The sequence below is a fragment of the Apium graveolens genome, chromosome 8, assembly GCF_009905375.1.
Source record: "Apium graveolens cultivar Ventura chromosome 8, ASM990537v1, whole genome shotgun sequence".
Lineage (NCBI taxonomy): Eukaryota > Viridiplantae > Streptophyta > Magnoliopsida > Apiales > Apiaceae > Apium > Apium graveolens.
This window is the reverse complement of record NC_133654.1, coordinates 247767482-247838275: the sequence shown is the minus strand read 5'-3', so window position 1 is coordinate 247838275 and position 70794 is coordinate 247767482. Positions and strand designations below refer to the sequence as shown.

The 70794-nt window shown below is 34.1% G+C and overlaps 8 protein-coding genes across 10 annotated transcripts; all 8 read right to left on the bottom strand.

Annotated features, from left to right (window-relative positions):
• Nucleotides 1-11233: 11233 nt before the first annotated feature.
• On the bottom strand, nt 11234-18728 carry LOC141678020 (phosphoglucomutase, cytoplasmic). Its single transcript, XM_074484205.1, has 19 exons — nt 18664-18728; nt 18343-18431; nt 16622-16703; nt 16310-16365; nt 16085-16198; nt 15874-15936; nt 14359-14478; nt 14139-14239; nt 13844-13903; nt 13613-13712; nt 13349-13506; nt 13171-13266; nt 12877-12940; nt 12695-12776; nt 12405-12580; nt 12242-12318; nt 11879-12011; nt 11650-11766; nt 11234-11567 (listed from the first exon to the last, which is right to left on the bottom strand). The coding sequence occupies exons 2-19, from the start codon at nt 18418-18420 to the stop codon at nt 11496-11498; spliced, it is 1749 nt and encodes a 582-aa protein (XP_074340306.1). The 5' UTR covers nt 18421-18431; nt 18664-18728; the 3' UTR covers nt 11234-11495.
• A 456-nt stretch (nt 18729-19184) lies between these two features.
• On the bottom strand, nt 19185-23019 carry LOC141676636 (cysteine-rich receptor-like protein kinase 43). 2 transcript variants are annotated; one of them, XM_074482329.1, is made up of 6 exons: nt 22673-23019; nt 22371-22507; nt 21849-22059; nt 20623-20857; nt 20377-20527; nt 19185-19900 (listed from the first exon to the last, which is right to left on the bottom strand). In XM_074482329.1, exons 2-6 carry the CDS (start codon nt 22488-22490, stop codon nt 19400-19402), a joined length of 1218 nt encoding a protein of 405 aa, XP_074338430.1. In that variant the 5' UTR covers nt 22491-22507; nt 22673-23019; the 3' UTR covers nt 19185-19399. The 2 variants fall into 2 exon arrangements, with proteins under 2 accessions (XP_074338430.1, XP_074338428.1); XM_074482327.1 differs by having other exon boundaries at nt 19187-19900; nt 22684-23019.
• An 842-nt stretch (nt 23020-23861) lies between these two features.
• On the bottom strand, nt 23862-27222 carry LOC141676823 (myosin-binding protein 2-like). The gene is made up of 4 exons (XM_074482546.1): nt 25681-27222; nt 25474-25584; nt 25227-25382; nt 23862-25139 (listed from the first exon to the last, which is right to left on the bottom strand). The coding sequence occupies exons 1-4, from the start codon at nt 26837-26839 to the stop codon at nt 24142-24144; spliced, it is 2424 nt and encodes an 807-aa protein (XP_074338647.1). The 5' UTR covers nt 26840-27222; the 3' UTR covers nt 23862-24141.
• Nucleotides 27223-28584: 1362 nt separating this feature from the next.
• Nucleotides 28585-34179, bottom strand: LOC141677497 (putative clathrin assembly protein At2g01600). Its single transcript, XM_074483464.1, has 15 exons — nt 33824-34179; nt 33573-33642; nt 33375-33472; nt 32303-32441; nt 32017-32144; nt 31496-31588; nt 31305-31355; nt 30993-31058; nt 30827-30892; nt 30647-30727; nt 30407-30487; nt 30090-30281; nt 29892-29973; nt 29412-29521; nt 28585-29153 (listed from the first exon to the last, which is right to left on the bottom strand). The coding sequence occupies exons 1-15, from the start codon at nt 33911-33913 to the stop codon at nt 28800-28802; spliced, it is 1701 nt and encodes a 566-aa protein (XP_074339565.1). The 5' UTR covers nt 33914-34179; the 3' UTR covers nt 28585-28799.
• Nucleotides 34180-39215: 5036 nt separating this feature from the next.
• Nucleotides 39216-39758, bottom strand: LOC141680579 (uncharacterized). Its single transcript, XM_074486766.1, has one exon. It carries the CDS (start codon nt 39756-39758, stop codon nt 39216-39218), a length of 543 nt encoding a protein of 180 aa, XP_074342867.1.
• A 1805-nt stretch (nt 39759-41563) lies between these two features.
• On the bottom strand, nt 41564-43975 carry LOC141677121 (putative NAD(P)H dehydrogenase subunit CRR3, chloroplastic). Of its 2 annotated transcripts, XR_012557337.1 has the most exons (4): nt 43572-43975; nt 43347-43489; nt 43018-43140; nt 41967-42101 (listed from the first exon to the last, which is right to left on the bottom strand). XR_012557337.1 is itself a non-coding variant. In XM_074482882.1 (3 exons), exons 1-3 carry the CDS (start codon nt 43823-43825, stop codon nt 41977-41979), a joined length of 522 nt encoding a protein of 173 aa, XP_074338983.1. In that variant the 5' UTR covers nt 43826-43965; the 3' UTR covers nt 41564-41976. The 2 variants fall into 2 exon arrangements, 1 of the variants encoding a protein (XP_074338983.1); XM_074482882.1 differs by lacking the exon at nt 43018-43140 and having other exon boundaries at nt 41564-42101; nt 43572-43965.
• A 243-nt stretch (nt 43976-44218) lies between these two features.
• LOC141677120 (uncharacterized) lies at nt 44219-51169 on the bottom strand. The gene is made up of 9 exons (XM_074482880.1): nt 50784-51169; nt 49396-49746; nt 49094-49309; nt 46944-47593; nt 46242-46338; nt 46087-46140; nt 45887-45990; nt 45501-45709; nt 44219-45149 (listed from the first exon to the last, which is right to left on the bottom strand). Exons 1-9 carry the CDS (start codon nt 51000-51002, stop codon nt 44509-44511), a joined length of 2541 nt encoding a protein of 846 aa, XP_074338981.1. The 5' UTR covers nt 51003-51169; the 3' UTR covers nt 44219-44508.
• Nucleotides 51170-52112: 943 nt separating this feature from the next.
• LOC141677280 (uncharacterized) lies at nt 52113-56563 on the bottom strand. Its single transcript, XM_074483136.1, has 10 exons — nt 55942-56563; nt 55700-55837; nt 54803-54991; nt 53946-54083; nt 53707-53828; nt 53428-53560; nt 53202-53331; nt 53053-53132; nt 52818-52952; nt 52113-52673 (listed from the first exon to the last, which is right to left on the bottom strand). Exons 1-10 carry the CDS (start codon nt 56383-56385, stop codon nt 52434-52436), a joined length of 1749 nt encoding a protein of 582 aa, XP_074339237.1. The 5' UTR covers nt 56386-56563; the 3' UTR covers nt 52113-52433.
• Nucleotides 56564-70794: the final 14231 nt, after the last annotated feature.

The window sequence follows — 70794 nt, the reverse complement described above, 5'->3', positions numbered from 1 at the left end:
CTAAACTTAAATAGTTCCTGGTCATAGGATTACTAACTGGTAATTAATAATCCGCAAAGATCGGTACATACTATGCTTGCTTCATTATGAAGGATGTCTGTTCTCATAGACATTTGTGTGGTGACACTATAGCTAGTATGTAGGTGCTTATTATAGAATAAGTTCACTGAACATGACTCGCCTAGCTGAACAACTGATGGAGTTCACTCACGTGTCAGCAGTTGTTCGCTTAGTGATAGTTGTACAAGTATCCTTAGACTTGAGGTCATCATAGTCATCTTGTGTACACTGAACTATGCTTTGGTTTAGTTCTTAGTCTCCAGGGACAATTATTAGGGCTCTTCTGGGTATAGGAATTTGTACACGAAGATAGTGTATGATCAATAAAGGATCTACCCCTTCCAGTGAAGGAAGCGAATGTTCAAGGCTGATCCACTTATGCTAGTTCAGGAATCTCTGGCCAGAGTGAATGAAATTAGAAAGGAGTTTCTAATTTGCATAGAACTACGCATAATAAATGGTAAACAAGTGATTAAATTAGACAGGCTTGACACGAGATCCATGCCTTGTATTTAATCGGAACATTGTAGGGTAGAAGAAGTTTATTGTACGGTAACTATTCACTGACAGGTTCTTGGTATTCTAAGCAGTGAATTCATATTATCCGGATAGTCGCGATATGTTGAGAAGCATCACTCACGATGTAGAATAAATGTGATTAATTAATTAATCATATTTAATAAATTGGAGAATTTATATAAATAATGATAAAATAGTTTTATTATTATTTATTTCTACTACCGGCTTAATATTGAACCTACAGGGTCACACCATAAAAAGAGAATGATTTTATGGTGGAGGAATTAATTAATAATGGCTAATAATTATTTATTTGTGAAATAAATAATTAATTGGCAAATTTAATAATTGATTAAATGAGATTTAATTGATTATAAATTAATTAAGAAAAGTTCTTAATATTATTAATTAAGGATTTAATTTTTGGAAATTAAATCAAGAGAGAGAATTATTTCTAAAGTGTTTAGAAAAAGGATTAATAATTAAAAGGTGTTTTAATTATTAATGAGAATAATAAATGAGATAATAATAATAATATTTATGGGAAAATTTCAGCTAAAAATTTTGCCTATAAATACACTATTATAGACCCTATTTTATTCTAACCCCAGAAACCCAAAAGTTTCAGAAAACCAAAATTCTCTCCACCTCCTCCTCCTCCTAAAAGTCGTTTTCTTGGTGGATACCGGTGGAGTGCTTCACACTTGAGGAGCAACTGCTAAGGATCTCTGATCATTATCTCCGAATTATTATTAAAAGGTTAGATTCGATCCCTCGAATTTTTATTCACGATTTATATGCTTTTATTTGGATTTTGTATGTGTAAAAGTGTTTTACCATGCCCCGCTGCGTTTAAAAATCCAACACATACATATAACAAAAACGATAATCTATACGATACGATATACGAAACAAGCACTTTCGATACATATTCTTATTCCTACTTATTCGATACATACGATACACATAACACATAAAAAATAATAATTCAAAACCTATAATCCATGCCACGACCACCACAACCCGGTAATAACGGTCCTAAATTTTCAGAAAACTGTCACTACAATCCGGTGACTACGGTCCTAAGTTCTTATTCGATATTTTCACAAACCATGTCATAAATAAGAGATCTCAAAATTATTGTCTCGACAGCACACATATACAACAATACATATACTATAACACATAATAGTTTCAAATATATCATCACTTAGCCCATATTTTGATAATCAAATATAAACGCACAACACACAATTTTGAAAACACTAGCAAGATCGATCGAAAACTTACCTCAAAAATTGACCATATCTGAATTTACTATTTTTGAACCTTTAAACGACGCTATCTTGAAAAACACAAAACACAGAAGTTATAGGGAACGTAAAGAACTTTCCGAAAAGTCTAAGATCACTGAATTCTGACTTACGATGAATTTTATACGAATTTTACAAGATTGCTGTTTTATGTCCAACATAGCTCTACGATTTTAATGAATAAAAACGAGGAAGACGAATATGATCTACTTATAACGACACAAAACCCTATATCTTAACCTATAAGTTATCCGTATTAAAATCTGATCCAATTTTTAGGACCATTAATCTAATTAAATTTTAAATCCTACTCCTTATCCAATTTTAATCCTTTTTACTCTATTATTAATCTAATTCTAAAAATTACGGGATATTACATACTACCCTCCTTAAAAAGAATTAGGTCCCCAAATTCAAAACAATCCTAAAATTCGTGACATGTCTACCCCTTGATCTACCAAAGGTCAAACTTTGGTCCACAAGATCGAATCCTAGGGAATGTACTAGTCCCACACCTAACACACTCCGAAGGACAGCGTACTCTTGATACCAACTGCAACAGCCGGCCCTTCCGGACTATTAATTCTAAATCAAAACTAATAGAAAATACAATTACGAATCCAAAATTCTATTACAGAGGTACTATTACGAAAGCGCAGCTAAAAGCGGAAGTTCAAAAGTCAATCTACTCCAAAACTAAGGTCCTTGAAACTCCAATGTTATCCAACTCGAATTCTTAGATGAAACCTGAAATTGTAAGTTATGAGCGGCGAAGCACAACAAGAAACCAATCGATCCAACTAGCAGGCCAAGTAACACACACATATAACAAAAACGATAATCTATACGATACGATATACGAAACAAACACTTTCGATACATATTCTTATTCTTACTTATTCGATACATACGATACACATAACACATAAAAACAATAATTCAAAACCTATAATCCATGCCACGACCACTACAATCCGGTGATAACGGTTCTAAATTTTCAGAATATTGTCACTAAAATCTGGTGACCACGGTCCTAAGTTCTTATTCGATATTTTCACAAACCATGGCATAAATCAGAGATCTCAAAATTATTATCTCGACACCACACATATACAACAATACATATAATAAAACACATAATAGTTCTAAATATATCATCACTTAGCCCATATTTTGATAATCAAATATAAATGCACAACACGCAATTTTGAAAACACTAGTAAGGGCGATCGAAAACTTACCTCAAAAATTGACCAAATATGAATTTACTATCTTTGAACCTCTAAACGACGCTATCTTGGAAAACACAAAACACGGAAGTTATAGAGAACGTAAAGAACTTTTCGAAAAGTCCAGGATCGCTGAATACTGACTTACGATAAATTTTATACGAATTTTACAAGATTGCTGATTTATGTCGAGAAGAGCACTACGAATTTTATGAATAAAAACGAGGAAGACGATAGGATATACTTATAACGATACAAAACCCTATATCTTAACCTATAAGTTATCCATATTAGAATCTAATCCAAATTTTAGGACCATTAATCTAATTAAATTTTAAATCCTAATCCTTATCCAATTTTAATCCTTTTTACTCTGTTATTAATCTAATTCTAAAAATTACGGGATATTACATACTACCCTCCTTAAAAAGAATTTGGTCCCCAAATTCACAACAATCCTAAAATTCGTGATACGTCTACCCCTTGATCTACCAAAGGTCAAACTATGGTCCACAAGATCGAATACTAGGGAATGTACTAGTCCCACACCTAACATACTCCGAAGGACAGCGTGCTCTTGATACTAACTGCAACAGCCAGCCCTTCCGGACTATTAATTCTAAATCAAAACTAATACAAAATACAATTACTAATCCAAAATTCTATTACAGAGGTACTATTACGAAAGCTTAGCTAAAAGCGGAAGTTCAAAAGTCAATTTACTCCAAAACTAAGGTCCTCGAAACTCCAATGATATCCAACTCGAACTCTTAGATGAAACCTGAAATTGTAAGTAATGAGCGGCGAAGTCCAACAAGAAACCAATCGATCCAACTAGCAGGCCAAATAACACACACATATAACAAAAATGATAATCTATACGATACGATATACGAAACAAACACTTTCGATACATATTCTTATTCTTACTAATTCGATACACATAACACATAAAAAACAATAATTCAAAACCTATAATCCATGCCACGACCACTACAATCTGATGATAACGGTTCTAAATTTTCAGAAAACTGTCACTACAATTCGGTGACTACGTTCCTAAGTTTTTATTCGATATTTTCACAAACCATGTTAAATCAGATATCTCAAAATTATTGTCTCGACACCACAAATATATAAAAATATATATACTATAACACATAATAGTTTCAAATATATCATCACTTAGCCCATATTTTGATAATCAAATATAAACGCACAACACACAATTTTGAAAATACTAGCAAGATCGATCGAAAACTTACCTAAAAAATTGACTAGATCTTAATTTACTATTTTTGATCCTCTAAACGACGCTATCTTGGAAAACACAAAACACAGAAATTATACAGGACATAAAGAACTTTCCGAAAAGTCCAGATGCACTAAATTCTGACTTACGATGAATTTTATACGAATTTTACAAGATTGTTGATTTATGTCGAGAAGAGCCCTACGAATTTTATGAATAAAAACGAGGAAGACGAATAAGATCTACTTATAAGGATACAAAACCCTATATCTTAACCTATAAGTTATCCATATTAGAATCTGATCCAAATTTTAGGACCATTAATCTAATTAAATTTTAAATCATAATCCTTATCTAATTTTAATCCTTTTTACTCTATTATTAATCAAATTCTAAAAATTACGGGATATTACATACTACCCTCCTTAAAAAGAATTTGGTCCCCAAATTCACAACAATCCTAAAATTCGTGATACGTCTACCCCTTGATCTACCAAAGGTCAAACTATGGTCCACAAGATCGAATCATAGGGAATGTACTAGTCCCACACCTAACACACTCCGAAGGACAGCGTGCTCTTGATACCAACTGCAACAGCCGGCCCTTCCGGACTATAAATTCTAAATCAAAACTAATACAAAATACAATTACTAATCCAAAATTCTATTACAGAGGTACTATTACGAAAGCGCAGCTAAAAACGAAAGTTCAAAAGTCAATCTACTCCAAAACTAAGGTCCTCGAAACTCCAATGCTATCCAACTCGAACTCTTAAATGAAACCTGAAATTGTAAGTAATGAGCGGCGAAGCCCAACAAGAAACAAATCGATCCAACTAGCAGGCCAAGTAACACACACATAGAACAAAAACGATAATCTATACGATACGATATACGAAACAAACACTTTCGATACATATTCTTATTCTTACTTATTCGGTACATATGATACACATAACACATAAAAAATAATAATTCAAAACCTATAATCCATGCCATGACCACTACAATACTCCAAAACTAAGGTCCTCGAAACTCCAATGTTATCTAACTCGAACTCTTAAATGAAACATGAAATTTAAGTAATGAGCGGCGAAGCCCAACAAGAAACCAATCGATCCAACTAGCAGACCAAGTAACACACACATATAACAAAAATGATAATCTATACGATACGATATACGAAACAAACACTTTCGATATATATTCTTATTCTTACTTATTCGATACATACGATACATATAACACATAAAAAATAATAATTCAAAATCTATAATCCATGCCACGACCACTACAATCCGGTGATAACAGTTCTAAATTTTCAGAAAACTGTCATTACAATCCGGTGACTAAGGTCCTAAGTTCTTGTTCGATATTTTCACAAATCATGGGATAAATCAGAGATCTCGAAATTATTGTCTCGACACCACACATATACAACAATACATATACTGTAACACATAATAGTTTCAAATATATCATCATTTAGCCCATATTTTGATAATCAAATATAAACACACAATACACAATTTTGAAAACACTAGCAATATCGATCGAAAACTTACCTCAAAAACTGATCAGATATGAATTTATTATTTTTGAACCTCTAAACGACGCTATCTTGGAAAACACAAAACACGGAAGTTGTAGAGAACGAAAAGAACTTTCCAAAAAGTCCAAGATCACTGAATTCTGACTTACGATGAATTTCATACAGATTTTACAAGATTGCTGATTTATGTCGACAAGAGCCCTACGAATTTTATGAAAACAAATGAGGAAGACGAATATGATCTACTTATAACGATACAAAACCCTATATCTTAACCTATATGTTATCCATATTGAAATCTGATCCAAATTTTTAGGACCATTACTCTATTATTAATCTAATTCTAAAAATTACGGGATATTACATGCGTTACTGTAATATCCCGTAATTTTTAGAATTAAATTAGTAATATAATAATAGGATTAAAAGGATTATAATTAGATAAAGACTATGATTTAAAATTGAATTAGATTTATGGACCTAAAGTTTGGATCAGATTCTAATATGGATAACTTGTAGGTTAAGATATAGGGTTTTGTATCGTTATAAATACACCATATTCGTCTTCCTCGTTTTTATTCATTAAAATTCATAGGGGCTTTTCTTCATAAAAATCAGGAGTCTTGTAAAATTCGTAGAAAATTCATCGTAAGTCAGAATTTGTTGATTCTAGACTTTTCGGAAAGATCTTTTAGTTGTTTACAACTTTCGTGTTTTGAGTTTTCCAAGAAAATATCGATTAGTGGGTCAAAAAGGAAAAATTCAGATCTAGTCAGATTTTGAAGTAAGTTTTCGATCGATCTTACTAGTGTTTTCAAAATTTTGTGTTATGTGTTTATATTTGATTATCAAAACATGGGCCAAGGGATGATATATTTGAAAGTATTATGTGTTAGAGTATATGTATCGTTGTGCATGCGTGGTGTGTCTCGATGATAATTTAAGATCTTTGATTTGTGCCATGGTATGTGAAAATATCGAATAAGAACTTAGGACCGCGGTCACCGGATTGTAGTGACAGTTTTGTGAAAATTTAGGACCGTTATCACCGGGTTGTAGTTGTCGTGGCATGACGGGTTTTAAATTATTATTGTTTTGGGAATATTTTTTTTTATTAAAACACCCATTATTTTCCGGTTAAATAGTTAGTCAATTTGTTCTTGGTGGGCTTTGTAGCTCATCCTTTTAATATTTCAGGTTTCGCCTAAGAGTTCGAGTTGAATAGTATTGGAGTTTCGAGGACTTAGAATTGGAGTAGAATGACATTTGAGTTTCCGCTGTTAGCTGCGCTTTCGTATCGTAACCTATGAAATAGATTTCGAATTAGTAAATTATATTTTATACTAGTTTTGATTTAGAGTTAATAGTTCGGAAGTGCTGGTCGTTGCAGTTACATTCTAAATGTCACAGTGGTATTAAAAAACAGGAGCAGGTACAGCAATGCAGCATGGCATGGAAGCAAGACCCAAAACCAGAATTTCTATAGCAGATAGCGTCTGACATGTATGATTTAAACTACTACTACTACTACTGTATATTATCTTGATTACTTGATAGCATCACTTACACAACTTTAAAAAATGACATTTTTACATTTATTATTCTCATCCCCATTTCGGCCATGTTTTAAATTCCTCAAGGCTGAAAACAACACTCAAGTGATGAAGAAGAGGATTAGACGAGGCCGTTCTAGGACAAGGACAAGTTTCTATTCACAATTACTAATTCATTGTATTCTTACGTTTGCATTCCTCATTTGAGTGCTACAGCCTACACCACAATAACGAATACACCACAAATTTGTTGTATTTTTGTATTGACTTTGTAGTCTGCATTTAGGTAGGCTGGTAGAAATGATATGAACATTATTATTTACAAGGCAAGGAGGCGAAAGAGAAATGCTAACTGCAACACTAGCGTTAGCCAGTCAATTCATTTCGTAACGAACTTAAAGCTTACCACTGCGCACTCTTTCCCCCTTAATTTTTCCTACTTCGAGTTGGACGCAATTATATCACTAAAAATTGAATTCTCGACCTTTTGTTAGCAAAGATTACGGGTGATAATCCAACTTGAAACCTTCTGTTGCTAAGAGTACACATGACATGTGCTCTCCGGTAAAAATCATAACCAAATACATTTTAGTATTACAATAAAATTATGAAAAAGTCAGTTCCATAAAATTGTATACAAAATATTTCAAAAATTTGATATAAGGTGATTTTTTAACTAGAATGAGCATTCACATAAATGACATCAATTAAAATATCCCCACTCATTTGTCACATCATTTATAATTTTTTCTGTGATAAATTTTGTACATATAAGTAGGAACGAATCTTGCAAGGGGTATTAGGGACACATGTCCCTCCTAAAATTGAATTCTACATTTTTCATCGATAATTTTTTGAAAATATATGAAACTGCCTCCTTAAATTTCAAAATCATTAAAATATCTCCCAAAATTTGCTAGATATATTTTCTTAAAAATATATTTTTGGATCCTCCACAAAGCACTACTCATAAAAATACAATCAGATTTAAGGTTGGCTGTAATCGAGGCATATAATCGAGGCATAAACAATTTACTAAGACCAAGTCCAAGAGTGCCCTAAATTCATGTCATAAACTATAATTTAAGGTATTTTGTTTAAATGAGTATTCGAACAATGTCCTGATGGTGCCTTAAAACACTATGACATGAATCAAATGACTCATTTTTAAGGCATCACTAGGTATGCCCTATTTAATTTATATCAATAAAAAATTTATTTCCCTCTTTTTTTATACATGTCTTCTTTCTCATCTTTTCTTTCTCTTCAAATATAATTCAAATATAATATTATACTAATAATAAGGCACAATTATAAGGCATATTGTTGGAGTTAATATGCAAAATTTATATATTAAATCACTAGGATATTATATTTTATTATATTTATAAGGTATTTAATAGGATATTGTTGGACTTGCTCTAACACCAAGAGTTTGGTATACGGGGAACACAAACGGGGGATGACTAGTTCAATGCAAGCGTTAAACTACAGGGTTTTATGCTCATGAGTGAATGTTTTGTTTTCGATTCTTTTCATGCGTCTTTTTGTGGGAAAAAGTTCCCAACCCACAATGTAAGGCAATAAATCCGTTCCTGATCATTATTCTTTTTCATTTCACAGATACACAGGAGTTCAAGTTATTTCCCCTAAATTTTTAGGATTTAGTTCGTGTTCGGCGTGAAACGTAAAGTCGCTCTTTTCTCTGATTTTTCCCCGAAAATATTCTCAAATGATGATGTATCAACTATTTAACGGTCATATCCTTATAAATAAAATGGAACTCACATGTATTAATATGAAACCCACTAAACATATCAGGTTTAATTCGGAAATAATTATGGAATTTATTTTAGTATGCCTGACATTTCTCATTTTCACCCGGATGTGTAAATAATTTATTTTTCGAAAACAAGAGATTTGAGTTTAGTTATAATGTTTGATTTCAATCCAGTTCCCAATTCCTGTTCAGCTTTTCAGCCTAAAGAGTTCCACTTAACCACGGGGGAACATCTCATGATGATCAACGATCATTTTTCAAAACATTCCGGGCTAAGGCCCCATTTGTTAACAGATGAACGAATGATTATGAACTGAACCATTCTTTTTTCCTCTGTTCAGATTATTTGATAAAAAATTCATGCATATGCATCTGGACGACTGGATTTCTTCTGAACAAGTGCTGGACTAGTGAGTTTTTAAATTTCCACTGAACCAGCCAAATTATATTTATATCACCTTCTTTCAATTTTCATGTAGTAATTTAAATTTTGTCATTTTATTTAATATTATTCATCTTTTATTAAAAAATAATTTTCTTGTACTCTTAGTAGTATGCAAACACATGTGGTGAATTTTGTGACTAAAAAAGTTTATAAATTTTTAAATTTCATGTTTTGTATTTAGAAAATAAAAGTTTAATTTAAATTACTTATGAATGAATCAAAAATAATTAAATGTATAATTATTTGAATTAAAATAGAAAAATACGTAAACTTTCTTTGAAACTTAAAAATATTGTAGATGTCAATATATGAAGTACTTTTTATATAGAGATGAACTATTATTTAAAAATATAAATACATAATTTATTTCATTTTTCATCATATATAGTTATAAATTTTAATTACCAAATTAATGATAAATTGCACAATTTTTTTATTTAAAAATTGTAATTTGATGAAATTGTTAAAAATGGTTTTGTAGTAAAATCAATTTAAAATTATAGCACAATAGAATCAAATTTAAAATCTTTTTTTTTCAAATTTCAATTGTTAAACTTTTTATTATATTTAAATATATAATTATCATTCTACGTTATAAAAAAATTTGATGAAATTTTATAATAGAATCAAGGTATAAAAAGGGTTCTCTCTTGAATATATATATATATATATATTTAAAAAAATATTTTTATTTTTAATATGTTGTATTATCTTAAGATTATTAGTGATTGTACTTATTTACGGTCTAGTTTTTAAAGTTGCCTAATTATTACAAAATGATAAAATTTTAACTTATCAAAAAAATATTTTAATTTAAACAACTTTCAATAAAAATAATTATTAAATATTATCAACCACTCAATCACAAACAGGTTAATATTATCATTCAGAAATTTAAATAATTTTATCAAACAATCTTATTTATTACTGTTGAGATTATTACTGATTCAGAAATTTTAACTATTCTGAAAATTTTGTTCAGATTTAACAAATAAGCCCTAATAATTTTTTCTATTCTATAATTCTCTTGGAAGGATAAAATCAACTGTAGAACATGTCTCAAAATAAGAATACATGTTTCAAGGATTCTAAATTAGTTTGCTTTTTTTGTCAAAAAAAAATTAGTTTACTTTTGACTTATATCTTCATTCTTAATGTATTCATTTATGTTAACCTTCTTTCAGATAAATATTTTCACCTAATTATGTCGAAAAACAAATTTCCATGGTTTACATTCACAACTTCACATTACACATCAGCTAAAATTATCGCCGAGCAAAACCAAATAGAACCGGCTAATTTCGATTCTGTTTGGTTTGAGTTTTTTAAAAAAAATCGGTTATATTATAATATTACCTTATTCAAATATTCTTTTCCATTCTGCTGTATGATTTAAAACATTTCCTATGGATCCGCTCAAGACTACCCAACAACTAGAGCAATGGTACTCAAAAAATGTGATTAGTATGTGGGTGCATATTTCCTGTACCAGTTAGCGACTTTAACAGGCGCTAATTTGGTTTATACTCATCTAAAAGGCTAATTATATATCATACAGTTTATAAGGGGAACACTGAGACAAATATATCTTATAGATAGTTTACAGTCAGATTTATCTGAACAACAAAACTTTCTTATAGTTGCATTATCAGATGGCGACCATATAGCACAGGAGGAGGCTATATGGAATTATGGATCATTTTACATAGTCTAGGTACCATATCAGAACTCAGAACTTTCTTATTCTATTTCAAAGGACATCCAATGTAAGATTGGCAGTAATTGTATGTATTTATGTAATGACAGTCGGGGCAGATCGGCCAGTAAATTCTTGCATTTTCGACAGTTTAAGAGCAACATCAACCTGTAGTTCACAGGAAAGTTATACCATAAAACACTTATGAGTAAGCTTGAGAAATATGCGGGAAAAGGTTAGAACTACTAACCAGAGGGGCAAGTGCTTCTTGAGAATCTCTTCCGATTTTAGATGAATCCTTTTCATATTGCTCAATATAAAGACGAATGGTAGCACCCTCAGAGCCAGTTCCAGATAGACGGAAAACCTACAAATGCAATTTTCAACAAATAACTTGTAATTATAATGATTTTTTGAGCTTAGGAAAACATAGACACCGAAGGTTATTTGAGTGGTGAAGGTTAAAAAGGGCCTTGTACCAATCGTGATCCATCTTCAAACAGATATCTAACACCCTGATGCTTTGAGATAGACCCATCAACAGGATCTTTGTATTCGAACTCATCGGCATTGGCAACTTTTGACACGTCGGACCTTATTCCTTTGACAATGCTACAACAGAAACATCAAAATAAATCCAATTAAATGTTCTGCCTTCTCAAAGTTAATAGAGAAAGCATGACGTCATACAGACATCCGATACCTAAATTAGCCATAAACAGATTCTGTTGGAAATATACAACACAAAAGCATATAATACTTGCATGAATGGACATAATTGAATAACATTATAGTAATTACTATTTCTACAAAAGAAACATGCAAATATCAAATAAGCATACTCATTAATGTCGGTGAGAGAAGATTGCAATTTGACCAAGTATGCCATCAGTTCCTTTGCTGCTCCTGCATCAACATTCTTGGAAAAGGCAACGTATATAGAATCACCAACTTAATCAGCATGTTATTAGAAACATATTTTAAACGACCATAGATCATTAAAACCTCATAATCATATCGTGTATAATAGTGTCGACCATAAGTAGCCCAATGCTGGCGCACAATGTCTTCAACAGTCACAAGCTTTCCCCCGCCGAGATTCTCCTTATTCTTATAAGCAAGAATAGATAACCAAGCTAGTACAGCCCATATTCCATCCTTCTCACGTATGTGGTCTGAGCCTATTATATGTAAAACAGATTATTAACTCAATATCACAAATGCTACTTATACGTAGATAATGTGTTCCTTTCTCCAGTTAACTCTCAAAAGATGTAAGAAAGATAGAAGCTTACCGGTTCCAAAACTTTCTTCACCACAAACTGAACACATACCAGCATCCATCAAGTTGCCAAAAAATTTCCATCCAGTGGGCACCTTACATAGAAATTGGTATAATTATCAGCACATTAGAGGCAAAAGAGAAATGGGGAGAGGGATGACTATAACTAAAGTTCAACATTGGTACAATGAATACCTCAAAAAACTTTAGGTTTAGATGTTTGGCTACAACATCAAGAGCAGCTGATGTAGGCATACTCCTGCAATAAGAAATGACATCTTAGGTTCTTTGTCCTTAAAGATTTTAAAGGTGAAGAAGAGGCTAATCTGGAAAGTGATTAAAATCTAGCAAGATATGAGAATCAAATTGTTATAGATCAAATCACAATTAAGCGAGAATAAAGAGGTATATGTGGTGTGCCAGTCTGTGAACCTCAAAAATCGCATGCAAAAGTAGGCAAATACACTTTTAAAAAACAAAAGAACCAACCTGGCAACCCCCTTTAGGCCAGATGAGAAGTAAGGTATTGACTGGACTGCATTTGCAGCAATAATGGCAACCGAATCAGATGGAGTCACGAAAAACCTGGCATTGCCAAACGTGGGAATTAAGAAGTGAACAAGTCAGGAGTTGTAAACTGACCTAATGCAATATTTAAGTATTTTACCTTTTACCCAGTACCATGTTACGATCTGCATCACCATCAGCAGCTGCACCAAATTCTGGTGGCTCATGTTCAGCCTGTGATTTACCCAACCCCATACGTGCTACCAGTTCCTTTGCATAGGTCAGATTGGGATCTGGGTGTCCTCCGCCAAAGTCCTCCTATTTTCAGGAATTCAAGTACAAGAAGATAAGCTTAATATTAAGGAACTAAACTGAACCCTGAACTACATGAGAAATAGTTAATAAATAAACAACACAAAAAAACCTTTGGCACGCAGTTTAACAATGAGTTCTCCTGTGCACCAAGTTCTTCAACAAATATGCGTTTAGCATAAGCACCAGCAACTCCATGAAGTGCATCATAACTAAGAACGAAAAAAAATAAATTAAAAGATAGAAGTAAATATTTAGGACCCAATATATAGCCTAAGGAAGACCGAACTCAAGAAAAATGCTTTTCTTAACATTAATTCTGACCAAACCATTAGCTACGTACCAAAATGAAAATTGTGGAGATGCAACTAACTTCTGGATAGAGTGGAAATCGAATATTGACCTGAATATTGATTAACAAGAAGTTATATAATCCTGATATCAGGGGAAAAAGATATTTCAAAAAACTTAGATAAATGCAGATGCTAAAATGTCCTGTTCAAGATTAAAGAGGACAATTGCGTCAAAGCTTATTGAAATCATTACTAGCACCCATAGCGATAATACAGTAGCTTAATATTACTAAGTATCACTAGAAGTATTATTAGCAAGAACAAGGAAGTTTGTCGATAGCATACTTCATCAGTTTCACATAATCACTTGCCGAATCGAATACATCAACATCAAATTGACCATCAGGACCCTCGAAATTTGTTACACCAACTACAGAGATATCCACCTGAAGCACACAAATTTACTGTAAGCTAACTGATTTTATATACATATATATCTAATGTAAGCTAACCATCTGTCATGTATGCATATGATGAGAACTAAGACTATTTACGAAAGTCATACATCTGGCAGGCCTTCAGCAATGAAGTACTCCTTTATTGTTTTTGTGTTCTCATAGATTTTGTCAGTAATACCTTCAGGAGCAGGTCCACCATTCTCCATGTTATATTTAATACCAAAGTCCTGTAACAATAAAGGGACAGAAATGAGTTTAGGAAATCAGTTCTGGTGTCTGACATCCAAACAAAGCTGAGAGTGTTGTCATTTTTTATTTCCTAGTTTTCTCCATACGGATGAAAGATTAGATATGTGATATGCTTTTAAGTAATGTTAAGCTAGAGAGAGTAAAGAGATGATCAAATAAAGATAATAGCCTAGCGGATATTCGATCAAGGGTTTGACCTAGTGGAGAAAAATGTACGAGCGAGTTTTTAAATTTCTCTTGTCTTGTAGGAGTAATTAACTTTAACCCTCTCCCACCCAAACAAGAAAACTAGACCCGGCAATTTTGGACACGACACGAAACGACACGAGAATTTAATATTTGTGTTTGCATTTTTAGTACAGGACACGAAAGTACACGGTCGAGATTTAGTGTCGGTTTTGTGTTTAACTTTCGAGTACACGACACGACACGAAGTATACGACATAACTAAAATATTATAATTAAATTTTAATATTTTTTATAAATATATGTAGAATTATAATAAATGTATGCATATTTATTTATTTTTAAAATACTATTTGATTTTATTATATTGTATAAAATTGAGATCTAAATATATATTTTTCATATATTTTATAATTTTTTACCTAAAAATCTTTTATTTTAATTTATATTAATATCAAATTTAATATATATTAATATTCAATAAAGACGACATACACGAAACGACACGAAACGAAAGAACACGAACACGAATGTACACGAATGCTAAACATGTCGGTTTTGTGTCCGGTATTCAAATACACGAAACACGAAAATACACGACACGAAAGTATACGAAACGAATGAATTTCCAGGTCTAAAAAAAACCCACAATAAAACAAATAAAAAAAGTAACGTCATTATTCATTACAACTTGTTAAAATGTACTCCCTCCGTCCCTCCCAAATGTTTACATTTGGATGGGGCGCGGAGTTTAAGAAAAATGATAAAATAGTGGAGGAAAGTTAAAAAAGTGAGTAAAGTAGTGGGACCGATTAATATTATATGTATAAAGTGGGTATAGTGGAGAGAAGTAGTGGATGTAGTTATTTTAAAAATTATAAAAACCTTACCATTTTTGGAAAGTTTTTGAAATGTAAACAATTGGAAGGGACATCCAAAAAAGGAAAGTGTAAACAAATGAGAGGGTTTTGGACAATTCACATTTAGGTATAAATTGCTATCTCCTAGATTTAAATTTATTTCGATCAGGATACTAATATATACATGTTCTCCTGGTGCACAAATAAAGTAAAAATGCCAATTTCGTAAAGAGCGTAAGAAGTTAGAACAGGTTTCATCTATCACCCAAACAACTGTGTTCATTTGTTTCATTGGGAAAAACCTCAGGCTAATATGATTTTACATACCTCATTGGGGCCACCTGGGTTATGGCTTGCAGTTAATATAAATGCACCAGATGCCTTGGATCCCTGTTTCAACATGAATAATGTGAATCTACGGATATTGTTCAAACTTGTCTAACAATATGAAACCAAGAACAAACAATACTTACCAAGAACAAACAATACTCAAAGACACAGACTCAGAAATATAAAGAACTGAAGCAAGTCAACTTACATCAGCCCCAACCCTTTCTCGTATTACAGCTGATACAGCAGGAGTTGATAGCAGTCCATTTTGACCAACCCAGACACGCCTTACTCCATTGGCAGCTGCCATTTTAATTATAATCTGCCATATTTAAATTGTAAAAATTGTGCAAGAAAATCAGATCGATGATGCAACTACATAATTATGCTAATAAACTGCAGTATTCTATAGGTTGGATGGCAAATGAAGTACCTGAATAGCATCCTTTGAGTAGTAGCGTCCATCACCAGAAACAACAAGTGTAGCACCTATCATGTAGGACGGATATTAAAAAGTGAAAAATATACACAACATAACATTGGTTGTCTAATCCAAACGCCCAAACTGTTCAATGCAGAAGACACATTAAACCTGCCTTTTGGCCCACAAAACGCCTACCAGCTATTTTATAAATTCTGCATGATGGACCTCATTGCCTCAATACTAAGAATCTACTTAATTATTATTCAGTTTCTATTTGACTTTGTTCAAACTCCTGACGGTATGATTAAGGAAAACCCTCACCTTTGACTTTATCTGCTGAAAGGGCATTGAAGGTAGACTGAACAAAATTATGCAAGTAATGAGGTTGTGTGAATACTTTTACCTGAAAGATACAAAGAAAAATGTTGATCAACATATAAATACAATAAATCACACAGATCAATAAGCATGTTTCAACATCCTGCCACCAAAAGCTGTAAGAAACTATGTTCTCCATCAGAATTTGATGAATTGTCACAGCTCTTGACTAGTCGTTTCTCCAAGACCGGCTTAGAGTTTCTAAGAAAGTCGCATGAGTCGGGTCAGCAACTCGTGCACAATAATATGGTCAGCTTTTCGTCTTCCTTTTTTTTTCTGGTCTTTTATTCTTCTCCTGATATACTTATATAACTATGTTTATATATGTATAATTATATGCCATTTGCCTAATCTGATAGTAATAACTTTATTATATGTTTAGAATACTAAATATTAATTATAATCACTTATCACTTTTATTTATTACTTGTTGATATTAACCATCACTTGAATAAATGTGTTACTTATTGATGACAGATAGTGATTGATAAAATCAACTGAACCTAAAATAAGTGTTAAGAGAATAGTAATCTATAAGTTAATGATATATTAAGTATTAACATTTTACTTTGTCAAAACAATTAGTGATCGTTACACAATCGCATTGTCAATTTGTCATTAACCCTTTATCTTCAATTATTCATGTCCCCGGATCTCTAGAAATGGAATACAATCACGTGGTATGTGCTGGAATTGTATTTTATCAATATCATATATTATTATGAATCTGTCGAATAGTTGATGAGTGAAGACTAGTCCACTAGATGCCAAGCCGGACCTCTGTCCACTTAACTTTCTGTCATGACAGCCACGATTGCAGAAATCATATCTATAATCATTGTTCTAATCATCAATCTCGGTTTTTTTCTGGTAGTCCAAAAGGCAAAAATAAAACGGGAAAATCTGAGAAAAACTGAGGTTAAACTGGACATTCAATGATATAATGTAACTAAATTAATTTAACTAACACTTGTAAATTTACTTGTACACGGGTCAGTCTTAGAAACTGACATATGACTTAAATTGGTAAATCCCCACGACAAATCCCAGCTATATGATGAATCGCTAGAAGGTACTGTTGCTATCGGTTTTTAATAATTTTATGTTCAGCTCTAAATCTATAATATAATCCACTTAACTACCAACTTAACACTAAAAAGCCGAATTCAACGTAATAAAAGTGTGTGCACAAATGCCATTACATACATAACACACATACAGAAATTTACAGAAAGTCATGCAAGTAAAAAACCACCAAATCACTGATACACGGCAAAAATTGAGAACATCTTCACAAATAACGTTACTCAAAAGCATGCAGTATTACTATAAACCGATACACAACTAATCTCCACAACCTGCTTTACAACTTTAATCTAATCACCAAAACAAATCTACGGTGCATCCACCAAACTAATCGGATCCACTAATCAAAATACAAGAATCACTTAAATTTCAATAAAAAAACAAAATTATAATATCCACAATAAATTTCAATAGCACAGATCCCAATGCAAATAACTATCACTAACATAGATCATCAATAAACACATATAACATAGTATTATTATTATTATTCACAAAATTGCAGCAATCAAAGCTTAAGTAAATGAATCAAATTATGTATATATGATACATATATGTGTGTGTATGTATATATGTACCTTCTTTCGCAAACCAGAAGTGCCTGGTTTTTGGCCTTCAATCGGCGCAGATTCGACACGAGTAACCTTGAAAACCATAGCTTCTTCACCTAATCAATATTAATTTACAATCAAATTGTCAATTATATCAAAACAGAGAGAGAGATAGAGTGAGAGAGAGATTGAGTGACAGAGCGAGGGAGAGAGAGAGAGAGCGCGCGCTATTCAATATTAATTTACAATCAAATTGACAATTATATCAAAACAAAGAGAGAGAGAGAGTGAGAGAGAGAGAGATTAAGTGACAGAGCGAGCGAGCGAGAGAGAGAGAGAGAGACTTACAGGAAAAGGGAAGGTTGGCAAAACTCGGGGGAGAGTGTCAGTTGTGATATTACATATAGGCGTAGTGTGTGTAGTGTAAACGAATATATCGGTGAGATTTAGGAATATTTTTTTTTTTAGAATTTAATTTTTTTTTTAGTAAATATATTATTATGGGAGAGGATTATTGTAGGTATTTTTCTAAACCGCACATGAATTTTAGACCCGCTTAAGGTGGGCATATTACCCGCCAGAGAGTGTCTCGCGGATTTTATGTACTTTTACTAAAAAAAAAATTGTGCACAATTTAAATTTCAGTCAAATAAAAAACTAATTTTAGAAAAATTAGGAAAGTAATTACAATGTAAAACAATCTGCGAAAATACAAACAATAATAATAAGATAGAGCGTATTCGTGAATACTTACCGTGCCTATTTTCTAATAAAACACGCGGAGCACGTGGTACTAAAAATAATTTTGACAATTATGTATAATCTCAAACATAACACATGCTTGAACAAAAGTGTCGACAATCGCATGTAATTTCATTATTAATGCGTCGTGCAAGCTTATAAAAAATGCTTAAAAAATTAATCTAAAATAAATCTAGTTTCTCATTTGAATGATCTTCCAACAATTTCCTATTTTAATTCAATATATAGTCCCTGCTCAAGCCTCAGGATTGCTTAAAACTCTTTCTATGCTATAATACACTAATGTACACAAAAGAAAAGAGAACTTTTACTACTGACTATTCTAACTTTCCATGGGTTTTTTACCGCGAGAATCTGATCTAATTGTTGCTGAGGTGCTGCCACTTGCCCCTACATTTGCAGTTGCTGAGGTGCTGCCACGTGTCCCTACATTTGCAGTTACTGAGGTGCTGCCACTTGGCCCTGCAGTTGCAGTTGCAGTTGCAGTTGCAGTTGCAGTTGCAGTAGCACTATTGCTATTTGTGGTTGAATAAGATTGAGATCCTTCACTACTGATTCCAGGAGTAGAAGATGAAGCATTAGGCCTGCGAGATCTCCGATACCTTGAACCAGGGTATCCAGGTCTGGTTGGTTCTTCAAGTGCTCCATGCTTCTTTGACAGCATTAGAATAACTTTGTGCATGGTGGGGCGTAAATATGGATCAGCTTGGATGCATAATAATCCAATTTGTATGCACATTGCTACCTGATCAGGATCCGCTGAAGACGCTAAAACGGGATCTGCAATCTCTAGGCTTTTATTTTTCTTGTAAAGATGGTAAGCCTGCAGCAATGACATTAATGCTAAAATGTGAGTTAAGTGCTTGGACATGCATATGGCTTAGGTCTAGCAACCAGCAGGCCGAGTTACTATCAGCTACAATCATCGCGGAAGAAATTTCAAGTAGAAATGATGGATAGTCTGACATAACTGGGAGTTTGCCTATATAACATGGCCAATCGTTGTTATGATAGTCTCAAGGTGGTATCCACATTCAGGGAGGGACTACAAACAATGAAACTATTATGTGCCTAACATTCATTTAGGTGGGAAGTTTCACAGAAATAGAGAAATTAATATGGTCCTATTAAAATTGAACAGGGTTCAAATCCACCTCCTCTTCCCCTGATAATACTGCCAAGTGGTAATGGAATCTTTTCGTTTGCAAGGGTCCTATAAATTTGCAACTAGCAGATAGTGATCGATAACTAAATGCAATAAAATCTTATGGCATTCAACACAGCTAGATGAAGTCTTACCCAATCTAACAAATTTTGAGAACTTGAATCTTGGCTAAAAGTGGAATTCTTTTGACCGCTAATAAGCTCCAGAATCAAAACACCGAAGCTAAAAACATCTGCCTTGACCGATAATTTCCCATGCATAACATATTCCGGAGCCATATACCCACTGTTTTAAATCAGAAGTGCCACTCAACAACCAATTCATGTTTATCATAAAACGATATCAAAATGAACAAAGAGAGCAAGTTGATGGGAACATACTTGGTACCAGCTACACGGGTGTTAACATGTGTTTGGTCCTCAGGATAGAGTCTTGCCATTCCAAAATCAGCAATCTTGGGTATCCACTTGTCATCTAGTAAAATATTGCTTGCCTTTATGTCCCGGTGTATGATGCAGATGTGTGAATCTTGATGAAGATAAAGCAAACCTCGAGCAACACCTGATATTATGTCATACCGCCTCTTCCAATCAAGAGTTCCTCGTTTCCCAGAATCTAGTTTAACACTACCACATCAATAAATTGACACCATAACTAAATCAAATAGAATCGTTCTGATGGGATTAAACTACTTCTCCAGTTCTACACTTGTAAATTATTTCACCATTATTCTATCAAATTGTAAAGAGTACTACTACCAAATTTGAACAGATCACTTGGACTGTATGATAATAAGAGTCATTTGTCAAGATTTCACCCTTCTATATTGCAGTTTTGTTGAAGAAACAACTGTTTAGGTACCAATAAACAGAACTGAGAGGAGAATGTCTATCCTGTAACTTTAAGGAATATTGAAACACATGAGTGAGCAGAATCTGATCTTAATTATATCTGCAGCTTGAAAGGTTATATAAACTAAGAGGAAACAAAACGAGAAGTCATCTTAGGAAGTGTAGGACACTAAGAATTTAAAGAAGAGCTAGCATAATCATTAAAACTTTTTTCAACATGAAGTTGTCCTATTCTATTCATAATTCAATCACATAGATCTGAATGACCTCGTTTTTGTTAGAGATATAAAAAAAATAGGAATAATCACAAGAAAAACAAAGATATATCCAGTAGAAGGCTAGTAGATACATAAGCTTTGTCTGTCTTGTAGAACTTATATGGATAAGTATAAGATAACTTCGACTAGTTTCTCCAGGGAATGGATGTAGTGAACTTAACCGACCTAAAACAGATCAAATTATGAAAAAAGAAAATACTCGACTCAGGTGAATTACTGACCAAAACATTTCTTAGCTACCCTGTCAACCTGTGTATTTGATGAAAAAATCCAGGACTTGGGAGGAAGGGCCTAACTAGACCTTTTACTTTTGAGACGCTGACCAAACTTAGGTTTCCTAGGGAAAGCTATGAAATACAGAACTCGCCAAAATATATAAATTCTAGAATCAAGATAAGATCTCTAATTTAGGTATAATCATTCAGTACTTGAAACTAAACAAGAAGACTTTACATTACAGAGAAGTAAAGAACTTACTGAAAAGAAACTTGTCGAGACTCTCATTGGCTACATACTCGTACACAAGCAGCTTCTCTTCTTCGTGTGAACAATATCCCAACAAATTAACAACATTCCTATGCTGCACACGAGATAGCAACTTCGCCTCATTCATGAACTCTTTCTTTCCTTGAACGGAATTTTGAGAAAGTTTTTTAACAGCAACAATTCTCCCATCATTCAACTTCCCCTATAAATTACATAATCACATTTTCATAAATAATTTCTATTTATATTAAAAGCCCTAAAAATCAGATTCAGCAAGAACCACCTTAGCATGAGAACCACCAATTCTATTGCATTCTGTAACATTTTGATGCGAAATATTCATAGAAATTATACCAAAACTTTGTTAACAAATTTGCAGAACCAGTGGTTCTCACAAGTTCTCAATATGATCTTATTTTAGTATCCAATATTGCAGAACACATTTTTAATTTTTTTTCGCAGAATTGTCTCATTTTAGATACAATTGGAGCTTTAAAAGACAAAAAAGATCACCTTGAAAACAGGGCCAAACCCTCCTTGACCAAGCTTGTTATCAGGGTGAAAATCTTTAGTAGCAGAAACTAAAGTTTCAAAAGCAAACACCTTTTGCTCTTGGGCAGCAATCTTTTCCATTTCATCACCTTGTTCATCTAATAATAAAACACAATAATAATAAAAAAATAAAATAAAATAATAATAATAAAAATAATAATAAAAATAATAATAAAAATAATAAAAACATGGTAGCCATAAGTCCTTGGCATAAATATAATTAAACATATCTAGACAAATACAATCTACATATGTAAACATACATTTGCAGTACCTTTCTTGTTGTGAAATCTGAAATGTTTAGTGAAAGCCTGCAGAATATTTTTTGGTGATTTGTTGTTCATGCTTGGAGTGTTCTTGTGCTTTCATGGAGATTGTTGATTTGTTTAAATGGGATTTTTGTTAAAAAGGTTTGAGTTTTTTTTCTTCTTTTTCAACTTTAATGATCATAAGAATGGTTTAAGCTGGAAGTTCCATAGAAATGAAGAATGGAGCCTGTCATGTAAGTTGACTTAGACTTGAGCTGACTAGTACATGGGTTGTTGGAGGATAAAACACTTCAATTTTTTTTTTTCTAACTAAACAAACAGTTTTTTGGCTTCTGGCTTCCAGTATTTATATGATGTCCAATTTTAATTTTTTCTGAAGTATTTATAAACTTTGATGGGGGAGATGAAGGACATTACTTTTAACAATTTATCCAAAAAATTGATTCCAAACAGTTCCTGAAGTATTAAACATTTTTTAATATAAAATTTATATTTTTTGAATAATTAGACTTACATGCTTTACAAATGTCAAATGTGTATCAGTTCTTAGCAAAGAGCGAACGAGAATAGAAACAGAGACATGGACTATTATTAATTATTTTCAGAATATTTTGTCAAAGCCATGCTAATTATTTTTGTGCATAACTTTTGTATAGATAATTAATTTTACCATTTTGGAACTTTGTATACATTCAACACTCTTTTCAGAGATGTCCATGTCTCTACAGCTTTGCAAACCAGGACTTTTTCTCCTGAATCATTATGCAAAGGCACTGCCTGTGCCTAGCGGTCACCAGAGGAATATTGTTGTGTGTTCTTTTAAACTTGTATTACCAGGACTTTTTCTCATGAATCATTATGCAAAGACAAAGTGTGGTTTCATCATATGGTCCATTAGCCTACATGCACATACATTTGCTATCACCAGTTTTCCTTTGACAAGGGACATATACAAGCCTTTAAGACTATATTTTAACAGGATCCCCCACATACATGCCTCATTCTGCTGTCCATATAACAACAAGAAATATTTTCTTCAGGTTCCACTTTCTCGAGAAAGCTTCTGAATCAACTTCTACATGATATGAATAAACGAACAAATTTGTGCTAAAAAGCTAGAAAAATGTAAGTAAAATCATTGTAGAAATGAAAATGAAGAACAGAATATCATACACGTTTCAGCGACTGCAAAGCATTTGCAAAGAATGTTATTGATTATTTTCATGAAAATGATAGCTTGAAAATGTTGTAAAAAGGTACTATCATTGTAATGCTATTAACATAAAGATGATCTACATATTCTTCTTCCTAGTACCTTGTGATTTTGGGAGAGTTAGTAATTTAATACGGTATCAGAGAAAGAGCGTGAATGGTACAGATCATCCTCAAATGGTGTAGATGATGTTAATTTTCTGGAGAAGATCTATCCCTTCATTACCTTTCTTCAATGAGTTTCTACTGCTTTAGGAAGTAGGAACTATTTCTGATTTGAGAGTGTTCATCATGCCGTAGAGTTGATCCACTTCTTTCTCAATTACTATTCTCCTGTCTTTTAGCTTGAATCTAGTGATAGCTGCATCAAAACCATTATAATGCACGCTGGACTCCTCATTTTCAATCTCGCCTATATTTGCATCAAATAGAAAAGGAACTATAGGCCATCTTTCTTCATCAATGTTTCCAAATCGATCATGGAAATTTAGAACATCATTCACTGGGGTATTGAGGTTTTCATTTCCTCGCTGATTATAAGATCCATTTTCTTCCTTGTTCAAGTCAATGGTTATCTCATCACTGTCCTCTTCATTGCTACACAAGAAAGAAGAAAATCCAACAATTGCACTTTCATCCTTGCTTCTTAGCGATATACCCAAATTCTCTTTTGCCTCATAAACAAGTAACTTTTTCCTGCATATCTCCAATTCTTCCTCAAACCCTAGCCTTTCTCGATCCATCTTTACAATGAGATCATTCATGATCTGCATTGCTTCTTCATCATATTCTGACTTTTCCTCCATCATTCTTTGATAATGTAATGCCTCCATCTGCATAGCTGCCTTCTCCTCTTGCAGTCTATTAATCATAGCCATAGTTTGGTTGGCAGCTACTGCTGAAGCATTTCTTTCCTCTTCTAGTTCGGCATATGCAACATCTAAAGCCTTCCTTTCGGCTCTCAATGTGGAGTTCAGGCATTCAACAGTCATTACTTCATCATCAAACTCACTTAAAACACTCCCTTCCATAAATCTTTCAGACCCAGAGTCTTTTCTCTCATGGAATAGTAATGTTTTCTGTGCATGTTTATGGCCTTCTGATGAACTACGTCGATGTTCACACAAATTATCATCCTCACTTCCATTAATCTCAAAATATACTGATGATTGACTGCTTATCTTGTGATCATTCAACTCAATCATAAAGGTACTCAGATCAACTGTTTCTTGGGAGTCTGTTTCGGAACCTAATATCCAGATTGAAAAACACAAATTTATCAGTGTCGCAGCAAAAATAGAAAAATAATATAATGCACTGTGGATGCTAATGTTACCATGTTCATAATGCGCATGAAAATCTGTACAATTTGCAGATGCTTCTTCTTGGAAACAGTTATTGTCTTCGATTGAATTTAGATCAGGAATCTCTGTTCCTATTGAGACCTCTGTATCAGTGTCACTCATTATAAATGGAGATACGTCTTCCATAGCTGTTCATGGTACAGCATGTTATGTAAATTTTGATAATTGGGAAGGGAGCAAAACAGAATGGGATTTATAGCTTAATTCAAGAATACTTACCAATTGAGGCATCTTGCCCTCGTTCTTCCATATCTACCAATGCAGTTTCTTTACGTGTTGAGGCTTCCTTTTCAGGCGTAAAAATTTGCAATTTCGATACTTCTTCAGAAACTGCACATTTTGCAGGATTAATGCAACTTAAAATCTGGTGCAGCACAGTTAGATGGGAAAGCTTTTTCTAAACAAAGAATATGAAGTTTAAATTACCTGAAAGAAAGTATGGTGCAGTGTCTTGAACATTAATATGAGTGACTTGTTCATGTACTGAATCACAATCTTTAGCAGGGACAAGTAAATGTAAATCATTTTCAGCTTCTTGTGCTTCCATGAATTCAAAAATTATTGACTTGGTCTCCTCAATATTTCTTGGACCAGAAACAACTTGAGTTGCAATATCATATTTAAATCCCAAACGGGCCTCAGGATGATCAAAACTCTTCTCATTTTCTTCAACCATGTACCGAATTTCATTTTCCTTTGTTGTTGAACCAATCGATTCAACTGGAACCAGTTGCTGGCCAGTGCAATCAATGAAGAATTCCAAATGCTGCTGTGGAATTTCAAAAGATGCATCTTGTTCGCAACAATGTTGATTCACATTTTCATCACAACTCGGATCTGTCATCGTATTGCCAAATATCTCTTCATTCAATTCAATATTTTCTTGCAAAACTCCATCTGAACTAGATAACATCTGCTTCTCGCTCTTGCTTTTAAATCCATGATCGCCATTAAAATGTTCAATTATGAAATCTCTTCCAGAATGATCTGCTTTATCATCTTTCGTGCCATAATCATCATTTTCACCTTCCTCTGTGATCAAATTTTCCTTATGTATTTCATACTTAAAATGATCCCAGTTCGAAGGATTGATTAAAACGTAAGGAGAGTAAATTTGCCTCTCCAAGATCACACCACAACAAGAACACTCTTGCCCCTCCAAACCATTCTCAATAACCATATCCTCATCATTATGATTAATTCGAGTTGCTTGAATGAAGTTGATCTTAAATGAAAGATCCCGCCTTGAGGAGGAGCAGTCCTCACACATACTATGATAATCAGCCAACTTCTGATGAGTTGAGCAGTAAACCAATTTCGAAACCTCTTCACCGTGGGCTTTACAGAGATGATCTCTATGTATATTACTGCATTGTTTCGGTTCCATCACGTGATCAATACGAGAACACCACAGACAGGGTGGCTTTAGGCCAAAGTAGTTGGCAAACTTGACAATCATATATTCAAAGAGAGCATGTAGGAGGAGGAGAATTATAAGAGTCCATTCAAGACCTGCAAACACAAGAGCATGCTTGATTTTTATTGAGTTTCTATGCAACATAATAGAAAACTTGTTAGCATCCATGTGTGAATAAATGGTTTTAGTGTCTCTATGAAAAATGAGAAGATAAAAAAACTGAGTAAATAACCAATATTGGCAATTGAAATGAGAGTTATGGAGAAAGATACTATTTTATTATGGGAGAAGATTTAGGTTATAGCAAAGATAATTCTTTCGACTACTTTGAGAAATGTCTGCAGCTTTAAGGAGGGACAGCCAAATAAAACTTGACACTTCAGAAAATGATTGAACTTAACTGAGTCTTAATAAGTGAGTTAGAGATTAGTGCGAATCATTCCAATCTTTGTGATTTTCTACCCTAATTTAAAGGGTCATTAATCATTTTTTAGTAAGATCTACCAGCACTAACACTGTTCATATTACAGGTAATCATGCTCGAGCAATCATACCAGTACTAATGCACCGGACGTCCGGACCCCTTATTTCCGAGTCAAGCGTGTTTGGGTTAGAGTAGTACTGGAACGCGGGTCATCAAAAATTTTAAGAACTGAGGGTTGAATTGCTGTTGGATGTTAAGCAGATCCCCAGAATCTTTTTTCTGGATTAAACTAGTGACATTAAAGTGGTGATGAGGGTCATCTTTGGATCCAAACCCCTTTTTGATCATTCAATCCTCACCCCCTCTCCACACTAATTTTCTTCTTAGAGCATCAAAAAGGAGGACCTCACTAAAACAACATATTGACTAGAAGGTCCACACACAAAGTAAGGTGAGGTTTGAGGACCCCATGTGGAATGCTAGATGCTGGACCTCATCATACATGTCCATGAAAATTTCCCCTTCTCTGATTATCAAGTAATTAATTTGTGCATTCTTACATGAAAATATTAAGTTTTAAATTTATCTTATTTTCGACTTACGTTCGACTTACCGGAAGGGAATATGAAAACCGAACATGAGTTATTTTCGACTTACATTCGACTTACGGGAAGGGGATATGAAGTCCCTGTATTACTATCGGTCTTTACCATATGGGTTTGCATCTAAGATCGATGAGCTTTTGCTATTGTAAGCGCTGTGGTCCTTGTGGACTTCATGTGTACCATGATTAGCCACAAAGTTGCCAGTTATTTAGAATAATTCCCTATGATTGAGCAACTTTGATAGCTAAAGATGACACATTCTTTCCCATCTACCTATGAAAAAGTTTGATGAGATGCCAGAGTAAAGTGAAAATTTCTTAGGAATGAAATGCATTTAAAGTATAAGAAAAAATACAACAAAGTCCTTGAAGATAAAAATATACGGTTAAACTCGATAAAATAATAATCGATAAAGTAATAATCTCGTAAAAATAATAATTTTCCCCTGTCCCAACATAATGGACACAATTTATTTTTATTTCCGGTAAAATAATAAACTCGCTAAATTAATATTTTTTCTTGATCCCGGCCTTATTACTTTAAAGAGGTTTAACTTACATTTTTTTTTAAGTGGAAACAGACTGTTTCCGTAAAAATAAGGGAGGACAGTGTGTTACACAAAAATGGAGAGATTGTTTCTGTAAACCTAAAAGAAGTTCATTTTGTTGTACGCAAATCATACCCCAGCTATATAAGTACCCTGAATCCAGATGTTTACATGATTAAATACAAACCCTAACATCTGAAAATGTTTCTCCAGCTAAAACTTTAATTTTATAAAATCAACTGCCCAAACATAAGAAACCAAGGCCTATTAATCATTATGGCCACTAACATAATATTTCATGACCATCTATTAAAATTCATGCAGAACCGAGGCACCATTAAATATCAAGAATTTCTTATTCACGTCGCCAGAGTTCAATAAAGAATGATTGTTAAAAATGATTACAGAGAAATTATCAGCAAGTAATCCCATTAGTCGGGAAATGCTACAAATCCGCTCGAACTAACAAAAAAACATATATTGTGGAATACTATTATAACCAGCAACCTCAAAAAACTCTTTAGCACACCTTCACATACCATCAGAACATCATTACAGTAGGCCTGTGCTACCAAACGGATTACTTGTTGGTTGGTGTGCGCCATTATTGATGGGGAATGCTCCAAATCCTGCATCTAGAAAGGGATTTTGTTGACCCATCATCAAATCTGGTTGCTGTTGAGGCTGTGAGTATACGGGTTGTTGGTAAGGGCCAAATGGATTGGCTTGATAGTGGGGAGCTGCTGACATTTGAACTGGAGCAGCAGCTGTATTGTTTGATATTGCAAACGGGTCCGATGATTCAAATGGGTTGGGGGCTGGCGACCCATATACTGGTTGCTGAGAGGCCCTGTAAGCTCCTTCGTCGTACAAGCTATTCAGAGTGAGAGAATCCAATCCACCAGCCTGGTACAATTCAATAGAAAAACCGGTTGACTAAAATTTTGGATGTGATCAGAGTAAGGCATATTGCAATCCACAAAACTATTTCTTTTAAAGAAAAAAAGTAACTAGGAAAAATATTACTGACAATTGATCTAGACTTTTCTTTGTAGTCGTTGATAATAACCCACAGAGTAACAACACTATAAGTACTAAATCTCACAACATTGACTGCCATTCATGTGATAATGAGTAAAAAAACAAAATGAATACAGGACGTACCAGTTGCCTGTCCTGAACTGAGGAAATGTCGGTTCCAGGAGTGTTAACCAATGCAAGCTCCCATCCAGTAGGATCAAAATCTCTAGCCTGCAGAGGAGCAGTTGTGGTGCCTGTGTTTGCGTGTACCAAATGTCAGATATTTTGCTGAAACTATGCTTCAATATTTATTGAAGGCTAATTTAGTGGCAACAATCAGTCTAAGAATAAACGTAAGCAATTGATTATTTCTGATAGTTAGGACAATCAATTTCAGTTTTTATTCTGTAAAGCCTATAAAAAGGACTTGATCCTTATGCGATAAGACCTATCAAACATAAATCAATATATTGCATCCTCATTCTCATATTTTCTCCTACCATGTCTCTATTTGTTTCTTTATAAACCTTAAAAACCAACACTTCTCACAATTAAAGTCCTTGCAACTGAAAGAAGAGATACCAGAATACACATTAACGAGCAGGAAAAATATTGTTAAATTACCCGATGGAACTATAGCCAGCGCCAATGCATTGCTTTCCTCTATTGCTGATGCAACAGGTGTGGTGTTTGTAGCATTAAATCCCTAACACAAAGGAAAAAGTGAAGAGGAAATTGAGATAAGCAAGGGCAAAAAGCTAGACAATGTGAGAACATGTTACTGAGGTCGAAAAATAATGCGAAGAAAGGGTAATTGCTTACCAATAGATCTTCAGAATCGAAGTTATTTGCAAGAGGGGGTACAGTAGCTGGGGCAGAATCTTCAACAGACGAAACCGCCACGATATCCAGACCCGCGGGCTTAGATTCATTACTGGGTGAAGGTGTCTCTTCAGAAGGTGAAGCAACATCCCCTTCTGGTTTATATGTCAACTGAAGCCTCTCCGGAAATTCCTGGTTAAGCAGCAGTCATCTATTATGAGCTTATATAAGTATATGTTAATATAATAAAAGGTTACAATAAGCAAACTTTTGTGCATTTCCGCTACTGCTGCTGCTGCTCAAATTGACAGACTCACCACAGGCATTGCTGGAACAGTGACCATTCTAGGTGCTTCTCTAATATACTCTTCCATGGTCACAAGAAAAGACTGTGGGGGCTGAAAAAGCCAAAAGTAAGTGTCAAAATAGTATCGCGTATAATCCAACAATAGCATTGAATGAAAATATTAAAGCATTATCCTTTTTCATTTAGACAGATAGATAGATATGATTTCTGGTAAAGCTCATATATATGTTCAACAAAGTTTTGTATTTACCTCTCTCAGTACAGGAAACTGGAAATTTCTAGCAAGCTCCAGACCTTTACAAACTTCGTAAAATTCAGACAGCCTAGATGCCTGCGCACATTTAGGTGAATATAATCGCATCTAGTTCAGTAAAAAGTAATAATAAGAGTGAAGGAGATTGGTGAATTTCACAATATAATATAGTATTACCTGCTGACCAGCTCTCTTATATATATCTAATGCCTTTATAGCTTCATGTCTTGCCATTTCAAAAAACTGAAAAAATTGGGATTTTATAGCACAGAAAAAAAAAAGACATGATCGAAAATGTCATTTACACAGTATATTATGTTTCAGAAATAGTTAAATATTGCACCTTATCTATGAGATTAATTATTCCATCGTTTATAGAACAATATATCTTAAAGCTCTCTTTGAGTACCTGAAATCACCACAACACACGTTAGATACATTGGCTTCAAGCTTAATTATGTTAAAGTCATTTAACACACAGTATCGATGGCTTTAAGTTTATTATCTCCTCGTGTACTTCTAATTTCTGGAACCAGAATTTGAAAGACCTATCACATTTACTAGATCCGAACTTCACACACAGCTCATATTACAAACGGAGAATCATAGTTAAAACTTCAAGATATGTTGCATAAAATTAGTGCTATTTACGAACCAGAGCCAGTGCATACTGTATTACGTAGTTGTGTACAGCTGCTCCTTCAGGCTGCAGAATGACGACATAACAAAGTTTATTCATTTTTACAAAAACACAAGTTTAGGAATCTAGATAAGCATAGAAAGTATTCTGGTATTTAGAAAGTATATGCAGTGAAGTTAAAGAAAACAAGAAAACCAAGAAAGTACCCGACATCCGATGAGTCGATATAGCAATTGCTGTAAAGCGGGCAACTGTTCCAACAATTGTTCACTATCTAACTCCCTAGTTCTACTGTACCCCTGTAAAGAGGATACGATATATAAATTATATGCATATCTGCAAATATATTCTATCCTTATAAGTTAAGAGTTCCTTCAAATATGAGGGATCTCACTCCATGCAACAAATTAAAAAATTTGATTTCATTTTTCTATGTTAAGTGTTCACACAAATTATAAGTTAAGAGTTCCTTCAAATTTGATTTTATTGTCCAGTATTACCATTTTTCCGTCCCGAAATAGTTGTCCAATTTGATAAATATGGTAAATAAAAGTTGAATAAAAGGTAAAACAGATGTAAATAAAAGGAAAAAAAATTGTTTTTACTAGTTCTATTATGGCAATTATCATTATATTTGATATGATTGAATATATTGTGGATTTAGATTTATGGACAAGAAAAATGGGACGGAGGGAGTAATAAATAGTGATGATAAATTCCTGTATACCTTTTCTTGCCCTTGGACAGATTTAGGAAGACGTTCTGCCTCTATATCATACTTCAGAATCCTAAAGCATTCAAGTCGTTCTTCCAAAAAATGTCCATATGTACGCACCCAGGCAGAACAATCCCAAGCTAAAAAAGAAATTTGCAAAAGAAAAAACCATATAAAAAAGGTGAATGTCAACACATCTAAGAATAATTTATTACAAGTGAAGGTGATTATCAAGTTCATAAGAAAAATAGAGCTTTGCAACTGATGATATGTCAGGATTTAAAATCAGAGTACTAACCAACTGGACTGGAATCATCTTTAAAATTAGATAATTGGAGGATGTGTCCTCTCTGCTGAAAGTTCAGCAGTTCTTCCCTAAAAGTGGGATCTCCTTCCCTCAATGCCCTATGAATAACTATAAGTGTTTTTAGTGCCACCTGTAAAACACGACACAGAGAGGGAATAAATTTCTGGTAAATGCCAAGTAAGACCGGTAAAGTACAGCATCTATCACATCCAAGTTTCAATATCCTAATTCTTGTACTAATATATAATCAACATTAAAGCCTATTTGGCATTGGTGTTTGTTCAGACTTAAATAAATTGTCAATTCTCATACATTTTAAAATTGAGGAAGAAGAAATATGAGTTCATGACTTTCCATTTACTAAAAACCTAGTGCTATTAAGAAACCAACTCTCCAGAAGCCTTAAGGTGTTGGAAGGCAAGCAAGCAAGCGGATAACAGAAAATAAAGCTCGACAATGCATACTCACAGTTTCGAACACTTGATAATAAGTTTATGTGAGTCCCCCCCACCTCCCCCAGTTTCTAGCACTTCTCTATATATCGTATGAGTGCCCATATAGTCAAAAAATAGTTAACTAGTGTTCCCAAGAAATCATGTCAAAGCCGGTCAAAAGTCAGATTTTTTTTAAAAAATATACACTTCCCCTTGCTCTTTACACAAATGATTCCAACATAAAAAAAACGCATGATCTTTGCATTTGTGATAAAATGTGCAGTCGGATCTCCGCCCACAACTTTGTATACTCATTCTCCCTGACTTTGTAAACTCGTATTGGTGCCTCCTGATATGCCACCACTCACAGTAACACATTACACACACAGGCAGAAACAAAAGATAAGCCGCTTACTTAAAGTGCTAGTTCTATCATCTGCACATTCTAGAGAAATTCATACAAACACATACACCAACAGGAAAAATGAATCGAGTGCACAATCCTCTCAGATCACCAACATATTTATCCTGAACCCATACTCTACTAGACCCAGAATTCAAACAAGTCTCCCTAATATCAACACACGAAAGATTTCAACTTTACACAACAGAAGCAGAAGAAGACATACAGTCCAATTATGGGTCTTGGCTAATCGTCTAGCAAGAGCATGTAAGCAATAGGAAACATCAGCTCGAGGCCTAATCGCTGAAGTCGAGATCAAAATTTCTGCAAAAACATACATAAAAATCCCATCTTTTACAAAATCAAGAACCATACATTTAAATATAAAAAATTTAAATGAATCGGAGAAAAAGATCTGACTAACTTCTAAGATGCCTTTCTTTAGGTGGGCACTCAACATGATTTGTAGCTTTCACAATTGCAACATCCACATCCTAACAACATATAATCACAAACATACACTATAAATCAAATCATATCAAAATTAAACACACAGAGAGAGAGAGAGAAAGAGGGAGAGAGAGAGAGAGAAAGAAAGAAAGAGGGAGAGATGACAGAAAGAGTGAGAGATTCAGAGAGAGAGAGGGAGAGGGAGGGAGAGAGAGAGAGAGAGACCTTAAAATCACTATTGAGCTGGGCTAATCCAACTTTAGTCTGATCTTTAAGAGCACCATAAGCTTTTCTCCAAGCAGGAACACTACCCATCTCACAAAACCACTACTACTATTTTCTTGTATCTATATACAGACAGACAGCAGTACTATATTGTGTCCGATAAGATCGGGATTATAACTCTCTCTCTAAAGAAATTGAGTTGGGTGTTTCAAAACTCTCTCTCTCTCTAGATTTTCAATATTCTTGGAGAGATTTTATTACAGGAAATCAAATGGGTCGTTACTGTTCATTCATCTTTCTGTTTGTTTCTTTTTTTGTGATGAAAATAATTAAAAGAAACGCCTTTTTGACAGAGATGCTAGCAAGTGGCAGCTGGCTGTCCATTCATGTTGCTGTACGTATGTTTCAACATTTATTTTATTCCCCTTTTTCCATCTAATTTTATGTATTTTTATATTTTATGGTAAGTACATTTTCCTTTATTTAATAAAGTACATATTATTTACTATCCGAATAAAAGCTTTTTTTTGTTAAGTTCAATATTTTTTGTGGTGGAATTAATTTAATAATAAAAAAGTCATACGAACAACCAAAAACAATCAATTCGAGTAGATATAAACCATATCATATCGGTGATAATCGGACGAATTCAGGCTAATTGAGTAGTATTAATTGACAAAAGAGTAATGATATTGACACAAAAATAGTTATAATTTTTTTATAAAATGATATGATATGATATGAGCATATACCATTATAAAATAATCTAAGTAATATTATTATTGTGAATGCAAGAATTTATCTAAATTTAACCAATAAATATTTAATATATACTCCTCTCTCTCCCATTTGTTTACACTTTCCTTTTTTGGACGTCCTTCCAATTGTTTACATTTCAAAATTTTCCAAAAATAATAAAATTTTTTATAATTTTTAAAATAACTACATCCACTATTTATCTCCACTATATCCACTTTATACATATAATATTAATCGATCCCACTACTTTACTCATTTTTTCAACTTTTCTCCACTACTTTATTATTTTTCTTAAATTCCGCGCTCAACCCAAATATAAACATTTGGGAGGGACGGAGGGAGTAATATTTATAATTATTTTTAAAACTAATTTTTGTACTCCTAACATTTCATAGAGCTAGCACAAAATCCTCGACATTTGAATGCTTTTCTTAAAGAAATGTATGAAGTATCAGCCAAGCCTGCATTCACAAGCAAACCCAAAAAATCTTTCAGAAATTCATACAAACATTGTACTATATATTATTGGTGGTTTGTTTGTTATAACAACTGCAACCTAGTTTTACTAAACTAATCCCCCGCTTTTGAGGAACTACATAGATCACATTGTTAATTGGATACGTATGCAATGACACAAGCCTAAAAATATAATGGTATCAAAAAAATTATTTTCAAAAAAACATGTCCAAAGCTGTTTAATCTGTCGTCCCTCTGTCCCATTAAATTCTATACATTAATTTTCGACACGTTTTTCAATGCTCCTTTAAAGTATAACTCCGCAATATTTTTTTAAAACTTTTTTTTCTGAATAAAAGTTTCATGTTTAAAGTTTTATTCAAAAAAAAAATTATAAAAAACATTATGAAACTATACTTTATAGAAGGCTTGAAATACGTGCAAACAGTGCACGTATAAAAATCTACGGGACGGAGGGAGTAATATACTAGTAATAATGGTAATTATAAAAGAGTTACTAAATTAGAGAACAAGTGGAGAGGGAAATATGAGTATAGAAAGAATTGTTCGGTGTCTATTTATAGTATAACAGAGGGAGCAAGTATTCAATGTAAGGTAACAATTTCTACACATCTATGCATAGCCTAACTATTGCAATATTGATTGCAATATTGACTAACTATATGACAATCAATTTACAACACTTCCCTTTAAATTGTTATGATAGTATGAATCATAGATTGTCTCGTGAAAACCTTGTCAAAGAAAAACCCGGTGGGATAAAAAATTTGGCGAAGGAAAAAGAGTACAATCTCCCCTTTGAAAACTAATCATTCTCTGAATTTTGTTGTAATAAATCCTTGGGTCGACGCATTCTAATGTTATGTCGTAATTTACCAAATGTTGAATTCGGTAATGATTTCGTGAATAAATCTGCAAGGTTGTCACATGATCAGATTTGTTGTATATCAACTTCTCCATTCTTTTGAAACTCGTGAGTGTAAAAGAATTTTGGTGAAATGTGCTTCGTCCTGTCTCCTTTGATATATCCTTCCTTAAGTTGATCAATGCATGCAGTGTTGTCCTCAAACATGACAGTAGGACTTCTTGTGATGTCCGGTAATCCACATGATTCTTGAATATTCTTGATGATAGACCACAACCAAACACATTCTCTACTGGCTTCATGAATTGCAATGAGTTCCGAGTGATTTATTGAGGTTGCCACTGTAGTTTGCTTCGTGGATTTCCAGGAAATGGTTGCACCGCAATATGTAAATACATATCCAGTTTGTGATTTTCCAAAGTGAGGATCTAACAAATATTCAGCGTCTGCATATCCGATCAACTGAGATGTTGAGTTTTTCGGGAAGAATAACCCAAAATCAATTGTTCAACGAAGATAACGAAATATATGCTTGATCCCGTTCCAATGTCTGTCCATCGGAGCAGAGCTAAATCTAGCCAATAAATTCACAGCGAATGTAATATTTGGCCTTGTATTATTTGTAAGATACATAAGTGCACCAATTGCACCTAGATATTGGACTTCAGGACCAAGAACCTCTTCATCATCTTCTTGTGATCGAAATGGATCTTTATCAGGCTCTAAAGATTTAACCACCATTGGAGTAGTTAATGGATGAGATTTATCCATGTAAATTCTTTTGTAAATAACGACTAAGTCTGTTATACCACATACGACCAGATTGTTTCAGCCCATACAATGATCGTTGAAGTTTAATAGAGTATATATGATGAGGTTTCTTAAACTCATCCATTTTTAGCACTTCCGTGATTTTCATAAAAATTTCACTATCAAGTGAACCATATAGGTATGCAGTAACGACGTCCATAAAACGTGTTTCCAATTTTTCTTTAGATGACATACCTAATATAAAACGAAAAGTAATTTCATCCATCACTGGTGAGTATGTCTCTTGATAATCAATGTCGGACCTTTGAGAAAACCCTTGTGCTACAAGTCGGATTTTATATTTCATAATTTCATTCTTTTCATTTCGTTTTCTTATGAATACCCATTTATTCCCAACAGGGTTCACACGAATTGGTGTTTGGACAACAGGTCCAAATACTTCTCTTTTACGTAATGAATTTAATTCTGTTTGGATTGCGTCTTTCCATTTTGGCCAGTCTTTTCTTCGACGACATTCATCCACACTTTGTGGTTCAGGATCAGAATTTATGTCTACATCCAATGCTGCGGAATACACAAATACATCATCGATTATGGCTTTACTTCGATCCCAAAATTTCATATCATGCACATAATTTATTGAAATTTCATGATTGTTTAATCCTGTATCTTCAGGGACTGGTATCTCTTCAGGAGATAATATCACTTCAGGGATATTTGTTTCTTCTGGAGCATGTGCCACTTCAGGGGCAATGCTCTTTATTTTTCAATTTCGTGGTGCAACATCTTTTGCACCGACCGGTCTACCACGCTTCAGGCGTGGCTTTGATTCTGTAACCAATTCTTTTGTATCTGATTTTTGAATTGGTATATCTATTTTAGCTGGAGTGTTTACTGCAGATATATGAGATTTAGTTATATTTCTAGAATCGTTAAATGCATCAGGCATTTGGTTTGCGATATTTTGCATATGAATAATTTTTTTAACTTCAAGTTTGCATTGACCGGTACGTGGATCTAGAAAATATAATCCTAATGCATTCCATGTTATGTCAGGATTAATTTTATTTGAATGTTTATATCCCCCTAAGGGAGGAAACATAAACTCGTCAAAATGACAATCTACATATCTTGCGGTAAATAAGTCTCCGGTTAGAGGCTCCAGATATCTAATTATAGATGTGGAATCAAAACCAACGTAGATATCTACTCTTCTTTGAGCTCTCATCTTCGATCTTTGTGGTGGAGCAATCGGTATATATACAGCACTTCCGGAAATTTTGAAGTGAGAAATATTAGGAACTTGACCAAGTATCAGTTGTAGCAGAGAATGTTGGTTGTAGAAAGTTGGTCTAATCCTAATAATATTGGCAGCATGAAGTATCGCGTGACCCCAAATAGATGTAGGTAATTTTGCTTTCAACAACAGCGGTCTTGCAATAAGTTGGAGTCTTTTGATAAAGGACTCGGCTAACCCATTTTGTGTATGTACATAAGAAACTGGGTGTTCAACTGAGATTCCTACAGACATGCAATAGTCGACAAAAGTTGTAGATGTGAATTCGCCGGCATTATCTAAACGAATTGACTTAATGCAATGATCTGGGAATTGAGTTCATAATTTGATTATTTGGGCAAGTAATTTTGCAAAAGCATCATTACGAGTTGAGAGAAGACAAACATGAGACCATCTAGTTGAGGTATCGATTAATATTATGAAGTACCTAAATGGGCCAGATGATGGGTGTATAGGTCCACATATGTCGCCTTAGATCCTTTCTAGAAAAGTTGGACTTTCAAGCTGAACTTTAATAGGAGATGGTCGAGTAATCAATTTTCCTAAAGAACATGTTGAACATGGAAGGTCATTGTTGGAAACAACTTTAAAATCTTTAAAAGGATGACCAGTAGAATTCTCTATAATACGACGCATCATAGAGACGCCAGGATGACCTAATCTTTCATGCCAAAGTGTAAAAGATTTTGGATCTATGAGTTTGGAAGCAATGACATTGTGTGACTCAATAGTTCTAATTTTCATCATATATAATCCCGAGGAAAGTGAGTGAAACTTTTCTAAGATTTTCTTGTTGCTAGGATTAGAGGAAGTAATAAGAAGATATTCTCTATTAGCCTCAGAGGTAGTTTCGATGTGAAAATTGTTGAGTCAGATATCTTTAAAACTAAGAAGATTTCTGATAGACTTACTAGAATATAATGCAATTGGAATGTGTATGTGGGTACCATTAGGTAGGACAAAACTAACTTTTCCAAAACCTTCAATTATATTAGATACGCCGGAAATCGTTCCGACTTGAGCTTCAGTTTTGGTTATTTGGGTAAAATATTTTCGGTTCTTTAGAATCGTATAAGTTGTACCACAATCAGCCATGCATATATCTTCAGAATCCATTCTGTATATAATTAAGAAACATAATTTATTTGATAAGAACATAACACACTACATAGTTCAAACAAGATAAAGCACACAATACACAATACTATAGTAATTATATGAAACTAATCTTCAGCCTCCCATATGGGAGTTTCGTCAGGTTCATTCGTACCACTAATTCTTATTCCTCCAGTTGTGATTCTCGGAAAATCATCTATGTTATTGTTGGCGAAATTTATTTCTACCATTTTCTCTTTTGATTTTTGAGAAGATTGGTATAGCTTAACAAGATGATTTGGGGCATGACAATTACGTGTCCAGTGCCCATCCATGCCGCACCTATAGCAAATATTTTCAGTTTTTTCTCTTCGTGGTGCCTTTCTAGTACTCTGTGATTCAGATTGCCACTTCCGGTGACCAGAGTTGTTATATGGACGAAAATGCTCGTGGCTCCGACCTCGTCCACGGTACCGACCTTGGCCCCGTCCACCTCTATACCCTTTTCCACGCACATTCTGCTGGAATGACATGTTATTTACTTCAGGTAATTGGGCAGATCCTGTTGGACGGGATTGATGATTCTTAATCACCAATTCATGATTCTGTTCAGCAACGAGGAAAGTTGATTGAAGATCCCCGAACTTAGTAAATTTGCGCTCCCTGAACATCTCTGCTAAGTTGATATTGTTGGGGTGAAAAGTTGATAGTATTTTATCGATTTTTCTTTTTTTCCGTAACTTTCTCATCACACATAATAAGCCTAGAACTTATTTTGAACAAAGCAGAGCTATATGCCCGGACACTCTTAAAATCCTGGAGTCTTAAATTAGCCCAATCATTTTCAGCTGTAGGTAGATAAACTAGTTTCTGGTGATCGAACCTATCCTTTAGATTTTCCCATAAAATAAAGGGATCATCAACTTCTAAATACTCAGATTTTAAATCTTCATGCATGTGCTGTCGGAGAAAAATTATTGAGGTAAAGTTTTATTCAGCCGTGGATTTATTTTCCGCCTTTATAGTATCGCTTAATTTCTTTGAACCCAAGTGCAATTTTACATCTTGTACCCATGATAAATAATTATCGCCAGAAATGTCCAAGGCAACGAACAACAAGCTTGTAATATTTGTCATACTAAATCTGAATTAATACTTAAAATTATTAAATTTTAATTCATCAATGTAAATATTACATAAAATCCTATTTAATCGGGTGCGTTAACAAGTACACAATAATCAATGTATATATCATTATTATCATTGATATTATGAACAGATCTATATATAAAATGACAAATGGATTTTCACCCGCCATACGGACGTCTGCGTATTCATGTTATCTCCGACAAATAATAAATTTAAGTGAAAAAATCCTGCATAAGTTAATTAGGGGCAAAAAGTTATTATACGATAGTTTTACAATTTATAAATTAAGGTTCCCACTAAAGTTCAGTATTACTCAAAATTAAATGGTACCATAAAATAATTTTAATAGGCGGTGCTCCGGCCATATATATTTAGATTATCACCAGAGGTATAACCACATCTACTTCAGTCATATATATGTATATTTAAATTAAAATTATACATTTTCAGTTTCGGCAGGGGTTCGTGCTGATAACGTGTTGTAATATACTAGTAATAATGGTAACTATAAAAGAGTTACTAAATTACAGAACAAGAGTAGAGGGAAATATGAGTTTAGAAAGAATTGCTCGGTGCCAAATTTTTATTGACAAATGCAATTTATTTATAGTAAAACAAATGGAGCAAATATTTAATGAAAAATAACAATTTCTATACATCTATGCATAGCCTAACTATTACAATATTAACTAACTATATGACAATCAATTTACAACATAATTCACTTTTTTCAATCATCTTTATTCGAAAAATCGTCGCCCATTTCCTTATTTCTTTGAATTAAATTTAAGTATGTGACTGTGTTCAATTATGATTAGAAATGGACAACACACAAGAAGAAATGTGATAGTTGGTTAAGACATGACCATGGAATTATGATTACTTATTAATTATTATTAGCTTACCTAAAAGAATAGACTGCTTGCTTGCTTCCTTCCTATTAGCTGTCAACTGTAGTTCAAAACAAAGGCATTAGGTTAATAACAGTTAGATTTATTAGTCAAATGAGATAGTTGGTTACAGATTAGTACTTAGAATTCAGAGTTGTTTACCCAACCAACACCAATGCATTTACTGGCAATGATCATTTCAACATGTTTCTCTTGCTGTAAACAAGATGACAGGTTCTAATCCCCGAGGATGGGCGCATGTCCGTAATGTATCGACAACTCTTTCGGAAACGAGATACATCTTCGATCAAAAAGTACAAGAATCGAACTTGAAGAGTTCTAGAATTAGAATTTACGCGTAGCTTCTGGTCTTAAGACATCAAAGAAGGTTGTAATAACGAAACATTAGCTGTAGTATTTTAAACATTATAGCTTAACAGTAACTTGATTAAAATATGTATGGCTTCAGTTGTCTTATTAGTCAGAACTGAGGTTTACAAAATTATTAAAATAAGTGTTAGATGTTGCCTAAACAACAAATGATTCGGTATTAAACAATTTACAATTCACCAATGGAACTTGTATCATAAAATTATTACACAAGGGTTAGCTTAAACAGTAAATAGATACCCTTAACATAGTCATAGGGGAGGAGGGAGCTGCAAATAATGTTAGAATTGGCTGCACATCCGCACCCTTTGTACCGAGATAGCTCCTTACCGGTGTTACAGCTAAAGCATTTCATCACTCCGGGAATTTGATGAATTTGGAGAGGCATGGCGATTTCTGGTAGCCATGAACACTCAGAATATAGTACTTTCAGAGTATTTGCTTGAATACATTTTATGTTTTACAAAATCCAGTCATCAACAAATGGAGTGTCGAATGGCAGTTTTACAAAACCAGCAGCTACTAGGAAGGAGATGATCCACAGTGGTAAAATCAGTAGGAAAACTGTCTTCAAAATGTTTTTCCCTATAAAGAAGCATGATCACATGAGCCACACCTAAAGCGCTAAGGTAATTAAGGCAGAAGTTGAAAATTAGGAAGCCAAAAGAGCCGGCCTCAACAAAACTATACACACTCTCACACACAGTGGCGAAACCTGAATTTTCAAGCTTGTAAGTTAATATAACTGGGGCTTAAAATATTTTTTCTACTGATCGTTAAGTAAACTTGGTACTTGAAAAATAAATCTACTAAATCTTGAAGCTCAGCCGGGGCTACAAGCTACAACCTAGGTTACCCCCCTTGGTTCCGCCATTCTCCCACACCAGTCCTTCAATCTCTCTGTACCTTTCCTTTTTCTGCATGGAGATCTCATAAGATACACACTTAATCTCAGTTCACTTATCGTTAAGCAGGACCAGAAAGTGCATACACTCAGATAGATTACCAGAATTAATGTTCTGATTTTTTTATAAACTTATGAAGTGGATTAACTTTTATAACGGTTTTTCTAGTGTGTGCTCATGGAATCGAAAGTTCTATTAATCAAGTGTTGGGAAAAACATAATGACTCAATTGCTTGGCATGGTAAAGGACTAAAGGAGTGATTACCGATTACATTGTTCTGTTTTGTGACCCCTTGGCATTTCACTCATCATCCTTACTGTGGTCTTTTTATAGGTCACCTTCAGCTCAATATAAGCAAAAACTGTCAATTACTCATTCTCTCATTGTAACTTATAGGTGTTATGTTTTCTAATCCCCGGTTCACAAGCATAATAATCCCAAGTCCACAAGCTTACATATTATGATTTTTAAATTTGTATTCTTAATTAGTTCATACAAGTTTTGCAAACCTATAGCATTACTTTTTTTCGGGCTTTCTAAAGCCTTTATGTGACAAAACTAATATTAAGTTTATCCACACAAAAACTCAACTTACTCGCTACTAGCTATCACAAAATTCCAACTTTCTCAGTATAATCAGATGGCAAAAGCTTAGGAATTTATAATACCAACTGCTGATGCCTTATAACAATGTTATAATTACAAGTCCAAAATGCATCTGCAAAACAAATCATCAGCTTCAACGAGTCTTCTAATCACAAAAAGGTCTGTGCTAAACTGCAATTGCAATATTCTAAGCTAAACAAGCATTATAAGAATATACCATTAACAAAAACTTACACACAAATATACCGATTAATATGTTCTTTTCCTACCAAAAGTCAATTAATCAAACCAACTGAAGTAAGGAGTAAAAGAATGTACCAGCAGAGCGAGAGGATGGTCCTTCAGTTTTATCAAGAATCCATTCGCCAGTCTCTCGAAGCTTCTTCTCCACAGACCCTTCACTCTTTCCAATAGAATTCGATAAAATTGTATCAAACAGAGTTTTACTCTCTTCCGAATCACTGCAAAATATAATTCAGCAAATATTAAATTTACAAACTACCACACAACATCAATAAAACTAAATGCACATATCTTCTTTACCCATCAACGTTTCTATCTCTAAAAACACCCGCGCCAATGGCTCGTTCAATTTCAGCCACAGAAGGCTTTTTCTGTACTGATGAAGAGCCTGAAGCTGAGGCTGGAATTTTGGCTTCTCGGGGTTTACGTTTCGAACCAGGAGGAGGAGGAGAGTTTTCAGTGCTGCTGTTGTTATGTTGGGCAGGGAGGCAGGAGAGAATTGGAGACTTTGTGATGGGGACATTGATACAGCAAATGCTGCTAAACATCTTCATGTTCTTTTTACTACTACAAATGTAGACTTCATCAGTTCTGTTAAGTACTTCTACTAACTGTTTTTAACTGTATTCCAGTGCCAAGAAAATATCTAAATTACAATAGAGGATGTTTTGCTCTCTGGGATAAGATAAGCTTATCACATCATATGTAGTACTTTTAGCTCTAATGTTTTTTCTTTGCATATACTCTAAAAAGTAAACTTCAGTAGGTTTCATCCCAACCTAGCCGTGAAAAAGTATCAATTTATCCCCCAAATTTAATGGAAAAGGCCTCTTAATTTTCAAAACCACATTCTAACTTTAACTTGGCCTTCTCAACCAAGAATCTATCAGATTAACTCTTAGGACTCCTATTTATCCCAGAACCATAATACATAGTTCAGTTGTAGATGATTAGGAAAAGAGTATAAATAACAATATACAGGAAGACATGCAGGGACTTAGAGTCATCCAACATGACAAAATTTTCCCAATTACCCATTACATTATACTCTTTCCCTAGGGGAAAAAAAGAAGCAACACAGGTACTACAGGGGTAGATAAGGGAGCATAAAGATTGCAACATTTGTGATATATGGCAGTACCAACAAAAATATGGCAAACATTCTAGAGTTTGCAATCATGTCAAAAAGGGGTGGGTTGAGGGGGGTGGGGAGTTCTAACACTCTCATTTAACTATGTTATAATGAAGGTAATGTCCTCAAAACATGAAGAGCTCGTGTCCATTGGGGCCTTTGTGAGAGTACAATTCTCCTTAAAATTGGCACTGCTCCAGCAGATATGATAGCTGAGTGATTTTCACTCTCCATGCTTAGATTGTACAGAATTGCTAGACCAGCTTCCGCAGCCCTATCAGTGCCTTCTTCAATCAGCTTCACCAATGGAAATATGCCCCCTTCTAAAGCAACAGCTCTTGAGGAATTAACTACCCCTTCAGAAATTATTCTGTTAAGTTCTATAACAGAAGCTTCTTGTATTTCTGGAGAATATGAACTTTTAATTTGTTGTATTAATCTTGGCACAGTTTCATACAGTGTGACTTCCCTGTTTATAGGATCTTCAAAGCCTGGGTATGGACCTGATAGGGAGCTGAGTTTAACCAGGCAAGCAGCAACCCAATCTTTGTTGTGTAAAGGAATAGATGACTGGAGAATTTCACGGAGCAGTCTCGTGAAATGAAGTGAGTTTATGGATTGGCAGAATTTATCGCTGTCGAGCAATCTTGTTAGTAATCGAGAGGCAGCTGATATAGCCTGACCAGCTTCTTCAACTTGCAATGCATGTAGTTCTGGCTGCTGATGGTCAAAATTAGATTCAATTCCTGCCATATCATAAATTTAAAAGGGTAAACTTATAAAACAAAAGAAGGTAAGAAAAAGCATTCTTGCATCCAAACAGCATCCAGATACAAGAAAAAAACATTAATTATTTTTTTCAGTTTTCTTTTAACTAAGATGTCAAGTATTTCAACTTTTTGCTCAAGTCAATCCTTCAGCTAAAACTCAGCAACCCAAATGGATCAAGAGTTTATATCTTATCACCTCTTACCTTTGGTCTTCAAATGTAGCTTATATAAGACACAATTAAATCATTTCAAAAACTGTTTGTTCCAGTGAATTTCTACTCAAATCTGTCACCAAAAATAAAACAGAATGCTACCGAAACCCCTTACCGTTCAATATGCTTTGTTTAAAAACTGCATCAAGGCCAGATGCAATATCCACTGAAGTTATTTTCTCCATGGATGACATATCAACTGCCATAAACTCAAAGATAGAGGCTGCTTTTCGTTGTGAAACTGGGGCTGATGTCTTCAGGATCTCAACAAGGCAAACAAGAAAAGCAGAATCTGATGTATATTCCAAATGGATGTTTTTCAAGCTGTGGAATAAATTTATTAATGTTTAAAACGAATCTCATTCATCACAGAAGGATTATCAAAGTTATGAATGTTCATTATTAAGTCACATCCAAGAGGACTGTAGCTTTTGGTTAAACATAGTAAAACAAAACATTGACAAAGTGACTATAACTTTACATTAACAAGTATAAGAGAACCTTCTAGTTGATGTCGGAACTCCAATCTCTTCCCCATTTTGAGCTGATTCAATATTCTCTTTTGCATCAACCCTCTTTGATCCATTAACAGGTCCATCATAAAACTAAAAGATGAGAAGTAGGGGAAAAGGAGAGGTGAAAACATGCATTTTGATAAAAGAAAAAGAAGATATAATTTGTAAAATATCGCAGCTCTTCACCTTAAATTTCATTTCTCTGCTTGGATCTAGAATCCGATTTAGAATATTTAGTATCTGCATTTGTAAAAAAATTGTTGGATCATTTTAGTTCATTAGTCCTCATAACTGTAAAACATGGATCTGCGAGAAACTAAGGAAAATGTATTTTTTATTACCATATCTGTCCCTCTCCCAGGGATCTCTGAGTTCTTCAGAAAATTAATCAATGGATATAAAACACCTTCTGCTTCTATTCTTTGGCAAACATTAGTGCTGCATTAAGAGAGAGACAGGGTATATAATCTATAATGAGTAGAAGCTGAAGCATGTCACAGATAATACACCTTTCAGTTGACCACTTGACGTGCTTCCTAATGCTCATATTTGCTATTAAATCCTAAAATATATTTTTGACACTTGCAGTTTAAAGAAAGCCATTAGTTTGAGCTAACTCAGTCTTACTATTATATATACCACTGTTAAGTGGGACGGGGAGCATTCTCTCCAGTTATTTCACTGAATTGTAAATTCTTCTCGCACAACTGTGCAGTAGCACAGTGGTACTCTCTCTTCCTCCACCTCTACATTTAAATAGAAATATAGATCCTTACACAGTATAGAAGCATCAAATTTATAGTTTTCTATAGGGAAGAACGTTTCTGCAATCTGCAGATCTTGAGTAGAAAACTAAACATCTATATGAAACAGAGTTAATCTTTTGGAATTGGATTAGAAACCTCGGTTTCAGTTTTCTCACTAAAGCTGGCTAAAAGATATAAGTTTGAAAATCCAGAACACTTCACTCTGTGGGATAAGATAAATACCCACTTGTGAATATTCAATTAATTAAGATTTTTTTAAAGTGCAAAACAACTGACCTCAAAGATAGCCTATCCAAGGCATGAATAGCAGCCAATCTAATACTGCTATTTTGATGATCCACTAACTGAATTAGATGTTTAACAGCTCCAGCTTCTTTGAATGAGACCCGCATATGCTCACTTATAGATGCATCAGCAATAGCCTCGGCAGCTCTAGCAACAGCCGACTCATCTTCTAGTGTAAGTATCAAAGTCAATCGGGCAACACCATCCATCCATGGCAAAACAGTGACCCGCCTATCAGAAGCGGATTCACCATTAAATTTCATCTGATCATCTAATTCAATAGCCCCGATACGGGCAAGAAAGTGTTGCTGTGTTCTTCCAACTATAGCATTCATTTTTGCTTCTTCCAAGTTAGAATTCTTGTCTTGGACATTTAATCCAAGAAGTAATTCAGATGCACCAAATTTAGAAGGACCCTTTGAACTTTGCTTTATCTCCGTACCATCAGGCAAAGAAGGCCAAGAATGTAAAGCTGGTCTGAAGGACTTATAGGCAGCAGTGCCAATGAGAGGAACTATAACTAAACCTTCCTCCATGACAAGTATTTTGTAGAAATCATCTTTTGCAAGTTCAAGCAACACGTTCTTTGCTTCTTTTCTAATTACCTTAGATCCTTCAGCATCAGTCTTCAAGAGTTTCGCCTGCATCCATTAACTAAGACAGTAAATCCAAAACAATCTGATGTTCAGGCACCGAAAATTGTACAAACTTCACACTCACTATAAGATTATTATAATTGAAGTCAAAGAAAGCACCAAAAGAATTTAAATTTCATAAATTTACATATCTGCAATAACAAAACCATGATATAGTACAATGAGAAGTATGCATTATTTACAATGCAAAATAAGGACATTGAGGGGCCAAAAAGGCCCGTTCTAAAACCCTGTTGCAGAAAAAACTTTTTACCAGGATTTTGACCAAATTACACCAGCTTACAATAAGATAAACAATGCTTAATAATGTCAGCTATTTGGGATAATCATCCCACAAACCACATTAACTCAAACTAAGTTAGTCCTCACAAGTGGCATGAGGCAATCCGCACTAGCTAAAACCATAACGGGTCACCAAGTTTCCTTACTAGCATTCATTTCACTCTTGACACAAGTACATTTTATTAACCATATTTCTCCAAGTACAGTTCAAATTTTACCTTTAGGTAAACCTTTTAACAACTACCGCCTACTAGTATTACCGATCTGCATCTAGCTTACGTATGGAAATAGAAAAGATTCAACGAATCCACATATCATACCTCAGTCCTACTTTACTACTTCAATGATGAACCAATGTTGTGTCTGGTTCGAATGGATGAAACTAGAGGTAATGGAATGAAATTTGAGCTTTAGGTCCAAGTTTAACATTTTCATTCCTTTCTCCATTCAACTCCAGACAAACTAAACTAGAACACAAACCCCCCAAATTGAGAAGGATTCTCCATTCCTTATCACACCTATTTTATACCCAAATCTCATCATAGAAAACTTTCACACTAATTAATTTCTTTCAAATTTTTTCTCCTACCTCTATTGTTTCCCGTTGATATTCTTTCGATCTGTTCCATTCTCCCCAACCAAATACAACAAAAGTTCTTAAGCTAATTTGACAGATGAGGAAAATAATCTCAAATATTAGAGAAACGTTACAGATTCTATAGAGGAGATCAAACGTTAGATAGAGATTGGAACAGTAAACAAAAGGGGAGCTAAGACGAGCATTATTCATATTGTAAAAATAAATTTTAAAAAAACTTCAAAATATTCCATTTTGGGAGACTGCTGAAAATAACAACCATATACTATTTTCTAAGATCAAACATAATTAAGACAATATAGTTGGCAAGGCTGCAAAACATCCAACTACCTTAATCCTATTTGAAGCTCGCACGTAGCTCTTAATTATATCAAGGACAAATACAATATTAATAAACAAAGGTGACTTAAAAATTTATTAAGCGCCCTAAACCCTATAAGACAGAAAGTTTAATAACCACGACACAGTTACCAGTAAGAATAGCCTGCCTTCATTTATAGTGCAATTTCATTTATAACCTCTTCATGACTTTAAACAAGATGGAAAAGGTTAAAGAAACAGTATATATACTTGCTAAGTTCCTGTTATGAGAAGAGAAAGCTCACCAACTTTGGGATTACACCTGCTTCAACCATAATCTTGTGATTAGAATGGCTTAACGCTAAGTTAGCCACAACTCCTCCAGCTGCCTCCGCCACTTTGATGTCTTCATCCTCTAATAACTTAATAAGTATAGAAAGGAGATCCGAGTGCACAATTTTTGATCGAAACTTCTCATCAACAGACAAGTTGCACAATGTACACAAACTCTGCTCCTTCACCTGCATAAGCGATGACAAGGTCATCTATAGTTTGTTTCTCCAAGTATAGCGTAAATATAAAATCAAGTAATACAGCTCTCCCATACATCAGAAGCCAAGGAAGACCGCCTAAGCAAGCCAAATATTTCTTCTATCGCCCCACTTTCAGCTACGATGTCTCTATAAGCATTAACTGTGGATATCGTTCTTAAAAGGCCTGCAGCTGCTTCGCATGTACTAGTGGACTCTGATTTCAACAGATTTACGATAAGATTAATGGAACCACGGAAACGCATGATAGTATCAATGTACTGCTTCCCTCCAAGCGAATACTTCCATAGGGCAACGACAGCTTGGTCTCTGTCTAATGGATCATTGTCCAACCCAAGCATCCGAACAAACAAAGCAACGTATTCATCACCAGAAGTGGATGGGCTGATTGTTGATGCCCTTATATCCTGTAATAAAAAAGATATGACGCTCAATCAAGGACTTGTCTGTAACACAAAAGAATCAATAGTCAACCTTAGAGAAACGATTGTGTTTAAATAGGAATTTTTAAGAAGAAAAAGAAAGCGATGGTGACATTAACTAAGAGCTATAGTCAGAACTTCTTCATTCATATTTTGCAAGAGAAAACCAATCCGGCTTTCTTACACGTGTAACACATGCCGACTTAGTTTAAGAGAAAACAAATTTACCTAACCTTCACTAACATAACTAACTCCAGGTGGCAGAATAATCTAAACATGTACTCCACTTAACACTAGTAAAAATTAGGCAAATGAGGAGAGGATGAACCATGGAAAATTGATTAAAATCCTCCTTCATTTTTATAAAAATTATCTACGAACAATCAGAGCTTAAGAATATACAATGTCGTAGTTGGCTATATTAAGCCAATCTTCCCTAGCATCAGACAAATTTCAGTGTGATCCCCTTGATAGACATCAACAAAATACTTGACGAATTTCATGTATCATCCACCCCTCCCCCTCCTAGAATTTCTATTAAAAATGATTCCTCCCTAACTCCAGCAAATAACTGTGTATAGTTCCAGCAGTGTAGATATATAGCGTAAACAACAAATTTACAAACATGGAAACAACTTCAAGTCCAGGCACCTGCCTGTTACATGGCCAGGCTTACTAAGTACTAATACATTTTACAGCACCCCCCTCATTCTCAAACCACTTTAAGCAAGCCCGGAAAAAAAATTACCGATTTTCTGCATCAAAGAACATCTACACTTGCTATCATTTTAAATATTTTTATGTATGTTTCCAGCATCAATTACAAGAAATTTAAATACTTGAGCGCAAATTCGCCTCTATTGTACCCAATGTCAAGAAACAATAATTTAACTTCCCATTTTTCGACAACTTGTAAAATACTAAAATCACAATACCATACTTCCTAAATGATGCAATCATATCATAAATTCATCAAACACTAAAAACAACACACACACACACAGTAAAGTTGAGGAGCTTACATAAGAAGTAGAAGCATCAATTTCATCCCCACCACCATCACTACAAGCCCTGGTTATCACTTTAAGCCCAGTAAAATTAATTTTAACTGAAGGGTAAAAATGGGTTGCCAAGAAAACTGAAGAGCTTGTTGTTTTACAGATTCTTGAGGGTGTTTTAAACTGTAAAATTTGATTAGGAAGATTAAATGTTAAATGGGTTGGATATGATAAGGCCATCATTTATGTGTGTTAATCAATTGAAGCTTTTGAAGGTAAAAGAACAGAGGAGAGATATAGATACAGGTTATATCAAAATTATTACTAATAGTCTAGTAGTCTACTTCGATGGTTTCAGATGGCTCAAGAACTGGACTGACACTGGTAGTTTATCATGCTGGGGGTCAATTGTTTCTTCCAAAAAAAATATATTGTGGAGTAGTTTTTTTGTTTTTATAATCTTTGATTTTTTTTATTGTTGTAAAATGATATTTTACGGGTTCGACTATCGGCTGTGCGTGATTGATTATTAAATATTATATTTGAGTAGATTTTTTTATAATTAAATTGATTTTTTCTATAAATAATAGATGAAATATATTGAGTGAAAATTAAAATATCCATTATTTTGATTTAAATACGAAATGTTTTGCCCAAAATATCGACGAAACACGATGTGTATTCATTTCCTTAAAAATTAACAAAAATACGCATGTTTATTTCATTAAAAACAAAAAAAAATACACATATAACATGGGTACTTTTTGTTAATTTTTAAAAATTTGAATGCACATTCTCTAAACGCGTACCTGATGTGTATTTTGGGCGCCTGATATATTTTGGGCATTTTTTTCAAATATATATTCGGCCAGGACCCATAAATACAATAAAATACATAAACAAGTGTGCACTTAATTTATTTAGAACGACAACTAGACTCCCAATTTTTTTCTAAAAAATTTATTAAAACTAATTATCAACTTTACAGTATAAATTTCATTAATATAAACGCAGATGAATGTGAAATTATTTTGAAATCTTAACCATTACTCAATTTTTTATAGGTCATCAATCATGAATTTGATACACAAAATGCAAAATTACGAATTTCTGCTATCTTTACTCTTTAAGTTCATCAACAATGATGGGCTCATGTACACAAACATAGGGTATTTTTCCTGGTACGTGATACTGTCAGACACACGAGAAGCAAAAATCGAAAAAAATACTATATTTCTATTTTGAACCAAATTATCTCAAATAGGATAGAAAAGCTTCGAACAAATTTCATGAAAAAATATCTATAGTTCCTTTGCACATTTATTTTGGCTTTCCTGCACATTTGAGAAATACTGTAAATAAAACTGATGGTGATGTTTAGCCACTCATCACTGATGTATATTCCATAATTTATATAAATCCGTCCGAAAAGTAGTACAGTACATGCCACAAACCACCATTAAAATAGTTCTGAACAAATATTAAAACCCAAATCTATGTTTCATAACTCATTCTCTCAACAATATCTATATTCGAAGGGTTCATGATTTACCCAAGAGTACCTCATGCGACTACTTTTTATTGATGGTGAACATTTCCTGTTTGTATGTTGCCGATATCATTATGGATCAATGTTGCAGGTCCTGGATATCCTTGAGCTGCAAATTTGCTTCTTTACCAGGTTAGGAAGGATTGCTGGTTGAGGTAAACAGAAAGTTGCTTCCAATCCAAAGACTCTATGGTGGGGGACATAACAACGGTACCCACTCCAAGGGCAATGATGACAATGCCCAAAGTTTTCATGCACCCATGTCCTCGTGATTTTTTTCCAATCAGCCACTTACAGTACTTGTCAGCATCCTTATAGAGGGAATGACGAGTAACTTGAGCTCCATCTGCTAATGCTTTCTCATTCTTTTGACAAAGCATAACAAATAACAAACAATTAATTAACCAATTTTGTTATATTTATGATTCAGTTTGTTACGTGTTATCTCAGTATCAAAAACAACCAACTGAAGCATTCTCTGCCAACTTAAAACCAAAGGGAGCTGTTACCTTGTGCCTGAAACTCTTAAGAGTTTCCCCCAGACCTTCCAGAGATGACTCATTTGCTGCAAGCTGCCTCCAATCCTCCGTAAGCTTTTTTAAAATATAAATACTTGCTTCTAGATTATCCAAATAGATATTGTCCTGGAGACATTAAACCCATTTAACACCACAAATACAGAATTAGTTCATGTTATATCTAAAAACTTCCTACAGATGAAATTGTGCTAGTATTACAACTTACCCACTGCTTATAAGAATCAGGGTGTCGAGTTAAACACCAGATGAAGATGTCCGTTGCTTCTCTAGATAGCTCAGGGATGCCTGTTTAAAAGATCTAATTAGTTTCCCAAAAGAGATGTTAAGACATTTAGCTGTTAGCTAGTAGCTTACCATCCCCTGCTGCATTGACAGCAAATGTCAAAGTCTGCTGCGTAACCTGCTTCATTGCCTTGCTTCCAGGTACCCCGGCAAGGGCCACCTCCTTGAGGATGGGATATACGGATTCAAACCTTTCAGTAGCCTGTACAACATAATTCAGTTAGAATGTCAGTAAAAGATCGCACCAGAGTGAAGCAGGATAAAATTACTGTAAATAGATCGTCCTCACAACCCCTACCTTGACTCGAGCTGATGACGGAGGGAAGGTTGCTCGGATCAGCAAATCAAGTGCTGAAGGAGGCATCAAGCGCTCCCCTTTCCTTACTGCGCCATTTACTAAGATAGTGCGAGCTTTAGGGGCAGAAAGAATTCTGAAAAAAATCAAGGATTCCTAAGCATTTCACATCATCCACAGGAAATATTTTGCTATTGTAGAGAGATGAAATTGAGAGTAAAATGAACACATTTTGAGTGAATTACAATCACAGAAGTGTAAGAAATTACAGATTGCGCGTACCTTTCTACTGACTGTAAAACCAAGTCCCTAGTCTGTGGGTTAGAACCCGATTTCCCCCCAATTGTAGGCAAGATGAGATGTGACCAAGTGTACAAACCTACAGCAAGATCTCCTTGACAGGCCTACACATAAAAAAACAGTCCAATTGAACACACACAAATAGACAGAATAAAATGTGGCGGTAATCTCTTCCCAGTAAATAACCCTTAATTGCATGAAGTTCATTGTTTTTGACTGACCTGAGCTACCATCCATGCCAACAGCGGAAGCTTATCCTGTCCTTTATATTTTGAACTTTCTTGCAAATTTGGTAAGAGACTAATTAAAACATCAGGCTTCCTTCGCAGTACCATTGATAGTACCGAAAATATGGCAACCTGCCCATTTGCAATTATAGGAAATACACATCAATTTATAACTCAAAAATTATAGCCTTGCATTTTTCTTTCCAAGATGCAACTTTCTAAATATCGTAAAAAAGATGCAGGGTATTGTTTTCTAGCATAAAATATGGACAAGGCTTGTAACTAGAAAGAATAAAGGAAGGCTTAAAAGAGATAATAACAGACCAGTATAAGATTTGTTTCAGAAATACCCATCACATCAGTTTTCACATATACTAATTAAATAAGGGCTTTCGAACAAAAAAAATATTAAGCTGGCATTTTAATTGTATACGAAAACAGAATTTAGAATTCTCTTAAACTGCACTTTCCGCCACCAGAAAAATGGAAAGAGGACCAAGACCTAAACAACCTAGTCTCTCCCCACAAAAAAAGGAGTGGGAATGGCTTTTTGCAAGGGACCACCTCTGCCACTAATGAATTGCTGGACCAGAAGCTAGCATACCAATTGGAATAGACAATAGAATATATTACGACAAATTTTGCAACAGAGATGGTCACATATTGGTAATTTTGTAATCCTACCTACACCCATGTCCTTCACCAAAACTTTGTGCACATGCCAATAGCAGAAATTAAAAACAAAGGGCTTCAATAAACAAGCTAATATTCACAGAGCTAACATTTACTAAACATTACACAAGAGCCTTCATATCTTGTTCTTCCTTATCATAGTAGAGCCACAAAGGTACCTGAGATTTTGAAGATGTCTGCTGTGTGGATTTCTTGGACCCTTTACCCCCAGCTTGTTGACCGGCAAATTCAGTGAGAATACTGTCGAGAGACCATAATACAAACGAACTAAGAGCCTCAATGGATCGTTGGTTTATCCACTCAACCGATGTCTTGTAAACAGCTTCAGGTATATGGGAGACTGGAATCTGTTCATCAAAATAAACAATTATACAATTTCACATGCAAGTCGTTCTTGCTAGAATACATGGAAATCCAAGTATAAACATGGATTCATCAGTATAAACAGAAAACAGTTACAGTTGCCATTAACAAGCATCAGAGTAGATTCACAATGTACATGCTTTTGGATAGTCATCACACATATCCCTTATCAACATTATCTTCTTTTTGCTAAATTCAATGCAACATTAATAGAAAAGAATATCAGAAAATAAAGCAAAATATGTGCTTAATTTCATCTTATAGAAGTTTGAGATTTTCCGTGAATCTTAATTCTATTAAAGGGAATTGAAAATTTAAATCTTGGTAAGAGACTCAAAATACATGTAACAAAAATGAAGAATTCATAACATGATCATGAAGCTCAAATAAAATCAAACAATTACACAACTTAAATCTGTATCTAGTTATTACACAATTTAAAATGCATTCTTAATATTTTTGGGATAGAATACATGGGACCCCAAGCACAAGGACGGATAAAGCAGTAAAGACAGATCACATTGCATTTTTAAAAAAAAGTAACAGTTGCTAATTCTTTTTACTAGTCAATAGATTCACAATGTACATGCTTTTCAATTATAATCACATATATCAATTATCAATATCAATTCAAATCAACAGTGAACGATAAACAAAATAAACAATCACAGAAACGAAAAAGGTCAGCTCACATCGGCTATCTTGGCAATTGTGGACTCTCGAAACATCTTCGTCCAAGGAAACTGATTCGCACTCACAGCTGCAAACGCTCTACCGAAATAATCAGCAAATCTCATCAACTGAATATCTTCTTTCGCCTCGTACGAAACCTATCACACAATCAAAACAAACATTTATCAAAATTCGACAACACACATTCAAATCAATCAATCACATTACATTTCACAACTGAAACAAAAACAATCAATCTCACCGACACATCAGCGAGAAATGCAGCCAGATCATCCGCATCAATCCGACTCGCCGCCTCGACAATGGTAACCTTAACTTTCTTCTCCTTCTTCTTCTTCTCTTTCTTCACCTCCACACTTCCTCCATTCTCAACCGCACCGCCTCCGTTCTCCTCATCACTCTCATCTCCCTCCGACCTAATCGCCGACTTAATCGGACGGTCCTCGTCGATCATCGCCGCCGCTCTCTCCGCCTCAATTCTCCGGCGCCGCTCCGCCGATTTTTTCTCCAGCGAAGTAAAAACCGCGTCGTTCGAGTTAATCGCCGATCCGTTCTCGACGGAATCGGACTGTTTCGCCGGAGCTTTGCGGTGTTTTTTGGCGTAAGTAACTTTTTGCCATCCGTGATTGTTGTTGCTTGTTTCGGCGGCAAATACAGACGACTCGTCACTGTAATTGAACTCCATTTTTTGAGAGAAAGTAAAAAGATGAGATTTTTAAAGGGGAGAGAGACAGAGAGAGAGATGTGAATTTAGAAAGGAGAGTGTGAAATGAGGAGAAATGAGAGAGACTTTGAGAGAGCTCGCGAGAGAGAAGAGGAGAGACGGAAGCGATCGAAGATGGCGATTGATTGAAATGTAGTTAGGAGAGTAGGAGAAAAAGTAGACTTTTTTAGCTCCTGCTTTTCACCTTTGACCTTGGTCTTTTGTTTAATTTACTAAGTTGCCATTATCGAGGAAAAGGCACGTTGGGGGCCACCGTGCACATGGGTCGATTAGAGGCGTTTTAATAATGCAAGCCAATTAATTCGATTTAAAAATTTATAATATGACACATAAAAAATAAATATTCAAGTTTTTTATTTATATATAGGTTTGGGTTAAACTGAACGGGTTATTAAAAGTCCTTTAAAATGAATAATTGATAAAAATATTTATTTATATAATATAAGATCTGTTGTATTGACATACAAGTCCCGAACAAAAATCACGTCATGTGTTATTTTATAACATTTTTGAAATAATTTTCGAGGTATAATATTACTCATATTACCTATGGGTCGAGACTTAAAAACGACCTTAGAGCCATTGTTAAATAATTGGCTAACACTTACTAAATTGTGCTTGAGTCCCTCAACCAGTGCTATATCATTTATGATGACATTTTCAACCGAAATCAAACTATATCCTACAATGTGACCTTTGATATCATCTCCAAAGGTAATGCTTGGGCCAACTTTCTCTTCAAAATTAGTGAGCATGGATGAATCTCTAGTCATGTGACATGAACGGCCACTGTCTTCGTATCAGACATTCCTCATTTTTCTATTCACACATCAAAACCATTTCAAACTGATTTAGGTACCCAGATCTTCTTGGGTCCAATCATGTTGACTGTCTTATTTCCTTTGTGATCATATATTGTCCTAGGGTTAGTAGGGTTCAGGTCCACTTTTACTCTAGGTGTTGATCTTTGAGCAAAAGTATTGGTGTTATAGTTAGATGAGAAAGTTTGAGAGTGCATCTTACTTGAGGAAGATGCAAACATGCTATTCGTACCTTAGTAGATAAATGATTAACAATACCATACTTGACACGGGTTTTTCTTGGAGCAAATTTGTCAGAGAGTGTAGTTGTTGTGTTTGTTAATCCCTACTATTTCATTCCTGATGTTCTTCATCTTGATTTTTGTTATGAATATGTTGTGAACTTGATGATAAGTTAAACAAAACACCTTAGTAGATTTAACTTAGTGAAATTTGTAGCTCTCGACGGATGATGTAATATAGTTCCGACGGATGACAATTTGACATTCATCGAGAGTGTAGCTTATGTAACAATAAGATTGTAGCACATTTCTGCAAACAACATGTTTTAGTCAAGTAGATTGTGTAAGGTTTTCTAAGTCATGTTGACTATTAGATTGATATGCAGAATATGTTGACTAATTGTAAATATGAGATGTCTTGTAATTCTGTATGAGTGAAATAGAGTCAAGTGGCAGATAGACTCCCGACGGATGATCTACAAGACTCCCGACGGATAATCATCAAGACTCCCGACGGATGACAAATATAGTCCCGACGGATGATCAAATTCAAATAGCTGTTGACAGTGACAACAATCACATGCGTTGGGTGTTTGCAAAATGAATGTGACAGCCTGTTAAGCAGGATTTTGATAACAAAGAAGCATTACCATTTCCATGCAATTGTGAAGATATTCAAAGATGATGGAATAGAGTAGTGAAGTAACATGGAGTTAGACTAGATATATTTCGTTTTATTATCTTGTCTTATTGTCATGTAAACTTGATGATATATAAATCAAGTGAAACAAGTAGAATAATTAACTAAGCAAATACATTTTCCAGAGAAATATATCAAGTTGTATTATGTAGGTATTTCTCTGTAGTTTGTTTGTTCAACTTTTAAAGCAGCTGTGAGCTATTCAAAGCTTCACAGGGTTCTCAATTGATATATATATATATATATATATATATATATATATCTGGTGGATACTTTCAAATCCACCAGAAAGTTTTAAAAGCTTGTGTTTTTATTACTTAGTGTTTTGATTTCTATTACTCTTTTATTCCGCACCATTGCAAATCAAACACTGTTATATATATTAAATTAGAACATTCTTTAAATTTGAAAAAGAAGCTAGAATTACATTCAACCCCCCTTCTGTAATTCTTGTTGTATTGTTAGGGAATAACAATTTTCATTCTAGCTTCAAGTTTATTCTTCAGTTTCTTGTTGGTAAAGTATTATATATTGCTATGCTCAATTCTTTTGGTTTTGCTACCTTCTCTTTTCAAAGAGTTCTTGCTCACTAGTTCATCATCTTCAATTGTCTAGTTTGCAAGTGATGATATTTTCTTTCAATAAATAATTTTTATCCCTTGATTTCTTTTCCTTTAATGGATAATTATTATTTGTGGATGCATAGTTATTAGTAGAATTATCTTGTTCAATTTTTTTCTCCCTTTTCCAAGCATCCTCACAGAAAGACTCAACACTTTCGAGATCTTTGAATTTGCTTGCTACATCCCTAGATTCCTTATATTTAGCAATTACCTCTTGTTCAAGATTTAATTACAGTTTTAGAATTTCTTATGTCTTTAATATCCTCATCAAATCATCTTTAACATCTAAGCAATCTTTCTTAGCATTCTCATAATCAAGCAACTGAGTTTCTAATAAGTTATTTCTCTCAAATAACAAGGAATTAACATTTTTAATCATGGTATTTTTCTTTTTAAGAGATTTCAGAGTGACATGCAAATTATACAATTCAGAAGACATATCATTGATAGTTTCTTGACATTCACCCTTACTTAACTTAGAGAGATCAGTTGTAATTACCTGACTGCTTCCTGAGGTTATCTCTGAATCATCATCTTTTGCTATGAGAGACAAATCTATAAATTTTTTGTTCAAATATGGAATCTGGGCTTCTACCTCCTTCTTTACCATGGTTGATTAAATTAGCTTCAAAAACTTTAGACCTTTTGTTTGTTGAAGGCTTGCTCTGATACCAATTGTTATCCAATAACAATCAACTTAGGTTAATTTGTAGAAAGGGGTTGAATACAAATTAAAATTTTCAAGATAATCTATACTTGTGAGATGAAATATGAACACATATATTTAAAAATTTTAGGTGGTTTATTTTTCGACTTACCATATGAGGTTTATTTGAATAAATAACCTATTACAATTACAAAAGTAATCTCACAGCTGCGGTTTACAGTGTTTCACTCAGAGGAAGATTTCTCTCTCTTTAGCTCTCTGAAAATGTAAAACCTATTTCTTAAGTGAAACATCTGCTACTATTTGGTTTATAAATCATCAAGTTACGATGCTTGCTAGACAACACATGACACTATCTTCGAGGTCCAGCCAGTGTTACAGATTTCGGAAATCAGAACTATTCGGTTGAGGTACTGATTTACGATTTATCGGACGATTTTTAAAAATATAGGATGATTTATTGGCGATTTATCAAAAATCGGTCAAATCGGACAAATATTTTTGACCGATTTTTGAGCGATTTATCGGCGATTTTTGAAAAATCGGTCGATTTCTATAACAGAGGGTCCAACAAGTTTTTTTTTCATTCTCCTTCCCGTGAGGTTTGACAAATGAGGCTATATTGTATCTTGATATATTGATTTGAATATCACTCCAATTTGTCATGCATGGAAATGAAATACTTCTTCTTCTTCTTCTTCATAATCCAAGATCACATGCAAAGTTTGTCTTGACTTCCATTTTCTTTACTAAGACTCCCATCAAGCCATGTGCTTTGTCAGACTCGAGACTTAACCAATATCCACTCAGTATCACCAGCTATGTGATTTCTCTTAGTCATTGACAATCACTCGATTAGCCATTGGTGGGTTGATATAGCTAGTCGTTGATGTTGTATCTTTATTTACTTATTGGTAGCTCACTTTCACTTAGTCAGAATTACATGTCATAGAGTATTTACAATTAGCCACTCTATTCTAGAGTATCCATTGAGTCAACATGACTTTTGAATGAACAACAAGATTGCTATCTAAAATAAAGAATCTTTTAAGAAAGTGTTGTAAAATCTGTTGTGCAAGACATGTCTGTATTATAACAAGACTAAGTCACACTGACAACCCTAAAATTTAGTTGTATGATAGTCTTATTTTGTATTTTGTATTGTATTACTTGAGTCTGTAAAAATGTTAAAGATCAGATTGAAGTATTTTTCTAAAAACAGTCTCAAGCCTAAGAATAAACTTTGGAAGAAGATCAACAAGATCATGCCTCAGAGAAAAGGTGAAGAAGTTTGGAGTTGAATAAATATGTTTTAGGAAAAATGTTCTAAGTCAAAAAATCTACAAGCACAGATCAAGTCATATAGAGAAGTCATTCAAGAACTCCAGAATGACTTATCGAGAAGTCCAAAATGGCTTATAGAGAAGTCTCAGAGATATCGACAAGTCAAATGAAGACATGAAGATTGGAGATATCGATAAGTCATTTCTGTATATAGAGAACTCAGAGATATCGACAAGTCAAAATGAAGATATGAAGATTGGAGATATCGACAAGTCAAAAGGCATATAGAGATCTCAGAGATATCGACAAGCCATTTCTACATGCAGAGATTTGTAGACCTCGACAAGCCAAGTTCACTTTAGGGATGTCAAAAAAATTCAAAAAATCCGATACTCGTCCGAAAAATTCGCATCCGTATCCGAAACAAAGCGGATTTATCCGTATTTGAATCTGACGATTGCGGATATGGATACGGATATAGGCATATTCGTATCCGATAATATCCGTATCCGAATAAATATATTTTATATTTAAATATTTAAATAATTTAAAAATATATTATATTAAATTTATAGTATATTTATATGTATATATACAAATATATATATATATATGGATATTTTATGTTTGTAAAATTTTATAGACATGAAGAAAAAAATCATCTGAGTTCAACAATTTAAAGATAACGATTATATAGAATAGATAAATAAAAAATTAATTTTTAAAAAAATTAAAATATGATTAAATCACTTTATCTCTAATTTTAATTTTTAAAAATGAATTAAAACTTATGCATGAATGGTCAGACCCTGATATTGAGCAAGTCAGGAAGGATAAGAAGGCCATGAATATATTGTTCAATGGAGTTGATGGTGATATGTTTGATAACATCATTAACTGTAAAACAACCAAAGAGGTTTGGGACACAATACAGATTATCTATGATGGTACTGAGCAAGTAAGGGAGAATAAGATGCAGCTGCTAATTCAGCAATATGAGCATTTCCACTGTGAAGAAAATGAGTCTCTCACTGATATATTTAGTAGATTTCAAAATCTACTAAATGCTCTGAAGTTGCATGAAAGAGTCTATCAAACAAAAGACTCTAACCTCAAGTTCCTTAGATCTCATCCAAAGGATTGGAAGCCAATGACAGTCTCATTAAGAAATTCACAGGATTACAAGGAGTTCACCTTGGAGAGACTGTATGGCATCCTGAAAACATATGAGCTTTAAATAGAGTAAGATGAAAGGATGGAGAAGGGAAGGAAGAACGGAGGGTCCATAACACTTGTTGCTGAGTTAGAGAAGGAAAAAGAGATGAATGTGGAAGCTGTTGAGTCTACATCAAAGGTCTGTGAAAGCAAGGGTAAAGGGCTGGTAGCTGAAAATGAAGATTAGTTGAGCCAAGATGACATGGATGATATTGATGAACATCTAGCATTCCTATCCAGAAGATTTGCTAAGATAAAATTCAAAAAGAATTTTGGAGCAGCTAAGCCAAACAGAAACATGGTTGATAAGTCAAAATTCAAGTATTTCAAATGTGGCTTGGCGGGTCATTTTGCCAGTGAATATAGAAAGTCTGATTCCAGCAAAAAGAAGTTTAAGCCTGTTGATTATAAACAGAAATACTTTGAGTTGCTCAAACAAAAGGAAAGGGCTTTCATTACACAGGAGAATGATTGGACAACAGATGAAGTGGATGAAGATGAAGAAACAAGCTATGTCAATCTAGCCCTAGTGGCCAATTCTGATGAAACAGAAACAAGTTCTTCAAGCAATCAGGTAATCACCACTAACCTAACACATTTATCTAAAGCTGAGTGTAATGATGCTATAAATGACATGTCCATAGAGTTATATCACTTGAGTGTTACACTTAAGTCCCTCACTAAGGAAAATACTAAAATTAAAGAAAAAAATTTATTTTTAAGTGAGAGGAATAATGTGCTAGAGTTTCAGTTTATTGAATTTGAGAAATTGAGAATTGAGTGTAAGATTGCTAAGGATGAATTAACTGAGTCCTTGAAGAAAGAAGAGATTTTAAAGAAGCATCTTTAATGAGAACAGAAAGTGATTAAGGCATGTAAATCATCTAGAGATGTTCATGCTCAAATCACTAAAGTTCAAGGTATTGAGTCCTTTTGTGATGCAGCCTGGAAGAAGAGTAAAAAGAAGCTTAAGTCCAATTTGGTTGAAGGATTGTTGACAGATATGGACTCGACGGATGATGAAAATCATCCGTCAGATAATCAAAAGGATTATTCGTCGAGTGACAAAGAGCCACATCCGTCGGCTGTTAGTAAACCAGTTAGCAAAGCTAAGCAAGCTAAGTTAAATGAGAAATATGGATCAGTTTCTAAAAACTTTATTCCAGGAGAATCAAGTCAAGTTAGGAAAGAAAAGAAAGTAAATGTTGGTCATCTATCTATCAAGCAATTGAATGACAGATTAGAAAAGATTGAGGTTAAAATATAAGCTAAAAAGAAAAATAATAGAAATGGGAAAGTATGAATTAAAAAACATAACAACTACACACCTGATAAATATGCACCAAGAAAAATCTGTGTTAAGTGTGGTAGTGTTAATCATTTGTCTGTTAATTGCAAACTTGTTATGCCTACTGCCATATCTGTACCCTCTTCTTTTTTCAACATGACTGCCATGCCTATGAATGCTATGTCTACTCAGAATATGAATGCACAAATTGCTAATATGCCATTTGCACCTAATCCTTATTATATTGCATTTAGTATGCCTCAAATGCCATTTAGCATGCCTTACTGGAATAACATGTTTGCAAATAGCATGCCTTTTTCTGTTAATCAAAATGTGCATGATAATTCTGTTTTAATGGCTGGTTTCAAAGGTCCAACTCAAATGACTAAGGATGAATCAGAAATTCCCAAGCCAAATGAGATCAAACCTAAAAAACCAAAGAAGAAAGCTAACAAGGCAGGACCCAAAGAAACTTGGGTACCAAAATCAACTTGAATTGATTTTGATGTGTGCAGCGAAACAAAAAGAATCTTTGGTATCTGGATAGTGGTTGCTCAAGGCACAAGACTGGAGATTCTACCCTGCTCATTGAGTTCAAGGAAATAGATGACCCAAGTATTATTTTTGAAGATGACAACAAAGGTTATACTATGGGATATGGCTTGATTTCAAAAGATAACATCATCTTTGAAGAGGTTGCCCTAGTGGATGGACTCAAACATAATCTGTTGAGTATCAACCAACTTTGTGATAAGGGTAACTCAGTTACTTTCAATTCAGAAGCCTTTGTTGTGACAAATAAAAAGAGCAATAAAGTGGTTCTTACTAGAGTAAGAAAAGGAAATGTGTACCTAGCTGACTTCAACTCATCAAATGCAGAATCAGTAACTTGTCTTCTCAGTAAAGCAAGTCAAGATGAAAGTTGGCTATGGCACAAGAAACTGTCCCATCTAAACTTCAAGACCATGAATGAGCTTGTCAAGAAAGAATTGGTTAGAGGAATTCCTGAAGTGGAGTTTACTAAAGATGGATTGTGTGATGCCTGCCAAAAAGGAAAGCAGATCAAAGCATAATTCAGAAAGAAGCTTGATTTAACAATTGAAGAACCTTTGCAACTGTTGTACATGGATTTGTTTGGACCAGTCAATGTGTTGTCCATCTCAAGGAAAAGATTTTGCCTAGTAATTGTGGATGATTTCTCAAAGTTCTCTTGGACATATTTTCTAAAGTCTAAAGATGAAGCTAGTGAAATCATCATCAGTCACATAAGGCAAGTCAATAATCACCCTGACTTTAAAATAAGAAGAATCAGGAGTGACAATGGAACTGAGTTAAAGAATTCTGTAATGAGATCATTTTATGAAGAGAATGGGATTATGCATGAATTTTCTGCAGCAAGAACTCCACAACAAAATGGAGTAGTGGAAAGGAAGAACAGATCTCTTATTAAAGCTGCAAGAACAATGCTTGAAGAATCAAAGTTACCAACATATTTTTGGGATGAAGCTGTGAATACTGCCTGCTACACTCAGAATATTTCTTTGGTTAATCAAGCAAAATGCATGACACCCTACCAATTGTTCAAGAACAAGAAGCCAACTCTAAATTTTCTTTATATCTTTGGCTGCAAATGTTATATCTTAAGGAATTAAACTGACCAACATGGAAAGTTTGATGCTAAAGCAGATGAAGGAATCTTTGTTGGATATACTGTTGGAAAAGCATATCGAGTCTACAATTTAAGAACCAACATTGTTATGGAATCCATACATGTTGTGTTTGATGATAAAAAGATTGAAGGACTGCAAGATGAAGATTTCCATGAAAGCCTCAAGTTTGATAATGTGTGAAAGAGATATGTCCTAAGTCCAATCATGTATGAGAATTTAGGAATAACTTTTATGTAATCTGTTTTGATTTTCATTGATATTAATAAAAGACTTGTTTTGTTTTTATTGCGGGCTCTATCTATTTTAAGTGTTTAAATAAGATATACCACAGTTTAGAGTAAAGCTTTTTATGGATTGTGATGAGATCATAATAATGAGACCTAAAAGATAATAACTCTAAACTTAAATAGTTCCTGGTCGTAGGATTACTAACTGGTAATTAATAATCCGCAAAGATCGGTACATACTATGCTTGCTTCATTATGAAGGATGTCTGTTCTCATAGACATTTGTGTGGTGACACTATAGCTAGTATGTAGGTGCTTATTATAGAATAAGTTCACTGACATGACTCACACATCTGAACAACTGATGGAGTTCACTCACGTGTCAGCAGTTGTTCACATAGTGATAGTTGTACAAGTATCCTTAGACTTGAGGTCATCATAGTCATCTTGTGTACACTGAACTATGCTTTGGTTTAGTTCTTAGTCTCCAGGGATAATTGTAAGGGCTCTACTGGGTATAGAAATTTGTACACGAAGATAGTGTATGATCAATAAAGGATCTACCCCTTCCAGTGAAGGAAGAGAATGTTCAATGCTGATCCACTTATGCTAGTTCAGGAATCTCTGGCCAGAGTGAATGAAATTAGAAAGAAGTTTCTAATTTACATTAAATAGAACTAAGCATAGTGAATGAGAAAGCAAGTGATTAATTAAGATAGGCTTGACACAAGTTTCATGTCTTATATTTAATTGTGACATTGCAGGGTAGAAGGAATTGATTGTACGGTAACTACTCACTGAATAGGTTCTTGGTATTCTAAGTAGTGAATTCGTATTATCCGGATAGTCGCGATATGTTGAGAAGTATCCCTCACGATGTAGAATAAATATGATTAATTAATTAATCATATTTAATGAATTAGAGAATTTATATAAATAATGATAAAATAGTTTTATTATTATTTATTTCTACTACCGGCTTAATATTGAACCTACAGGGTCACACCATAAAAGAGAATGATTTAATGGTGGAGGAATTAATTAATAATGGCTGATAATTATTTATTTATGAAATAAATAATTAATTGGAAAATTTAATAATTGATTAAATGAGATTTAATTGATTATAAATTAATTAAGAAAAAGTTCTTAATATTATTAATTAAGAATTTAATTTTTGGAAATTAAATCAAGTGAGAGAATTATTTCTAAAGTGTTTAGAAAAAGGATTAATAATTAAAAGGTGTTTTAATTATTAGTGAGAATAATAAAAGGTTAATAATAATAATATTTTATGGGAAAATTTTCAGTTGAAAATTTTGCCTATAAATATACTATTATAAACCCTATTTTTGCCTCAACCTAAAAATTTACCTAACCCTAATTCTCTCCACCTCCTCATCCTTCATTATATCGATTTCTTGGTGGCGCGCGCGTGGGGCACACGCGCTCGTGTATCACGCGCGACGCGTGTCAGACCCGCGCGGGTCAACGGTCAGCCCTGTGCTGACGTCATGCTGACGTCATCAGATGACGACATGCTGGCGTCAGCTTAGGGTTTAGGGCACGTGAGGCGCATGTGCGCATGGGGGCGCGTGGGCGACAGTCTGAAACGCGCCTGACAGCGCGTGTGCGCGTGGCGGCGCGTGGGTTTTTGTAACGACCCGCACTTCCTGACCATTAATTCTAAAATCGAAACTAAAAGCAAATAAAATTTCTTGATTAAAAAGTTTATTACAGAGGTCACTATTACAAAAGCGCAGCTAAAAGCGGAAGCCCAAAGGTCAATCTACTCCAACTCTAAGATCCTCGAACTCCAATATTATCCAACTCGAACTCTTAGGCGAAACCTGAAATTGTAAGAATGAGCTACGAAGCCCAGCAAGAGACCAATCGATCCAACTAGTAGGCCAAGCAACTTATACACACATAACAAAATATGATATTTTATATGATACGATATACGAAACAAACACTTTCGAGATATATTCTTATTCTTATTCTTATTCGATACACAAAATACATATAATCACATAACAACAATAATTCAAAACCCATAATCCATGCCACGACCACTACAACCCGGTGATAACGGTCCTAAATTTTCATAAAACTGTCACTACAATCCGGTGACTGCGGTCCTAAGTTCTTATTCGATATTTTCACAAACCATGGCATAAATCAGAGATCTCAAATTATCGTCTGGACATCACATATATACATCGATACATATTCTATAACACATAATGCTTTCAAATATATCATCACTTAGCCCATGTTTTGATAATTAAAAATACAGACCTAACACATAATTTTGAAAACACTAGCAAAATCGATCGGAATCTTACCTCAAAACCTGACCAGATCTGAATTTACTCTTTTTGACCCTCTAAATGATATTTTCTTGGAAAACACGAAACATGAAAGCTGAAGATAACGAAAAGACCTCTCCGAAAAGTCCAGAATCACTGAATTCTGACTTACGATGAATTTTCTACGAATTTTACAAAACAGCTGATTTTTGCTGAGAAAGTCCTACGAATTTTAATGATGAAAACAAGGAATACGAATATGGTGTATTTATAACGATACAAAACCCTATTTCTTAACCTACAAGTTATCCATATTAGAATCTGATCCAAATTTTAGGCCCATTAGTCTAATTAAATTTTAAATCCTAGTCCTTTTCTAATTTTAATTCTTTTTATTCTATTATTCAATTAATAATCTAATTCTAAAAATTACGGGATATTACATACTACCCTCCTTAAAAAGAATTTGGTCCCCAAATTCCCAACAATCCTAAAGTTCGAGACACATCTACCCCATCTACCCCATGATCTACCAAAGGTCAAACTATGGTCTACAAGATCGAATCCTAGGGAATGTACTAGTCTCATACCTAATACACTCCGAAAGACAGCCTGCTCTGGATACCAACTGTAACGACCCGCACTTCCTGACCATTAATTCTAAAATCGAAACTAAAAGCAAATACAATTTCTTGATTAAAAAGTTTATTACAGAGGTCACTATTACAAAAGCGCAGCTAAAAGCGGAAGCCCAAAGGTCAATCTACTCCAACTCTAAGATCCTCGAACTCCAATATTATCCAACTCGAACTCTTAGGCGAAACCTGAAATTGTAAGAATGAGCTACGAAGCCCAGCAAGAGACCAATCGATCCAACTAGTAGGCCAAGCAACTTATACACACATAACAAAATATGATATTTTATATGATACGATATACGAAACAAACACTTTCGAGATATATTCTTATTCTTATTCTTATTCGATACACAAAATACATATAATCACATAACAACAATAATTCAAAACCCATAATCCATGCCACGACCACTACAACCCGGTGATAACGGTCCTAAATTTTCATAAAACTGTCACTACAATCCGGTGACTGCGGTCCTAAGTTCTTATTCGATATTTTCACAAACCATGGCATAAATCAGAGATCTCAAATTATCGTCTGGACATCACATATATACATCGATACATATTCTATAACACATAATGCTTTCAAATATATCATCACTTAGCCCATGTTTTGATAATTAAAAATACAGACCTAACACATAATTTTGAAAACACTAGCAAAATCGATCGGAATCTTACCTCAAAACCTGACCAGATCTGAATTTACTCTTTTTGACCCTCTAAATAATATTTTCTTGGAAAACACGAAACATGAAAGCTGAAGATAACGAAAAGACCTCTCCGAAAAGTCCAGAATCACTGAATTCTGACTTACGATGAATTTTCTACGAATTTTACAAAACAGCTGATTTTTGCTGAGAAAGTCCTACGAATTTTAATGATGAAAACAAGGAATACGAATATGGTGTATTTATAACGATACAAAACCCTATTTCTTAACCTACAAGTTATCCATATTAGAATCTGATCCAAATTTTAGGCCCATTAGTCTAATTAAATTTTAAATCCTAGTCCTTTTCTAATTTTAATTCTTTTTATTCTATTATTCAATTAATAATCTAATTCTAAAAATTACGGGATATTACAGTTTTCTTCTCGGGGCGCGTGTGGGCGCGTGCTTTGTCAGAATGAGGTGTTTTTTATGCCGTTGGATTCGTCTTTTCGAGACGCATCTAATGGTATATTATATGATATTTTCTGAAATAGTTTCGAACTGTTTATAGCTAACAGTAGTGTTTTAAAGCTGTTTTTGACTGTTTTAATTGCTTTTAAATGCCTCATGTGATACATAGAGATGTATAATGCTTAGACCAATATGCTACATGATGTAACATGCCCACCTTTACGTTTATTCATGCTTATATATGTGATATATGCTTAGTTTATCATGTGATGATAGATTTAGGTGAACTTAATTAACATAAGGCGTTTGTTAGACAATCTAGTATAGTGAAATTGTTTCATGACCTTAATATAAATATTATGAATACGATCATGAGATTCTTGTGTTTATGAAACACGTAATTGAATATGAATTTTCAATATTGAGAGAAAGGATGATTCTCTCAACAACAGATTTCTATCTGTAAGAAAGGGTTATTAAGTGACGCCTCTTGAAAATGCTCCACCCGATCTGGGAATCATCTGATTATCGATTATTGATTTGAAATATTTAATTTAAAAGGAAGAATCTCTTTATAATATGATTATGATTGTAACGTAATATAATCCCTCTAAAATTAAATAATATCAAGTAGTAATTGGTCAATGACACAACGGGCTTGTGTCGGTCATAGCCTTCCAACATGATAGAAATTGGTTCTTATTTTTAAATCATTGTCGTTTCGTGCTACAGCCGAGGGCTTTGATTTCGAAATAAGAAATACTTGTCTATTACATAGAGATGTGTACATTGAATTAGAATCTAAAGGTCGTTACGTGCTACAGTCGTGGGCCGTTAGAGACTTATTTAATTGTATGAAATGTTGGGTTAGACTTGACTTAGAATATTGAGTTTGTCGTGCTACAGCCATGACTCAATTATTCAAGAGGCTAAAGTTTTATTAGGGAATAACATAAGATGTAATTGACAAGAGTTGTCTGCCTATTGAACATCACATGACATTTGGTGCTACTGCCGAGGTTGTGTGATGGAATGTAGGATCCCTATTCCCACTAGCATTATGAATGCTTAATTTTCACTTAGGGGTTGTATAAATTAGATAAACTAGTGGGAGCCACTTATGAATAAAGACCCGATTCATATAGTGTCTTGAAATGAAATTGAATATTTTCTAAGTGTTGTTATGTGTTCATCATTTACAGATTTACTATATTCGTTATGTCTTCTGCACTATCACTTCGGAGTATACTAGATGCTCACAAGTTGATTGGTCCTAACTTAGTTATTTGCTTTCACTGTAGCAAGTTGGGGCACTGGAAGAGGAACTGCAAGGTTTACCTTGCAGAATTGAAGAAGAAGAAGGGTAGTGAGACTACCGCTTCTGATTCAGGCATGTTCATGATCAAAGTTAATATGTCACTAGGTCAAATTTCTACTTGGGTATTAGATACCGCCTGTGGTTCTCATATTTGCAATTCGTTGCAAGAACTAAAGGGAAGTAGGACTCTTGAAAAAGATGAGGTGATTCTACGTATGGGCAATGAAGCAAGGGTTGCGGCCATATCTGTAGGATCA

What these genes read in the sequence shown, in the direction of transcription:
- LOC141678020 (XM_074484205.1), bottom strand. Translation starts at nt 18,420, where the DNA reads ATGGTTTTCAAGGTTACTCGTGTCGAATCTGCGCCGATTGAAGGCCAA. An exon ending in GAGAAAGGGTTGGGGCTGAT is followed by an intron (nt 15,937 to 16,084) that starts GTAAGTTGACTT and finishes ATGTTGAAACAG; the next exon opens with GGATCCAAGGCATCTGGTGC. An exon ending in AAGAAGCACTTGCCCCTCTG is followed by an intron (nt 11,568 to 11,649) that starts GTTAGTAGTTCT and finishes TGTGAACTACAG; the next exon opens with GTTGATGTTGCTCTTAAACT.
- LOC141676636 (XM_074482327.1), bottom strand. Translation starts at nt 22,753, where the DNA reads ATGAACAACAAATCACCAAAAAATATTCTGCAGGCTTTCACTAAACAT. An exon ending in TCTCGACAAGTTTCTTTTCA is followed by an intron (nt 20,858 to 21,848) that starts GTAAGTTCTTTA and finishes GTGTTAAACTAG; the next exon opens with ATTCTGGGAAACGAGGAACT. An exon ending in CTCAAAATTTGTTAGATTGG is followed by an intron (nt 19,901 to 20,376) that starts GTAAGACTTCAT and finishes TCATTGCTGCAG; the next exon opens with GCTTACCATCTTTACAAGAA.
- LOC141676823 (XM_074482546.1), bottom strand. Translation starts at nt 26,839, where the DNA reads ATGGATGCTAACAAGTTTTCTATTATGTTGCATAGAAACTCAATAAAA. An exon ending in AGGGCAAGATGCCTCAATTG is followed by an intron (nt 25,383 to 25,473) that starts GTAAGTATTCTT and finishes TACCATGAACAG; the next exon opens with CTATGGAAGACGTATCTCCA. An exon ending in TCATGCGCATTATGAACATG is followed by an intron (nt 25,140 to 25,226) that starts GTAACATTAGCA and finishes TCTGGATATTAG; the next exon opens with GTTCCGAAACAGACTCCCAA.
- LOC141677497 (XM_074483464.1), bottom strand. Translation starts at nt 33,913, where the DNA reads ATGGGTAGTGTTCCTGCTTGGAGAAAAGCTTATGGTGCTCTTAAAGAT. An exon ending in AGATGATTCCAGTCCAGTTG is followed by an intron (nt 32,145 to 32,302) that starts GTTAGTACTCTG and finishes TTTCTTTTTTAG; the next exon opens with CTTGGGATTGTTCTGCCTGG. An exon ending in AGTTTCCTGTACTGAGAGAG is followed by an intron (nt 30,488 to 30,646) that starts GTAAATACAAAA and finishes TGGCTTTTTCAG; the next exon opens with CCCCCACAGTCTTTTCTTGT.
- LOC141680579 (XM_074486766.1), bottom strand. Translation starts at nt 39,758, where the DNA reads ATGTTCAGGGAGCGCAAATTTACTAAGTTCGGGGATCTTCAATCAACT.
- LOC141677121 (XM_074482882.1), bottom strand. Translation starts at nt 43,825, where the DNA reads ATGAAGATGTTTAGCAGCATTTGCTGTATCAATGTCCCCATCACAAAG. An exon ending in AGAGATAGAAACGTTGATGG is followed by an intron (nt 43,490 to 43,571) that starts GTAAAGAAGATA and finishes TATATTTTGCAG; the next exon opens with TGATTCGGAAGAGAGTAAAA. An exon ending in ACCATCCTCTCGCTCTGCTG is followed by an intron (nt 42,102 to 43,346) that starts GTACATTCTTTT and finishes GCTTCTTTATAG; the next exon opens with GGAAAAACATTTTGAAGACA.
- LOC141677120 (XM_074482880.1), bottom strand. Translation starts at nt 51,002, where the DNA reads ATGATGGCCTTATCATATCCAACCCATTTAACATTTAATCTTCCTAAT. An exon ending in TTGATGCTTCTACTTCTTAT is followed by an intron (nt 49,747 to 50,783) that starts GTAAGCTCCTCA and finishes TTTTTATTACAG; the next exon opens with GATATAAGGGCATCAACAAT. An exon ending in GTTCCGACATCAACTAGAAG is followed by an intron (nt 45,710 to 45,886) that starts GTTCTCTTATAC and finishes TTTATTCCACAG; the next exon opens with CTTGAAAAACATCCATTTGG.
- LOC141677280 (XM_074483136.1), bottom strand. Translation starts at nt 56,385, where the DNA reads ATGGAGTTCAATTACAGTGACGAGTCGTCTGTATTTGCCGCCGAAACA. An exon ending in TGGCATGGATGGTAGCTCAG is followed by an intron (nt 53,829 to 53,945) that starts GTCAGTCAAAAA and finishes TTTTATGTGTAG; the next exon opens with GCCTGTCAAGGAGATCTTGC. An exon ending in CGTCATCAGCTCGAGTCAAG is followed by an intron (nt 53,332 to 53,427) that starts GTAGGGGTTGTG and finishes TATGTTGTACAG; the next exon opens with GCTACTGAAAGGTTTGAATC.